Source organism: Pelobates fuscus, chromosome 2 (genome assembly GCF_036172605.1).
Source record: "Pelobates fuscus isolate aPelFus1 chromosome 2, aPelFus1.pri, whole genome shotgun sequence".
Lineage (NCBI taxonomy): Eukaryota > Metazoa > Chordata > Amphibia > Anura > Pelobatidae > Pelobates > Pelobates fuscus.
Window position 1 is genome coordinate 331414025 of NC_086318.1, and position 72089 is coordinate 331486113.

General features: G+C 43.9%; 1 protein-coding gene and 1 long non-coding RNA gene across 2 annotated transcripts; one reads left to right on the plus strand and one right to left on the minus strand.

Moving 5' to 3' along the window:
• Positions 1–1764: 1764 nt before the first annotated feature.
• Positions 1765–21484, minus strand: UBE2J1 (ubiquitin conjugating enzyme E2 J1). Its single transcript, XM_063441317.1, has 8 exons — positions 21391–21484; positions 16331–16404; positions 12904–13035; positions 12706–12790; positions 11907–12012; positions 11136–11259; positions 10279–10380; positions 1765–3273 (listed from the first exon to the last, which is right to left on the minus strand). The coding sequence occupies exons 1-8, from the start codon at positions 21419–21421 to the stop codon at positions 2998–3000; spliced, it is 930 nt and encodes a 309-aa protein (XP_063297387.1). The 5' UTR covers positions 21422–21484; the 3' UTR covers positions 1765–2997.
• Positions 21485–23541: 2057 nt separating this feature from the next.
• Positions 23542–28158, plus strand: LOC134585843 (uncharacterized). The gene is made up of 3 exons (XR_010086549.1): positions 23542–24044; positions 27337–27433; positions 27965–28158. It is a non-coding gene; the product is annotated as an uncharacterized LOC134585843 (long non-coding RNA).
• Positions 28159–72089: the final 43931 nt, after the last annotated feature.

Consider the following 72089-nt stretch of genomic DNA (forward strand, 5'->3'; position numbering starts at 1 on the left):
CCCAGAAGATTGGAAATTAGCGAATGTTATACTCATTCACAAGAAAGGTAGTAGGGAGGAGTCGGGCAACTATAGGCCAGTAAGCCTTACTTCAGTAGTGGGGAAAGTAATGGAAACCATGTTAAAAGATAGGATTGTTGAACATCTAAAATCACATGGATTTCAAGATCAGAGACAACATGGGTTTACTTCAGGGAGATCATGCCAAACTAATCTTATTGATTTTTTTGATTGGGTAACTAAAATAATAGATCAGGGTGATGCAGTAGACATTGTTTACCTAGATTTCAGTAAGGCTTTTGACAATGTTGCACAAAGAAGGCTTATCAATAAACTGCAATCTTTAAGTTTGGATTCCAATATTGTTGAATCTGTAAGGCAGTTGTTGAGTGACAGGCAACCCTTTGTAGTCAAAGGAGTATATTCGAAGCATGGGCTTATCACCAGTGGGGTTCCTCAGGGATCTGTACTTGGACCCATTCTCTTTAATATTTTTATTAGGGATATTGCAGGAGATCTTGATGGTAAGGTTTGTCTTTTTGCTGATTATACCAAGATATGTAACAGGGTTGATGTTCCAGGAGAGATAAGCCAAATGATTTAGGTAAACTAGAAAAATGGTCAGAGTTGTGGCAACTGACATTTGATGTGGACAAGTGCAAGATAATGCATATTGGATGTAAAAACCAAAGGGCAAAGTACAGAATATTTGATATAGAGTCCTAACCTAAACATCAGATGAAAGGGATTTAGGGTGATTATTTCTGATTACTTACAGATAGGCAGACAATGTAACAGAGCAGTAGGAAATGCTAGCAAAATGCTTGGTTGTATAGGGAGAGGTATTAGCAGTAGAAAGAGGGAAGTGCTCATGCCATTGTACAGAACACTGGTGAGACCTCACTTGGAGTATTGTACGCAGTACTGGAGACCGTATCTCCAGAAGGATATTGATACTTTAGAGAGAGTTCAGAGAAGGGCTACTAAATTGGTTTGTGGATTGCAGGATAAAACTTACAAGGAAAGGTTAAAGGAACTTAACATGAATAGCTTGGAGGAAAGACGAGACGGGGGGGGGGGGGGGGGGGGGGGGGATATAATAGAAACATTTAAATACACAAAGGGAATCACCGTAAAGGAGGAGACTATATTTAAAATTAGAAAAACTACCACAACAAGAGGACAGTCTTAAATTAGAGGGGCAAAGGTTTAAAAAAATAATATCAGGACGTATTCCTTTATTGAGAGGGTAGTGGATGCATGGCATAGCGTTCCAGCGGAAGTGGCAGAGGTTAACAAAGTAAAGGAGTTTAAGCATCCGTGGGATAGGCATAAGGCTAACCTAACTATGAGATAAGGCCAGGGACTAATGAAAGTATTTAGAAAATTGGGCAGACTAGATGGGCCGAATGGTTCTCATCCCCATGACATTCTATGTTTCTATATCTACTAAAAGATTGTTTTTTTTTTTTGTAGATTTTGGCAGTGGAAAGTCCTTTTAACATGGAGACAATGAAAAGGAGTTTAAAAAAATAAAATAAAATGCAAAGTAAATAAGATGAAGGCATCAAAGATTATATTGATAATCATCAAAATGATGAGTGGGCGACCATGAGACAAACGATACATTTAACGGTCTGTTGTAGAGTTTTAGAATTGGAGATGGGCAGTTCATTTCTCTCTTTAGTGAATAGACCAACTTGTTGCACATTGTAAAAAGGGAAAACAAATCACATTATTGAATAAAACATCATCACCTATAACTCATGTTGAACTTTCTTTTAATGAGATGCTCAACTAAATTAATATAATAAGATTTAACAAATTGCATCACAATTCAGTTCAGGCCAGGCACAGTCAGGGCACACACACATTGCAAATGTGGAAGAGAAATATAAACATTAGGGGTTATTTATCATTTTAAAGTAGTGGAGCAATCACCATGGAAACCAATGAAACAGCAAGCACATTCTATTGGTGACTGATCCCCTTAACTGGACACTTCGATACATCTTCCCAAAATCTCCTCTTTTCTGTATGCTCTCCCTGTGCTGACTGTCATGTACAATGCACAGAGCTAACATAAAGTGATTGACAGGGAACTAAGATAGAGGTGCCCAGTTGTAGGTGTGGATTTCTACACCATAGAAAATACAAATACATATTTGTAAATAGAATATTACAATTCTTTGGAAGTGACAATTCCCATTTGATGGTACTAAAAGTGGTTATAAATTATCTGAAAAAAAAAAAAAAAAAGACAAAGTCTTTGAACAGGAGAGGGCCCCAAATATTTTTGGGAGGTGTCAAGTGATCCGAATTGTGTTGATGTTTCACAAATATATAGGTACAGTTTGAACATGTTGTTTCCCGCATATACCTAAATGATTTATCAGAAAAAAAAGATGCTAGGCTGTATACGGTGTATTTCTTAAAGTTTGAAAATTCCAACTTGCTGCGAATAGCACAGGTCACATGGGCAGATCTTGTATAAATGTATGATCTCGTGTGCCATGCACCTGATAACTATATTAAATAATAAACATGAGCACGACAACAGAATTTAAGATTGTTGTAGACTAATGGAGTTTGCCCAACAGATCAACAATAATGTGGGCAACGCAAGTGCATTGGAAGAATGTCTACACATGCTTGATGCGTTCCATGGAGATTAATTACACTTCAGCTGGTTCCCTTTCTCGGACTTCAGATAGTTGGTAAATGTGATGCCATGAGCCAGTTAATTAAAGGGAAACAGCCACAGTGGTGGGAAATAAACGGTCTTGAACAAATAGATTTAACTGGGACAAGTCTCCCAGGAAGCAAACGACCTAGGACATCTGTAATTATGGGGCCACTAATGATGTAGCTAAAGAGAAAAATAAACAGTTTTCCAAGCAGATAAATAATGGCTCATGTAAACAGTTCTCATTGCATACCTGATAAACATGGTTTAATGAGGCATTCATGTCAATTGCTTCCACAATAAACTAAGGATTATAGCTCATAGTCAAAAGTGTAGTCATTGGCCAGGTATATTCTACGGAATATCAGAGCTGCAAGTGCCAATGTAAGCACAACGATAAGAACAGCAGAACCCGTGTTACTGCCATTAACACCATGCTGCTGGACCTGGATGAGGCCTGGCGAGGCAGGAACACTTCTCTGTGGTTGCTGCGCACGGCGCTGCCTTGGGCTCCTAGGAACATTTGTAGCTGGAACGGCCTGGGAGACTTCCTGACCAGAGACAGTGGCAGCTTCCTGAGAGTCAGCCTGGAAAGACAGTAGACAAATAGATTGCAAATTTAGCAAAGACTCTGAGATGAGTAAGTAATGGTCACTGGAAGAGGGATGTGAATGTGTAATCGGAGTAAGGTGATACAAAAAGTTACAAAAAACAGTAAACACCCCTTTCAGGGTTATTCTCTAAAGTGATAATTTATAGGAATTCAAAACAAATTAGAATTGAATTTCACAGTTTAGGTCAAAATAGCAAAATTAGAAAAATTCTCCAAGACAATTTTGTTTTTTGTTTGATTATTTTGACCTTAAATTTGAAATTCACTTTGAATTCTCACTTTATTAAATAAGCCTGGTTGGGTAAACACTTGCTGGGTTATTCACTTAAGTAAGAACGGTCAGGAATTCTAAATTGATTTAAAATTTAAAGCCAAAAGGAGCCAAAGTGGAAGCATAGCCATCACAGAGCATTTTTCCAGTTCAGTTATTTTGGTTTTAAATTTGAAATTCATATTAAATGTCCAAACATTCTCACTTTCCTAAATAACCCTGAGAGTTACATTTTAGCATTCAATGAACAACATTTTCTTATATTCTAAAATAATTGTTGCATTTCGTAATTGTCCATTTGCATAAAATCTTTGTTATTGGTCATCATGAACAGTCCTGCATCAAAGGGTCAGGAATACATGTTTGTGTTCCTGACTCTATAGTGTTCCTTTAAATGACATTAAGATTTTTCAGAGACAATAAATGCAACCTAAAAGAGAATATATAGTGCCAGAAAAACAGACTCATCTTTCTGGCACTATAGCTTCCCCCTCTGTCAAGGACCCCCCTGTGGTGCAGAAGGGGTTAATAACCCCTTCTGTCACTTACCTGGGTCCAGCGCCGATGTCCCTCAGGGCTGGCTCAGTTCCGCCCACACTCCTCCCCCACCGGCGGGTGAGACCTAATGCGCATGCACAGCAATGGCCGCGCTCGCATTAGGATCTCCCAATAGGAAAGCATTATTCAATGCTTTCTTATGGGGATTCCAGTGACGCTGAAAATCCTCATGCATAGCGTGAGGACGCCCAGCATCGTTTAGGTGACCAAAAGTAGTCTAACGAACCAGAAGACACTCTAGTGGCTGTCTGGTATTCAGCTAATGGAGGAGGAGTTAACCCCAGAAGATAATTATAGCATTTCATTAAAAAGTGCAATAATTACAGGGTGAAGGGAGTTTGCAACCAGACCACTTCAATGAGCTGAAGTATTCTGGGTGCCTAAAGTGTCCCTTTAAGTATTAAAATATAAAAAACTAAAATATCTGCTTCAATTAGGCTGATGCAGTCATAGAAAAAAAAAAATAAATATATATATATATATATTAGTTTTCATGTAAAAAAAATGAATAAATAAATCAAGCACACAGAGACATTACTTGCAGACAGATGAAACATTTTCAGTGTTGTAATAAATATTAAAATCGTGGCCCTGTCACTGCTGAAGGAACCAGTGGAACAGATTGGGTGTTGTAATAAATATTCATATTGGGAACTCTTTCACTGGTGATGGACTAAGTGTCTGTTATGCCATATGTAACATCCTGCTTCCCTCTGCATCTTCCATCCAAGGCTACCTTTCTAGAGCGTTGGGTTTTGATCCTATACTGGATCGTGACAAAGGCTTTTCACACTGTATTCAACTGCATTTTATTTTTAGATCGGAAATTGTGTGGTTTGTATATCTGTAAGGGCTGTGGTGGTTACATAGAATTAGGTTGACTCACACCGATTACCCAATGAGCTGTAAAAATTACCCTGTAATTTTATGTACCTGTACACAGACCATTTTTTTTTTACCCAGGAAGCTGAGAAGCACTACTGCTCATTAAAAGAACAAAACATGCCTACCTAGCCAGCTAGCATCCAGCTACAGACATTAATAAATAAATAAAAAAATAACGGCTTTGGGTAATTTAATGGTTAAAATTTTCTACATCTCAGGGTGTTTGGCCAGTATATGCTTTAAGCTACCATTGCATTAAAAAGTGGCAAAACGTAATCCTTTAAAACACTAATCTACTGTAAACACTCAGCTGGACAGTGTGAACCAGATTTTTTTCTGGAGGTTTAAATGTTTAAGAGCAATTCAGCAGCACAAGTTTTTCAGCTTGCATTCTGCTCTTCTACTTATATATATTTTCCCATTATCTTACATCTCTACGAATAAGGCAACATCCTTGTAATGCATTTACAACCGTATATTTATCCCTATAAACCAACTGTAAGACAATGTTTTATAAATGCAACAATCAAAAGGAATATTACATTGGTTTCCCATCACTTGTGTTAAAAATTTTTATATGTGATGCTCTTTTTTTTTTTACAAGTATATTAAAAATCTTGCAATTGACATAACAATTCAGATCAATCCTGACACCGCCAGTGCACACAAAGTGAAATATTGGGATGCATAACCAAAGTGTAATTCAATGTTCTGAAAGTGGAGCAGTCAGCAGGAACATTCCCAGAATAACGTTCCAAGAATTACTCTTTAAACATAACCCCCTGCATATCAGTTTCTCATCTAATCTAAAGTGACTAACAGGTAGAAAGGGCAGAATTTTTAACAAGCATGGCCAGCGAGCCAAGATACAGGATGGAGGTAAATACAGTGGATATGGATTTGAACAGAGAGAATACAAAAACATAATATAAAACATCATGGAATTGATGGCCCATATTTATAAAATTTTGAGTTATAACATACTGCCTTTATAATGTTTTGTCAGACACCAGATTTATTTATTTGTAAAATAAAGTTGTAGTGCCATAATGGATTGATTGTTTCACAGTCACATCCAAGCACTTTCATAAAGTGCAATAAATATTTATCAATGTGACTACTTAAAGTGTATACCAATCCAAAAGTGCCACAATGTAATCGTTACATCACCTAAACAGTGATTTATTAGCGTCTATAATTTAATCTGTAGTGATATATTAGCCTATGTGTAAAATAGCATGCCTTAAAAGGACCACTATAGGCACCCAGACCACTTCAGCTCAATGAAGTGGTCTGGGTGCCAGGTCTCCCAGGTTTTAACCCTGCAGCTGTAAACTGCTATGTTTACACTAGGGTTAATCCAGCCGCTGGTGGCGCTTCTCACTGTGAAAATCACATTGAGAAGACGCTGGACGTCCATTGGAAAGCATTAAAAAATGCTTTCCTATGGACTGTCTGAATGCGTGAGCCCGTTGCTGGAGAAAGGTAAGTGTTTAACCCCTTCAGCCCAGCAGGAGTGGGACCCTGAGGGTGGGGGGAACCTAAAGAACCTATAGTGCCAGGAAAACTAGTTTGTTTTCCTGGCACTATAGTGGTCCTTTATATTAAAGTTCCCATATAAAAATAAAAAAAAATAACTATTGCTAGCAATATAAAGTGACTCCGTAAATTAGTATATCATGTAAATGGTGATTTGCTATAAAGTATATTGCACAATGAACCACAATACCATAATAGAAATTGTTCAACAAAAGACTGATGTATCCAGATGATCCACACTCAAGGTGGTTTTATCAAATACTTACAGGCGTAAGAGCCCAACCTAAGCTTTAGGAATATGTGCAAAAACTGATTTTTTCGGTACACCTCCACAATAAATAAGGGAGGAAGATCGGGTAAACATTTTTCACATAACACAATAAAATATAACATAAAAAACACCAGTTGGTATACAAAAGAATGAGCAGCAAACAGTTTATCACTATCTAGAATGGTCGCTCCAAGTTAGAACTCTGAAATAGACAAATCTCAACCTTCTAACTCCGCATTTCCAATGACATGTTTCACTCACAAGCTTCTTCTGTTCAACTGATTTATTTCATCATCCAATAAACGCATTTCAGATGTAATTACCCGTCATACAAATTGTAATCTATGCTGTTACATGTATATACGGCCTATGTTATATAGGCAAAATTAGTAGGTCACATATCCGTGTTGAAGAACATATTAGAAACAAACGGTTTGCTGCCCATTCTGCTGTAATGGGTGTTACTTTAATGTTGAATTTATTATTTTAAGTGAATAAATGTGATTTCACACTTACCACCCATTCTCCCTTCATTTGTCTATGACTTACCAAGCCCCTAGCACATAGGTTTTCCCAATTACTGGAGCTTCTATTTGTACACATATTCATAGAACTTAGATGGGGCTTTTACGGCGGTACTGATCACTGTGCCAAGGTACATATTTGGAAGGTTTTTCCAAAAAAATGCAGAGCCTGCTGCAATAACTGATCTGATATACTTAGAACTGTTTTTGCGTTTACCAATCCAAGCCCACCACCGCTAAAATAAACATATAAATAAATAAAAGGGCAGCTTATCTAGGATTTAAGCACAATTTATCACTGAATTTAGATTGCATTTACAAAACTCTAGTGGCATCTGCCTTGGCACAGCACCAGAGTCTCTGCACTCCCATAATGGATGTGTTTTATAAGTATCAGCCCGAGGAGAATTAGGGAAATGCCAAATAAATACTTTCAATTATAGAAGCATTATGATCTAAACAGGAAGCACAGCTTATCATATTTTAAATATAAGTTGTCACTGTATTTCTTTACGTCGCTGCCAGATGAGATGGCAATCAGTCAAGATACTAGATGTGCTGTTAACATGGTAAGTGTAAATGGTTTTCTGTTTTATTATTTATAACAGAAAAAAATATATATATTCTTTAGCAACTGGAAATGTAAACACTTCAAATGTATAAAGGTCAGATCACAAAGGTCTTCTTGTACCCACAAATGCAATTTATTAAAAGAACCACTATAGCGCCAGGAAAAAAAAAAAAAAAACAACTTGTTTTCCTGGCACTATAGGGTCTTTAGGTCCCCCCCCCACCCTCAGGGTCCCACTCCCGCTGGGCCGAAGGGGTTAAACACTTACCTTTCTCCAGCGCCAGGCTCCCTCAGCACGGTGGAACTCTCCTCCCTCTCCTGACGTCAGCGCTGGATGCGCATTTCTCAATGCTTTCCTATGGACGTCCAGCGACTTTTCACTGTGATTTTCACAGTGAGAATCGCGGAAGCGCCTCTAGCGGCTGTCAGTGAAACTGCTATGTTTACAGCTGCAGGGTTAACACTAGATGGACCTGGCACCAAGACCACTTCATTGAGCTGAAGTGGTCTGGGTGCTTATAGTGGTCCTTTAATGTTGCATTTAGAACAAAATACCATCAGCTTTAACATCAAAATGAAATAGAATTTGAAGAAAAAATTTAATAACTTGGCAAGTCTACCAGCTCCATAATTGGAAATTGTTGATCACCTTTTCCTGGAAGACAACTTTCAAAGATTTACTTTACTAACATGACAGTCCATACCTCCCAACATTTTAAATGAACAAAGAGGGACAGTATAATGTTAGGGGAGTGACCAGGGGTGGGGCTGTTCTGAGAATTTATGTGACTCACTAATAACCATTTATGCAACTTACAACAAGAACAATGTATCTTATTCGCACAGACTGATTTCTACACACATTTAAAGTAGCACTGTTACGCCGAACGGACCTAATGTTTCCTCTTCTCTTCCTCTCTCAGAACCTGTTCTTCATATCTTATCTAGCTTTCTTTAAAACATAAGACAAAGAACGGACTACTTTTTCTTATGTATTTTTCCTACGCTTGACCTTAAGTCCACTCCATTTCCTGTGGTTAAAGAAATTTTCCCACAATACTCATCTCTCCTCCTGTGCTCTCGCGTTGCTTTATTCGCCGTTCAAACGTCCTGCCATTTAATCAGGCAAATTCAGCAAATCTTGTCCTAACAGAATTTCAAAAGTTTGTCCATTTGTTTTAGGACAAAATTCGTGCATTTTGTTCGATAAGTAATATCATTAAAATGAATGAAATTCCGATTCAATATGTGCCATAGCATATCTACTAAACAGTGAGCAATCGGTGTCTGCTCACTGTTAAAAACAAAACAAGCCCCCCCCCACTCCCCAAAATCCAATAAAGTACACAATGGTGGGACACCTAAATAAAATAATTAACGGGGGGAAATAGTGCCCCCCCCCAATTCTCCACAAGAGAGGCTATTAAACTAAACGAGGGGACATACGTGACAATGGGGGGACCCACTGTTGCCCCTCTGGCCCCCACAAGTCTTAAGATTACACTGTCAAAGCAATCTGATTGGTTGGTTTAAGCACTCGGAGGCAAATTGCACTGGATGGGGTGGGTGACTAGGGGCTTGGGGACCCCTAATGTAATGTGAACATTTGGACTCCTTTTGTTATTTACAGTTATAGACATATACTGCATTTTGTGACAAAGATGGATTTTTAGTATTTTATTAGGTGCAACCTATTTGCTCTTTTCTTCCAGGAGAATACTGCCATATGAGGAGCCCCCATTTTTGCTTTGAATGGAGCTCTTCCTCATCTGCTCTGAGCGCTTGTTCAAAGCAAAAATAAGTTCTGGTTTCAAGATAAATTGGACAGGGATTTTGCACTTGAAGCACTCCAGCAAGTGTCTTTATTGAAGTAGTATTTGTGCACAGCTACTGTCCTTACAGTCTCATTGCTCAATTCAATGGTATTTTGGAATTAAAGGACTTTATTTCCACACCCACACCTCTGCTATCTGTGGCTCACACAGCTTCACTACACACTTCCTGAAAAAATATATAAAATGTTTAAACATTAGGAGAGTGTGTTTACTTTACAAGTTCTTATCTCCTGCAGTGTTACCTGCTAGTACCAAGCATGCATTAATATTTTAATGTACCTATATAATTTATTTATTTTTACTACGTTTCCACATTACCTTAACCCCTTAAGGACCAAACTTCTGGAATAAAAGGGAATCATGACATGTCACACATGTCATGTGTCCTTAAGGGGTTAAAGCAATAGCCAATGCGAAGGTAATTGCCATTATATGGTTATCAAATAGACATTTGGAGATTAACTTTCTTTAGAAAAATAGCAATCTCTCAATAAATAATCAAGAACATCTAGAGTGACAACAAACCTCATGTGTTGCTCCAGCTTCTGGAACTGGCTCAGGTATGTCTTGTGGCTGCTTTGAAGGATTTCCATCAGATTGCGCACCTCCGGGTGGATTAACCTCTGCCTGATCAAGACAAGAACATTTATGGGTAAAAAAAGGCAATAATAACAAAAAGAACACATTTCTGTGGTGTATACTTACTTTTATTGATAGGTTTCAATATCATAATTAAAAAAAAAAAATCTAAATCATAAGCAAAAACAGGTTTTCAATGAAACAGCTTTCTAAAAGTAGACTGTAACCCATAGAAAATGGTTTAATTACCAACTGGTATCATACAATGTACTGGGGGTATTGTGGAGAATAGGCCCTTTAAGTTTGAAATCTAAGCCCAAACATCATATCAGTAAACCATCAGAGTTCGATAATCTTTCTGGTTTTGACTGGTTTGGCATAATATAATTGTTGTCTTCTCTACAATTACCAGTTAAGCAACTATGCCGAAAGTGGTCTAACCCATGAAATGCCAACCTAAATCAATGCAGTTTTGTTGACCAACTTAAACAAACCTTTAAGGAGTTTTAAACATGTGTCTTCACAGAATATCCAATCATGGGCTTTCCTAAAATAAGTTATAAGATTCACTGTGCTGTTTTTATACGCTAAATGTGGGAGATGTAACAGAAGCATTGAATTAGTTTCTAGTTTTATTTTGGCATATAATGCTGGATGTATTTTCTTGGAATATGCCTTTTTGTTTAAAAAAAATGTTTTAAAGTCATACCGTGAAGTCATGCAATTCTAAACTACTGTAGGTACCTTGGTGCTTATAAACAGTATCTATAGTAAGTTTCTTTATGACCGTTTTCTGCAATTACCTTGAAACTGATTTGCCTTGCAAGTTCCCTGGCCTCTCGGTCATCTGCGCTGGAGTCCGATGTTAGTGGGAGCAATGCTGACTTCAAGTTCACCCCACATGCCTCACAGTAGAACTCCTGGGATCTGAAAATGGAAAGGATAAAAAGATGAGCAAATTTCAAGAAGGTAACTACACAGCAAAGGGTTTATCTTACTTGCAATGGATCTAAATCGGTACCATTTTACATATTAGCTAGTGAATAACTATGCATGGAAAGTACTAAATAGGCATCCATCATCTCATTGAAGTGGTCTTGGTGCAGTGCCCCTGTAATGTATAACATGCAGTTTCAGAGATAAAGTGGTCTGGTTGCCTATAGTGGCTGTCTCCCAGACTTCCCGGCCCTTCACAGAGTTTATGTCCAGCATCTTTAAATCCCCCACAGAAAATCATTGATTCAATGCTTTCCTACTGGGAAGTCCTAATGTGCACTTAGCACCACGCTCGCATTAGGTTCCCCCCAATGGCCAATGTCAGCAGAGACAGTGCCAACACTGAGGGACCTCAGCACTGGAAATTAGTAAGTGTTTAAAGTAGTTTTCTTTTATCCCTTTCAACACCAGGGGGAGAAGACACAACTTTACAGAGTGCACACCATTACAGTTGTTTTATTCCCAACGCTATAGTGTTCCTTTTAAGGAAGTTACCATTGTTAGTAACAGTTTATGACCGATATAGTGGTTAAAAAGCCAAGTGCAGAAAAAAATACAATCAATGATGTAAATCTTACTTTTTGGCAAGTGCTTTTCTTTCCTCGGGTGTGTAATCCAAAGAGCCTATGGCACCTTCACCTTTGGTTGGCATAAATCCAATAATGGCCAATAATGCAGTTCTTACTAGAAAACAAAAGTATGCGTCAACATGTGATTACAATATTAAAAAAAATTAATTACATATATAAAAATATATATCGTGAATATATAGCATGGAGACTGGATCTGTGAAAGAAAATAAATAAATAAAGGAAAAAGACCTTTTTTTACTCCCTAAAAGTTGGGGCTTAGACATAAACAACTATTAGGGCACTATAGTGGTAGGAATACACACTTGTATTCCTAATGTTATACTGTTCCTTTAACAATTCTGTAAAGTAAAACGGACTTCAGAAATTAAAATGTTAATAGTTTATTTTTATCACTTAAAGGGTCATTCCAGACCACTTCAGCTTGCTTAAGTGCTTTATGTGTAAAGAGTGTGTCCTCTTTTTTCCCCCCATTTCAGAAAAAGTCCAGATAAAAAAAAAAAAAAAAAAATTTACCTTGTTACAAACCTCTAGCTGTCAATCAGACAACCAATCCTGTTACTTCATGGTTGTTTAGCTAAGTGGAGCTAAACTCCAGAGGCAGGTGATTGCCCACAGCACCTGCCTTGCAAAGATTTCACACTGATACGCAACATTTGCAAGCTGCTTTTAGATATACCGCCAATGACAAAAATACTAAAATGCAAGCATGTTTTCATTGGGGGTATAGCTAAATATGTTTGTATTTGGGCAGTGGAGTGTCCCTTTTAAGTCCAAAAATACTTACTACTCCAGGAGGGTTGCCATGTTTCTGGATGATGTCCAGAAATACTCAAACAGATTTTCTTTCCTACTTCAAACCTTCCATTAGCCTGGCAGAGATAAGGTAACAAAAAAAAAAAAAAAAAAAAGTTGAGTGAGTTGTATCAATTAAGGTTTACAATAAAGCAAATGAATGAAATGTAAAATTATACATGATAGTTACAGTCAGTAGAATGATGCTGGGAGGTTTCATGGGATATTCCGGTGGAAGCACAATTCTACCATGATACACTCCTCCGTCAAAGTCAGAATCCGGGGGCCCTCTGACAGTAAAGTGCCATTCAAAAAGATTATCCTGAAAAATGTCAAGAATAACATACTAATGAAAAACTTGCTGCATTTCAGCTTCTTCAAGAGCTATATGTAGCATTCAAGATTGAAATTATAGCTCCTTTATACATTGTTCTGAATTATTGATAGATACATAACACATTGGTTGTACATCAAATAAGTGAATAATCCTACTTCAATGTGATAAACATAGACATTTAAAGTACCACTACACACCCATAAAGCACGTCACCTTTAACATTAAAATGTATCTTAAACTCTTCCAAGTGTTAGAATAGCATCAATTGAACTAGGGAAGGCAAGTCTGCTATGCTAAGAAACCGCTTGTGATAAGTTCCTAAAGTCAGATGAATATTATATCTGTCCCAACCAATAGGGACCTGATAAAATGGCAAGGATTTTTGGATCCCAGCTCAGGGTTTAAGAATCCCTGACCTAACTTGTAGAATAATAATGCATCATTTTCACACAACATTATAGACCAAATAAATGATCTATGGTCCAATCCATTGCTTTTGGGGACCTACTAGGCATATCTAGCAATCGCAATCAATCGGATTGAATCAAACAATCCAATGTTTTCTATGAGAAGCATTCAGAGTGTTTGGTGGCATTATGCGATGTTTAATGACGCTAGATGTGAAGACTTTAACTTAAAGGAAGTGCCTGTCTTACATCAGTCAAGCCATAAGATTTGCGTTTCCCACAGAAATCACAAATTTGCAGTGATGTTACTACTGCAAAGGATTCTGGGTAAGCATATGCAAATTAGTTTAACAAAGAGTCACATTTTTGCCTCATTTAATTTTAAGTAAATGTGATTTTTATTACTTTTTGGTGGTTTTGTTCATGACAGCATTAGTATATAACAGTTGAACATTTTAAACAGCGAGGCTCGCAGGCCTCCACAAATGGTATAAACAATAAGGAATTATATATATCGTATTTGTTGGACTCGCAGGTCCATTTGAGTTAAACATGTCCTTTCTGAATACCGTTTCGTTAATCTCTGTTGATGGTAAGATTTAGACTTCTGGGTGTGTGGGTCGGCCTAATTAGGTGGGGTGGTGTCCCTAGTAGTTCATATAGGTGTGGTTGGTTTCGGTCTGTGTCGGTATCTATTATTTTATTACGGAGTGAGTTATAAAAGTAGGTATGGTTTTAATTTCTTTTATTGTTACGAATTTCGGTAAAGCATTCACATAGATTCCTTAGACATTTCTGATATTCGAGCTCGTAGTCCGCCATGAGTGTGTGAGATTGTTACTCTTTCTGTGTGATATGTGGTGGACTCATAGGTGTATTGGGGGTAATCATGGCCTCATTCCATTTTAAACATGTATTCCTTTTATGTATTTGCTGTATACAACAGCTTTGCAACACAACATAGGAAAAGATGCAAAGCCAGTGAACATATTTTCCTAAGTTGTGTTTCAAAGCTGTTGTATACATCAAATAAAGACTCAAAGGAATCCATGTTTAAAATGGAATGAGGCAAAAATGTGATTCTTTGGTAAACCAATTTGCATATGCCCACCCAGAATCCTTTGTGGTAGTAACATCACTGCAAATTTGTGATTTCTGTGGGAAAAGCACATCTTATGGTTTGATTGGTGTAGAGATTTTTGTTTAACCCCTTAATGACCAGACTGTTTTTCAATTTTCTTACCATTAAGAACCAGGGCTCTTTTACATTTCTGCGGTGTTTGTGTTTAGCTGTTATTTTCCTCTTACTCATTTACTGTACCCACATATATTATATACCATTTTTCTCACCATTAAATGGTCTTTCTAAAGATACCATTATTTTCATCATATCTTTAACTATATAAAAAAAAAAATATATAACAATCTATATATCTATAGAGTGCCTCGACCCCTTGAGGCACTCCGTACAATCAGAGCACCGGAAGCCTGCCTGATGGCTTCCGATGCTCTACCTCACTGCTCGGTGTTCTCCGGTGGCCAACGGCAGCGAGGGGGGTATTGCAGCGATGCCTCGACATTGATGCATCGCTGGATTACCATTAGAGTTGCTGGAAGCGATCATGATTGCTTCCAGCGCTCTAATTCCCCGCGGACATATCAGGTACGTCCGCGGTCCTTAAGGACCATTTTTGTCGGACGTACCTGATACGTCCATGGTCACATTGTAATAAGTATCCACAGAGTTCAGGTGGAAGGGGTCTTTAACCCCTTAAGGACCAAACTTCTGGAATAAAAGGGAATCATGACATGTCAGACATGTCATGTGTCCTTAAGGGGTTAATCACATTTTTTCCCCCACTGTGACAGACAGAGATAGATAGATATATATTCTATTTATACAGGTCTTGGCATATGCAATTGACTATACACCATCAGATAACAAATATTCAAGTTACATTAGTCCACAGCTTAAATGTTTTTTGTCTTAATCAAAAGTCTGAGTCCAATACCAATCCTGTATTATCACTCTCCTTACTGTGACTTTAGCAGCCATGATGCAAGGTTGCTGCTACCCTACAAAAACTGATCCAGGTTAATAACTGAACAGAAGTCCCAGTTTCTATTATGACTTGACGCGTTTCATTTACATAGCAAATTTGCGCCTCCATACAGCATACACAAACGCAGGTCGTAACAGGCAATTTTTGATTATTAAATGAGTGTGGCTACTTATGAACATCATGTAACAAACCATGAAGAAAAATATTAAATCACAACTTTGTTATGAGAATTTGGATACAAATTTCTGAATGCTGAAACAGTCTAATTTACCTACATTTGCTTACTATGACTGTTGCAGACACACGGCTTTTAATTTTGAGGGCTGTCTGTTACTGGTGAGGTTAGATTATATTCTATTTAATGTATCACTACAAGTTTAATGTAGAGTTACTAAAGACTACTGCTTGTGTTGCATAAAGTGTTTTGGGTATTTTTGCCCTCTGAACCATAGTGTTGTCTTTCAGAGGCACAGTGACGGAGTATGCAGACCTGTGTACCTAGAGTTTAATCATTTGGATCTGTGTGACAGGTGTAAGCAACAAGCAGAAAAATAAATTCCTGCCTGTAAGGAGGAGTGGGCCGTGAGGGAGATATCTGCCTGTCCACTGGGTAGAGGGCCAACCTGAAGAACCATAGTGTTGGTTTGTGGTGTCAGAAGATGTAGCGGGGCAGGTCTGGATCCCAAGCTGGGGGTTAGTATATCCTGTTCCCATTACAGGTGAGTAGGGCATATATACATTATAGCTTTGCCTCCCCCTTGAATATATTCTGTGGACACCCCTGGAGGTTATACAATCCATATGTTATACCTCTAGTGGCTGAGCATGGTAGTGATCTGTGGGATCTTTCAATTCTGCTGCTTCTTTCATCAAACGCTTCACCGCTGAAAGTGAAAGGAAAAAAAAAAAAATGAAACGTCATTTAACATCTGGAAATCTATTTCAGAACAGCTTAAAAGCTAGCATAGAGGGAAAAAAAATTCTAGTCTACTAGAAAAGCAAAACTGCATGATCCTGCAAACTTAGTTTTGGATCAAATTAGAATCAGAGATAGGTTATGCCCTCACAAAACCAAACAAAAAAATACACAAATGTAACTTTATAAGGTAATGGCTCTTTTGAGATGTAATTTGTAATCAAAGCTTTTATTGGCACTTTTGCCATGCATTCATTTTACCAATGAGGGGTCAATAGCATATCACTCTTCTTGTGTTTTTTTTAGAAGTATTTTTAGAGTCCTCACCCATCTCCCATGGAGTCCCCCCTTATCAATATTAGAACCTCACCCGCTGCCCATAGGCAGAGGACAATGCTAGGCCCCCCTTTTGTAATCTACTTCGAACCCCCACCTCCTATGGTCAACCTCATGTAGTATAATTAGAGGCCACACCCACCACCCATCGGTGGGAGCTGGGTAGGGACAATAAGCACCTCAGTAGCCCAAGCCCACTGACCACGGATGGGGGCAGTAGGATACTCGCCAGTTTAAGCCCACACTCACTGACCAGGACAGGAGTTATAAATGCTTTTTTATACCTCGTCAGGTCGGAGCGGTGGTTTTATCTGACAGGTGCACAGCGGTCACCTTCTTCATTTTGGTTTAATGTATAAAACAAGCCTTTAAAATTGTGATTGTACCTCTTTCCCCCTACAAACAGTCATGTATGTTCTTATTTTACCAATGAAATGAAAGGTAAAATTAAGGAATTTAATTTATTTTAAAAGGAGTAAAAATCCAAAAGAGGCCGATAAATCGCAAAAAGGTCACAAATCTATAAAGGGTGAAGTAACAGTTTTACATATAAGAAAACAGTGCATGCAGAAGGATCTGAGTAAATATATAAACTACCAAAATGCTCTGAGGTTTCTGAGGGGTTCCATGTATTCTCATGTATCATTGGGCATCTATAAAGTGCACCTCCTGTTTTGCTCCTAGTGGGCTGGTGACATGGAGGATGCTCAAGTCTATCCATGGACAATAGGCCATTAATTTAAAACGTGTACTCTCCACCACCATTCCCTGCCGCCCCCTGACCACTGGACCAACAGCGGCGATGTCATCATCGGGGTCTTTGTCAATTATGACGGTGACACTTTTATATTTCAATACAATAAGCTTTTATTGTAGAGAGGAAAAAAAATAAAGAAATGACACAGGCACACAAAACTGTCACGAACATAAAGAACAGAACACTTTGTATGGTTTTCATTTTTCCTCTTCCCTGTATGCATACTATGATTGACACAGAGGTAAATGGTGGCACGAGTTGTAGGATATAAAGATGTTGATTTTATTTACACTTAATTTTATTTTATTTATTTTTTTACACCTTAAAAATACATAATTGCTATATTTAGGGACAGGGAAACAGAATATCAAAAATCCTGGTAAGGATCGTTAAAGATATGACCCATTGAAATAACTTGGAGGATAAAAAATGTCATTAATTAAACTGCAGTGGTTTTATTACTCGTGCCCGTATAAAAAAAAACGGCCAAAAACAAGGAACATTTAAAAAAACAAAAAAAAAAAATAAAAAACTTGTTTGTATTGCTTGATGTTGTATTATTTTACAATAAATATCTTATATCGTATTCTTGCACCAAATAAAAGACTAAAAATAAAGTAGGTAAAATAGTGTGACAACTAGCTCTTTAAATGTATTTTGCAAGACGAAAGCAAAAAGTTTTCACAAGAACAGAAAATGAAACTAACAGATGTCCAGAGTGAAATAAACACAACCTGCAAGACAGTGAAACAGCACATCAATGTGCATGTTAAGGCAGAACTAGGATATACAGCAATATATATTATAATCAGTGTACATTAAATGAGGAAGATAGAACACCTGAATAGAATTTAAAGTGTGCTGGTGATGGGGGGGGGGTTTGAACATGCAGCACCCACACGAAGAAGCAATTATGTTCTTGGAAATAATTCATAAAAATACACTGCCTTTGAGGAGTGCTTACCAAACCAGGAAGTGGCTAAAACGTATTTGCCAATCTTAGTCCATTCACAATTTCCTGATATTGTATAACATGAGCTGAGCATATCCCACAAAACCTTAGCTAACATGTTATGTAAATCAGCAGCTTTGCCCATTAAAAAGACAAGCAAAAATGCTGAGCAAGCTGACAGAATCCAGTGTGTCCCCATGTGTGCCCTTTCAATGCACCCCTTAGTACGTCCCTATGTGTGCCTCTCTTCATCATCCCTGTGTGTGCCTTTTCAATGCACCGCTTGTGTGATCCTCTTCATGATTCCTTGTGCCTTTCTGTCCACTCCCTCCCTGTGTGTACCTGTACATGCTCCCATTTGTCATGTTCATGGATTGTGGGAATAGCTTGCATTCACCCCCCCCCCCCCCTCCCATTGAATACTTTATTTTTTTCAATCCTTTGATCAAGATAAAAACGGATAGAATATATATATATATATATATATATATATATATATATATATATATATATATATATATATATAGTTATTTATCAAATTAAGAAAATGTAAACATTTTAAATATTTTGCAAGGTTAGAAAGGCAATAACCATTCACAATCTGCTGTTTTCTCACACACTGGGTGATAAGATTAGAAGCAGTTTGCAAAATTCCCAAATTACCTGCATATGACCTTGCTCCTTACTATTCTTAACCATAAATACAGCAATTAGATTTTTTTAATGGCAAAAAACACAGTTTATTCATTAAAAAGTGGCAGTGTCGCTATTAGTTAGGATAGCAAACATTTCTAGAGTTAAATTGGACAAGTTTAGGCTCTACCAAACCTGCTTTTCTGTCTCATATGTAACAGGCCAGCTGCAAACTCCCAACAACTCACGGTTTGCAAGAAAAAAAATAAAAATAAAGCAAAATAAACAGGAGCCTTATTATGTAATATGTTTCAGAATTTCCTGTTCACATAGGATATAAATAATACAAACTAAAACATAAAGCTGTGTGAGAAATATATATATATATATATTATTATTATTATTTTATTTTTTCTGGCAGGCAGCTCATGCTATAAAACGCAACGCGCATAGATGAGGACGTCCTCCTTAAAGTTATTTACCATAATACCGGAGATTGGTGGGAGTTATACTCCCAAACAGCATTGCACAGTTAAACACTGTGCATTAGACATGCAATAGCAAAAGACAGCACGGTTTTGAGAAAGAGAGGTGTCACAATCCTCAAGACAGCAATACCCAAACAAAGGCACTAAACATGCAAGGCCATAGTTCTAAAAAAATGTTACCTGGAAACTCCCTATGCAGTAATCCACGTCACCTGCTACTTATGAAACCAGGCAAACAAATACTACACACACACACACACACACACACACACACATATATATATATATATATATTACAAAATCCCAAAATATCCAGAAGTCCATACCAGGTGTACCATTAACAGACCTTACTACAATCCTCAGCGACAATTATTAGCAACCTTAGCGGCTGATATATGTGGGCTAAATTACCTAATAGGTGGCTAGCATAAAATGACCATTCTCAAGATTAGCCATTACAGCTCCACGAACAGACCAAGCTGTTACACACTCCAAGACACAAAAAATCATGCTGTTTGCCTTGGGCTTCCAGTAGCTTTCCTGGGCACATATCCCTTCTTCATGCTCATGAGCAGGACATGAAAAGTGCTGTCCTGTAGTTTCCAGCATCCATGTGCTGTAGGAATGAAGTTAATAAACTCGTCAATGCATTTCCTTCTGAATTTTACATTAGTCAATTAAATTTCCTTCTGCTGGGTACAAATTGGTCATAATGCAAAGCCTCACTTTCAAATACTGTCCATAAGCATGTAGAAGTGATATGCCATTAGAATCTATGGGCATTACACACTATCATTCCTTTTAGAATGTTTGCTTACATGGGGGTTATGTCTTTATGGCATATCCTGCCATCAACAGAATACCTGGACCTGACATAATCTCCAAAAAGTTAGGGTCTGTCATTAGTTATTGTAGAACTTCAACAACTACTTTGCTACAGCTGCTGGAGATCCAGCTGAAAACCACAGGCAGAACAGCCACCACATAGGTATAGCCATATATACCCTGACACAATGACTGCCACATAACATCATCACAGCCCTTATTGACAGTACTGCAACATCCAATGATATAAAAGCATTACAACTGTAGTCAGTGGCATTATCACGGTCACATGGCCTCATCACTGCATTCACTGACACCACAGCTTTCATTCACAGTATTGGAGCATCCAGTGACATCACAGCCTTATAACTGCAGTCAGTGACATAATCCCTGCCACATGACATGACTGCATTCACTGACAGAATCACAGCCCCTATTGACAGCATTGCAGCATCCAGTGTCATCACAGCCATATAACTACAGTCAGTGACGTCATCACAGCTCTCATTGACAGCACTGCAACATCCAATGACATCAAAGCTTTATAACTGCAGTGACATAATCACTGCATTCACTGACATCATCACAACCCCTATTGACAGCATTGCATCATCCAGTGACATCACAGCCGTATAACTACAGTCAGTGACATAATCCCTGCCACATGACATCATCACTGCATTCACTGACAGAATCACAGCCCTTATTGACAGCATTGCAGCATCCAGTGTCATCACAGCCATATAACGTCAGTGACGTCATCACTGCATTTCACTGACATCATCACATCTCTCATTGACAGCATTGCATCATCCAGTGACATCACAGCCTTATAACTACAGTCAGTGACAGCATCCCATGACAGCCCGGTGACATCATGCTCTCCCCGCACTGGGCTGACATTGCTGTGACAGGCCCCCGGCATCACTCTGTGAGGTACACCCAGCCCCTGCCAGCTGTTACCCGGACTCTTCAGGTTGTATCGAGCCTCCATCTCCGGTGTTCTATCCAAAAAGCATACCCCGTGAAAAAGACATACCTCGTCACTTCCGGTGACGCGGCCACACCGGAAGTGACGTTGGGACGGGGTGTGTGCGTCACCGCGCAAGCGCACACCAACTAGGTAGGGATTTTTCACGGGGTAGGGGAAATTAACGCCACAGTGCGCACGCGCGGCTCAGTACTCCCGTCGGAGGTACAACGCGCGTGCGCACTACTGGGCAGGGAGAGCTTCACACACCGCGCGTGCGCAGTATAGGGGTAGGGAAATTTGATGGCTATTGGCCCTGTGAAATCTCCCTATCTCTATACTGCGCATGTGCGGACTCCGATCGTCGGATTAAAGCCTCTCCCTGCTCCCAACACTCTCAGCCATCCAAGGGGAGGGTGAAGTACGGTGGGGGTTTCTGTGAAGTATATGGGGGGTCTGCGCTGTATAATGGGGGGGTCTGCGCTGTATAATGGGGGGGTCTGCGCAGTATAATGGGGGGTCTGCGCTGTATAATGGGGGGTTTGCGCTGTATAATGGGGGGGTCTGCGCTGTATAATGGGGGGTCTGCGCTGTATAATGGGGGGGTCTGCGCTGTATAATGGGGGGGTCTGCTCAGTATAATGGGGGGTCTGCGCTGTATAATGGGGGGTTTGCGCTGTATAATGGGGGGGTCTGCGCTGTATAATGGGGGGTCTGCGCTGTATAATGGGGGGGTCTGCGCAGTATAATGGGGGTCTGCGCTGTATAATGGGGGTCTGCGCAGTATAATGGGGGGGTCTGCGCTGTATAATGGGGGGGTCTGCGCAGTATAATGGGGGGGTCTGCGCTGTATAATGGGGGGGTCTGCGCATTATAATGGGGGGTCTGCGCAGTATAATGGGGGGTCTGCGCTGTATAATGGGGGGTCTGCGCTGTATAATGGGGGTCTGCGCAGTATAATGGGGGGGTCTGCGCTGTATAATGGGGGGTCTGCGCAGTATAATGGGGGGGTCTGCGCATTATAATGGGGGGTCTGCGCAGTATAATGGGGGGTCTGCGCTGTATAATGGGGGGTCTGCGCTGTATAATGGGGGGTCTGCGCAGTATAATGGGGGGGTCTGCGCTGTATAATGGGGGGTCTGATCAGTATAATGGGGGGTCTGCGCAGTATAATGGGGGGGTCTGCGCTGTATAATGGGGGGTCTGCGCTGTATAATGGGGGGTCTGCGCAGTATAATGGGGGGGTCTGCGCTGTATAATGGGGGGTCTGCGCTGTATAATGGGGGTCTGCGCTGTATAATGGGGGGCTGCGCAGTATAACGGGGGGTCTGCGCTGTATAATGGGGGGCTGCGCAGTATAATGGGGGGTCTGCGCTGTATAATGGGGGGGCTGCGCAGTATAATGGGGGGTCTGCGCTGTATAATGGGGGGTCTGCGCTGTATAATGGGGGGTCTGCGCAGTATAATGGGGGTCTGCGCTTTATAATGGGGGGGTCTGCACAGTATAATGGGGGGGTCTGTGCAGTATAATGGGGGGGTCTGCGCTGTATAATGGGGGGTCTGCGCAGTATAATGGGGGGTCTGCGCTTTATAATGGGGGGGTCTGCGCAGTATAATGGGGGTCTGCGCAGTATAATGGGGGGTCTGCGCTGTATAATGGGGGGTCTGCTCTGTATAATGGGGGGCTGCGCTGTATAATGGGGGGCTGCGCAGTATAATGAGGGGGGCTGCGCAGTATAATGGGGGCTGCGCTGTATAATGGGGGGTCTGCGCAGTATATGGGGGGCTCTCTGCTCATTATATGGGGGTCTGCGCAGTATATTGTGGGGGGTCTGTGCTGTATATGGGGGGTCTGCGCAGTATACGGGGGGGCTGTGTGCAGTATATGGGGGGCTGCATGCGCTGTATGTGGGGGGGCCTGCACAGTATATTGGGGGGGTCTGCGCAGCATATTGGGGGACTGCGCAGTATATTGGGGGTCTGTGAAGTATATTGGGGTGGCCTATGTGTTAGATGTGGGGGGCAGTGTGTTAGATGGAGGGGCTGTTCGTTACATGTAAGGGGGCAATGTATTATATTTGGAGGCTGTGCGTTAGATGTGTACAACCCTAGTTTCACAGAAAAATATTTATTTCCTAGACATCATATGCCATGCTTTTTGCTATGAAACCGCAGCCATCTAGTCACTCGCCAGAGAAGGATGAGAAACTGCACCCCAGCGAGAGGGACTGCCCCACATCTGCAACCAAACCCGTCGGTCACCGAATCCAGTAATCTCCGTCTCTTTGTCCATTCTGTATGTATGGTACTCCCAATTCTTATATTTAATCCGGTGTGTCTCCCACAATCTTTGTGTCTGTCTGCTGTATGTATGTGGCACGCAAGTCTGCATGCACTGTGTCTGTTATGCCAGTTACTCTAACCAGTTTTTATATTTGTTTTTGTGTGTGTCACAACTCTGACAAGCATGTTCTCCTATGGGACACAAAGTACATGAAGTGGAATGAAGAAGCCCATGTTTGATGCTCGTCTCCAGGGTGGAGTATTGAATTTATAAATAATGAAGTGGCATCTGGCACGTGACAAGCTGCTCCTGTTTGCACAGCGACTTCAACATTGTGTACTGTGATCACGGCCTAGTTCAGAGGTAGGTAACCTTGGGCAGTCCAGATGCTGTGAATTACATCTCCCATAATACTGGCAAACCATTATGGGAGGTGTAGTCCAAAACATCTGGAATACCGAATGCAAATGAATGAAAAGTATGGTGTGTGTGAATGGTCAGTAACAAGGGTTGAAGCCTTGATGTGGCGTTACTGCTCACATGTGTATTCATGTGCCAATTCAACCAATGTGAGTCACTGTAATAGTTATGAGGTAACCATAAATACCGTGACTATGGAGAATTAAACGCCTGTATCACCTAAACACTGGTTATACTGTGACCGTTTCTCCTAAACACTGCTCACACTGTGACCGTATCTACTAAACACTGCGTATACTGTGACCGTATCACCTAAACACTGCTTATACTGTGACCGTATCTCCTAAACACTGCTTATACTGTGACCGTATCTCCTAAACAATGCTTATACTGTGACCGTATCTCCTAAACACTGCTTATACTGTGACCGTAACTCCTAAACACTGCTTATACTGTGACCGTATCTCCTAAACACTGCTTATACTGTGACCGTATCTCCTAAACACTGCTTATACCGTGACCGTATCACCTAAACACTGCTTATACTGTGACCGTATCTCCTAAACACTGCTTATACTGTGACCGTATCTCCTATACACTGCTTATACTGTGACCGTATCTCCTAAACACTGCTCACACTGTGACCGTATCACCTAAACACTGCTTATACTGTGACCGTATCTCCTAAACACTGCTTATACTGTGACCGTATCTCCTAAACACTGCTTATACTGTGACCGTATCTCCTCAACACTGCTCACACTGTGACCGTATCTCCTCAACACTGCTCACACTGTGACCGTATCTACTAAACACTGCTCACACTGTGACCGTATCTCCTAAACACTGCTCACACTGTGACCGTATCTCCTAAACCAGAGGTAGGCAACCTACGGCACTAGTGCCATGCACGGCACTCGAGGTGTCTTTGCACGGCACTCAAGGCTGCTAGAGACAAATAGGCTCTGGCCTATCAGGAGTCCCAGTAAAACTTCAGATATCTGCTAATCCGAAAAGATGGTGAAGGACAATCCTCAATTTATGCATTGCAGCACGTAGAGGAAGTGATCACTTCCTCACAGCACTTGTGAATAGGAATCCACACTGTAGTAGAGCAGCTCGCAGTTGCTGTTGCAGCTCCTGTCCTTGACATGTACCTGGCCGGTCTGGTCCCCACTGGAACCCAGGGAAGCCACCCAGACTGCTAGATATACACAGGAATGCAGAATCCTGCATTCCTGTGTAATCCCTCATACAAATAGTACGGACAGCCCACACACAAGCATACTCATAATCTGCACAACACCACTAACAATCCACATACATGCACACAACCCCACATGCAGTCTCTCACATGCAATACCTCAAACAGCCCCCACACATACTACCAAACACACAATGTGACATATCCATTCACACAATTCCACAAGCAGCCCCCATACACAACCCCCATACACAACTCACAATTCCACAAGCAGCCCCCATACACAATACCATAAACTACTCATGAACATATACAATATAATAGCTAATATACGCAGGGCCGTTTTTAACGTGGGGCAAACTAGGCAGCTGCACCGTGAGCCCCGCTAGCCTCAACTATTTCTAACCCCCGGCCGGTAATCCGCACACTAAGGAGGCCCACCGGATGGCCCTTGCACAAAGGGCCACCCGGTGGGCTTCTGTCAGCAGGGTCCCGGTGGCGCACTGAGGCGCTTTAACAGCGCGAGCGGGCCCCTTGCTTTTTGGCAACAGGCTGGGAGGAAGTGACGGCCGTGCATCACTTCATCACACAAAGAGAGGAGCGTGCGGGAAAGAAGAGTAGGCAGAGTGGAGGGGGGCTGGCCGAGAGAGCCAGACCTCAACTCCCAACACCTTCAGCCACCAGCAGTAAAGGTAGGAAACTGGAGGGTGGGTTTAAAAGTGTAATTTTTGTGTGTGTCAGTATATCTGTATGTGTGTATGTCTGTGTCAGTATGTCTGTCAGTGTGTGTGTTAGTATGTCTGTGTGTGTTGATATGTGTGTGTGTGTCAGCATGTCTGTGTCAGTATGTCTGTCTGTGTGTGTGTCAGTATATCTGTGTGTCAGTATATCTATGTATGTGTCAGTATGTTTGTGTGTCAGCATGTCTGTGTGTGTGTGTTAGTATGTCTGTGTGTGTGTGTCAGTATATCTGTGTGTGTGTTTCAGTGTGTATATATCTCTGTGTGCGTGTATATGTGCATACATCTCAGCATTCACACACTAACACTACACACAAATACACCCCTACATTCAAATTTCAACACTACATACAAACACATGTCTGTGTTACACACCAAAATTATATGTAAATACACCCCTGCATTCAAAAACCAACACTACACAAATACATGCTTGCAGTCACGCCAACACCACATACAAACATATTCCATACAAAAACCTGTTTACATTCAAACACACAAAAAACGCTTAGTGCTAAGACCTGGAAACATGGGTAAATGGTAGAGCCCCAGCTGTCAATGCATTACTGGAGTTGCACGACAGATGGGGATCTACCTTTTAATCACTCGTGCAACAGGGAGGCCCAAAAAAATTCTTGCACCTCTCTACTTTAGGTCCGCCACTGCGTTGAGGTGGAGGACGTGATTGCACGCCTGGGGAGGGGGGACAGGGTCCAGGGGGTCCCAAACAAATGCTTTGCCCAGGGTCCAGTCAATATTAAAGACGGCCCTGCATATACGCACAAATACAACGATACAAAGCAATTACAGTAAAAATAACACAAGCAGGATACGGCAGCATACACACCTCATTTAAAAAAAAAATAGGACCGGCACGCTACGGGACATCACAATCCTATATCGGCACAGTGCTGCTAAAAGGTTGCCTACCCCTGTCCTAAACACTGCTTATACTGTGACCGTATATCCTAAACACTGCCTATACTGTGACCGTATCTCTTAAACACTGCTTACACTGTGACCGTATCTCTGAAACACTGCTTACACTGTGACTGTATCATAAAAACTGCTTATACTTATCGGGATCCATCAAAGGTGAAATCTAGGGTTATATACTCCATGCCACTTTAATCAGGGGGGGGGTAATAAAGTGTTCCAGATATAGCGCCCCAGTTTGGTCAGGTTTAAATCATTATATGTGATACTGTTTTCTCAATTCCAGATCAAGTTTCAGTTTGATGAGGGAGGCAGTTTAAAGCATTATACACTAAGTGCATTTTCTGTATTTTAGATCTGGTGTCCCAGTACGGGATAGAGACCATCGTACTATTTAACAAGAGGATAGTTGTGCATCATCTATGACTGGCGGCTCAGCAGGAATTCAACAGGTTCTTGAAATGGAAACCTCTGTTGCATTAGACCCAATTCTGATATTATAACCGAACCCTAAAGCACTTAATATTTTTATGATATTTTATTTATGTATTTTGAATGTTGTGCAAAGACCCCAGAAGATGGTCACTGTTCCACTTGTATTCCAGTGGCCATGAAGGGCAGGTGAAGGTAGTTTTTATTTGACTTAAAATGTCCTTTGTATGCATCTTCTTTCTCAAGGTCTCCTGGAGCGTTAATCTGGCAGAAGTCAACGGAAGCGCTCTACTCAAGTGTATGCATTAGCTCTGTCTTTTGTCAAAAGTAGAAAAAATACTTAAGATAAAGTTGTTCCTGTTTGCCCTTAATTTGTGGGCGTCGCAGGGATGCTTTAAGTCAAAATTGAAAGCGCTCTATCATTCTTTCTATTCTACGCCTCTAATCCTCAACATGGAAATTGTAGTTTGTAATAATAGAAAATATGTAGATTGTAATATGCTTTCTGGTTACGTTCTGGTGAGTTTTAACTTAATTTTCTATTTTTACAGCTCCCAAGGGAAGGAGCAAACCACCTTGAGGAGTCCCTGCATAAGAGACTATTGGATACAGAAGGCTGTACTAAAGGGAGATCTCATCACAGCATCATCCAGGTCGTAATCAGGAGTATATGAGGCCTCTTAAGAGTAAAGAGCGGCTAACAATATCTGATAATAGGCCACATGTGCAATTATTATGTATGTAATTGATGTACAACATATTTTTTTCACTTTTTTGTTACATTAGAAATTAACAAATATTGTTAGACTTTTTGTTTACTGCTGTTTCCTGCAAAAATAATAATATTAAAACTCCAAACAATTTTGAAATGTGCAGTGAAATGTGTATCTGTAATCAACGTTAACCTGCTAATTACTGTGGGACAATGGAGAGCAACCCCAAACTGGTACTCTATCAAACAATCCAGGACTGTTCGGAAATATGGCTTGTATCAAACTATGATAATTTATGGTGCACATAGGTCCTTTTGTCACTGTGCCTATGGAAAGTTTTGCTTATAACAGTGATAACTTTCAAAAGATAGCAATAAGCAGAGTAAGAAGTTGCTCTTTAAAGGGACACTATAGGCACCAAGACCACTTCATCTCGCTGAAGTGGTTTGGGTGCAGTGCCTATGTCCCCTTAACCCTGCAATGTGAAATATTGCAGTTTCTGAGGAACTGCAATAATTACCTTGCAAGGTTCTCATCCTCTATTGGCTGTCTACCAGACAGGCACTAGAGGCGCTTCAGGTCCTTAGCGGAGACCAACTACGTGAAATGACACTGGACATCCTCACGCTTTGCATGAGGACAACCAGTGTCTTTAAAAACGCTATAGAAAAGCCTTGAGTTAATGCTTTCCGATGTGGAAGCCCAAAATGTGTGCGCAGGAGGGACCTGATGTACGCGGAGCCTGACCTAACAATCAGGTAACTGACAAAAAGGGTGAAGAGGGTGTTAGAAATACAGTTTGATATTCCTAGCACCATAGGTTTCCTTTAAAACAAAGAGTCTTTACCCCATTTCTAAATGTATATAGGTTCCCAAAACATCTATAACGCCCAAAAGGCACTCCAATCTGTGTTCAACAATAGAACCTGAAGTCTTAGTTTTTTTGTGTTTTCTCCTCTGAAATCCACCATCTCATCACCCTGCTGTAGAATTGCAGTGATGTCATACATTGGGACACAGCAAGTGCTGTTATTATTTATAGCTAAGTAACACAAATAGCATGTTAAGGTGTTAGCAATATACTTTATTTCTTCAAAGTTAATATGCAGTTTACACTTTATATGTATAGTGAAAAAAATATAAAAGTCAATGCGGAAACTGGCTAAAAAAAAGCAGTGTCAAATCCAACATGGAGAACGTTCAATCACCTGTACAGAAAGGCTGTATGGCATTAGGAAGGCAGTTTCTTTATAATATAATAGTCTCTCTCTACCTGGTCCGTCCAGGATTATTAATCACTGGAAGATGAAGGTTACTTCATGTCTGCAGCATGTGTTCCGAAGCAGTCATATGGAAGTTTTCTGTAGAAGAAGGTAATCTCTTCTGTTTCAGCAGGTCTAGGTTAATGGTGGTGGTTTTTTTTCCTCTGGCACTGGAACCATCAGTAAAGGAGTGTAAAATTGAGAGGATCACTTTGATTTTCCCACAAATCTAAGAAAACTCAGAACAGAAGATTGATTACAGTGGTTAACAACTTAATGAAACTGCAAACACTAAAACTAACTTGAAAAAAATAACATTCACAGTGTAAGCAGTGTATAGAAGATACGGTCACAGTGTGAGCAGTGTATAGGCGATACGGTCACAGTATGAGCAGTGTTTAGGAGATACGGTCACAGTGTGAGCAGTGTATAGGAGATACGGTCACAGTGTAAGCAGTGTATAGGCGATACGGGCACAGTATGAGCAGTGTTTAGATGGTACAGTCACAGTGTAAGCAGTGTATAGGCGATACGGTCACAGTATGAGCAGTGTTTAGGAGATACGGTCACAGTGTGAGCAGTGTATAGGAGATACGGTCACAGTGTAAGCAGTGTATAGGCGATACGGTCACAGTATGAGCAGTGTTTAGGAGATACGGTCACAGTGTGAGCAGTGTATAGGCGATACGGTCACAGTGTGAGCAGTGTATAGGAGATACGGTCACAGTGTAAGCAGTGTATAGGCGATACGGTCACAGTATGAGCAGTGTTTAGGAGATACGGTCACAGTGTGAGCAGTGTTTAGATGGTACGGTCACAGTGTAAGCAGTGTATAGGAGATACAGTCACAGTGTAAGCAGTGTATAGGAGATACGGTCACAGTATGAGCAGTGTATAGGAGATACAGTCACAGTGTAAGCAGTGTATAGGAGATACGGTCACAGTGTGAGCAGTGTTTAGATGGTACGGTCACAGTGTAAGCAGTATATAGGCGATACGGTCACAGTATAAGTCAATGTTTATGTGATACGGTCACAGTATAAGGCAATGTTTATGTGATACGGTCACAGTATAAGGCAATGTTTATGTGATTCTGTCACAGTGTAAGCAGTGTATAGGCGATACGGTCACAGTATGAGCAGTGTTTAGGAGATACGGTCACAGTGTGAGCAGTGTATAGGAGATACGGTCACAGTGTAAGCAGTGTATAGGCGATACGGTCACAGTATGAGCAGTGTTTAGGAGATACGGTCACAGTATAAGGCAATGTTTATGTGATACGGTCACAGTATAAGGCAATGTTTATGTGATTCTGTCACAGTGTAAGCAGTGTATAGGCGATACGGTCACAGTATGAGCAGTGTTTAGGAGATACGGTCACAGTGTGAGCAGTGTTTAGATGGTACGGTCACAGTGTAAGCAGTGTATAGGAGATACAGTCACAGTGTAAGCAGTGTATAGGAGATACGGTCACAGTGTGAGCAGTGTTTAGATGGTACGGTCACAGTGTAAGCAGTATATAGGCGATACGGTCACAGTATAAGGCAATGTTTATGTGATACGGTCACAGTATAAGGCAATGTTTATGTGATACGGTCACAGTATAAGCAGTGTTTAGGAGATACGGTCACAGTATAAGCAGTGTTTAGGTGATACGGTCACAGTATAAGTCAATGTTTATGTGATACGGTCACAGTATAAGGCAATGTTTATGTGATTCTGTCACAGTGTGAGCAGTGTTTAGGAGATACGGTCACAGTATAAGCAGTGTTTAGGTGATACGGTCACAGTATAAGTCAATGTTTATGTGATACGGTCACAGTATAAGTCAATGTTTATGTGATACGGTCACAGTGTAAGGCAATGTTTATGTGATACGGTCACAGTGTGAGCAGTGTTTAGGAGATACGGTCACAGAATAAGAAGTGTTTAGGTGATACAGGCGTTTAAATCTCCATAGTCACGGTATTTATGGTTACCTCATAACTATTACAGTGACTCACATTGGTTGAATTGGCACATGAATACACATGTGAGCAGCAGTGGCGTCTCCAGCATTCATATTTAGGGGGGGCACATGGGGGGCCAGGGACAGAAGTAGGGGGGCAATTACAAAACGTGTGTGTGTGTGTGTATGTGGAGAACATTTAAAAGTTAACAAAATTCAGATTTCCAGCACCTTGATAAATATGCTAAAGTCTGCTTTAGATATGCAATTGTAACAATATCTCATGATGCTAGAATTGTTACAAAACTATTTTTTTTTTTTTTTTTTAATATTTATTTTTTAAATAATATACAACATGCAATTTGAAGGGAATTTAAATTAACACTTCTATATAAATATTTCACATACATAGAAAATGGTCACTTAACAGTGTATTCTCTACGCTACAGTTTAAGCATTTTAAAGTGACACAAAGTTGTATTTTGAAATGCTAACTCAAATGAATTTTTCAGAAGAGCAGATTTAGCTCTACTTCCATGAACAACTAAAAATGGTTGGCACTAAAGTTTGTGCGCTGACCTATAGTTGGTGAATACTATACCAACACAAACTAAAATGACTTGTTTCATTTTCATGCTCACAATATGGAATCCTGGGTACATACATATCATTTAGTCAAAAGCTGCAATATAAGTTCACGTTACTTACAGTAGTAGTGCCACTGTCTGGAGTGTCTGCTCCGCTCACTCAGTCCCTCTGCAAATTGCACTCTCAGGTAGGTAAGGTTTCACACCTTATGTGGGGCCGCACTGCAAACTGTTTGCAATCTCTGGTAAGCAAGGTGACACTGTCACAACACTGTCTGCAATCTCAGGAGTAAGTGTCACTGTCATACCACTCACTGTCTGCAATCAGGAGTAAGTAACCTTTGTCACACTCACACCACTCACTGTAATCAGTGCAATTAATTCACTTTTCTCAGAACCTAGATGTGGCAGAGGCCGCAGGCCACAATACCTGCTCCTCTCTGCTTGCTCTGTTCTGCCTCCTTTGCGCTGCTCCTCTTGGCTTGCTCTGCTCTGCCTCCTCTCTGTATGCTGTGAATCTATTTGCATGCTCTGCTCCACTCCTCTCTGCTTGCTCTGCTCTGCTACTCTCGACTTGCTCTGCTTCTCTATGCTTGCTCAGCGGTGCTGCTCTCTACTCTGCCTCCTCTCTGCTTGCTCTGCCTCCTCTCTGCATGCTGTGCTTCTATTTGCATGGTCTGCTTTTACTCCTCTCTGCTTGCTCTGCTCCGCTACTCTCGACTTGCTCTGCTTTTCTCTACTTGCTCTGCTCCGCTCCTCTTTACTTGCTCTGCTCCTCTCTGCTTGCTCTGCTCCGCTACTCTCGACTTGCTCTGCTTTTCTCTACTTACCCTGCTCCGCTCCTCTCTACTTGCTCTGCTCTTGTCCTCTCTGGTCCTCTCTACTTGCTCTGTGCTGTCTCTTCTCTGCTTGTTCTGCTCCTCTCTGTTTGCTCTGCTCCTGCACACATATTGCCTAGTACATACACACCCATACACACACTGCCTAATACATCCATCCATACATTTATACACACATATTGACTGATACATATACACACACACTGCCTTATACATCCATCCATACATTTATACACACATATTGCCTGATACATATACACACACACTGCCTAATACATCCATCCATACATTTATACACACATATTGCCTGATACATATACACACACACTGCCTAATACATCCATCCATACATTTATACACACATATTGACTGATACATATACACACACACTGCCTTATACATCCATCCATACATTTATACACACATATTGCCTGATACATATACACACACACACTGCCTTATACATCCATCCATACATTTATACACACATATTGCCTGATACATATACACACACACACTGCCTAATACATCCATCCATACATTTATACACACATATTGCCTAATACATAGACCCATAAATGCACACTGCCTAATACATGCTCACTGAATACTTACATCCATACACACATACTGCCTAATACATCCATCTGCACACACATATTGCACAATACATATATTGCCTAATACATATGTTATGGTACTTTTTAGCAGTAAACCAAAATGTTTAAATGTCTATCTGTTCCTGTCCAAATTAATAAAATTGAATTGCGTATATACGCTGAAGTAATTAAGTCTGACACACAAGGTTCAGGTTAAAATAACTTCGAGAAAATTTATTGGCAAGTGATTAAAAAGCGGACGCGCAGGCCCTTTTAAGAGACATTTTACGTCATCATTGATTATTAGAATATCAGCAAATAAACATCATTAATTGGATTAATTGTTAAGTGTCGGGATTAGTGTCCACCTATCAATATTATTAATTGGCTCACAAACTAAGTGGTTAGTCCCGTGTCCACCCACCGAGAGGTGGGATTGTTCTGGACACGGGTGGGGACAGGGGGGTCTTGAGCGTCATTTTACACGGTCGGTGATCTCAGGCCTCGTGGCCAGGTGCAAGGTCTCTTATGAATAGAACATTTCATTACTACTGTGTTCTCATGGCCTTCAAATTATACTATGTTGCAAGTTAAGGGAAAGTCAGCAATTTCTGTGTTAATCATGTCTTTATACTAAATACAGTCTTTGTCTATTGTATTAGATGTGCTGGGAAATTCTGTCATGTAAGGTAGTTTTAAAATGAACAAGTTAGGTTATGAGGACAAAATGGAGGAATGAAGAAGTCAGGTTAGGAGGACAAAATGGAGGATTCACAGTATGGGGTTAAAATGGAGTTAGTGCAATAATTCAATACAAGTATAATAAAGATTTTTAATAATCCCACATCACATACACCCATACACGCACACTGCCTAATACATACATCCATACACACATACTGCCAAATACCAGACATCCCAAGTCTCCTGGTAGTTCAGGGAGACTCTCGCATGTTGAATGCGGTTCCCTGACACCCGCAGATCATACACAATATCCCGGAAATCACACACACAATCAAATCTATCAAGTATGACTTCTGTGCATGTCAATATGTGTGTATCTGTGTGTGTTTCAGTGTGTGTATCTGAATGTATGTGCCAGTGTGCGTTTCAATGTGTGTATCTGTGTGTCAGTGTGTATGTGCCAGAGTGTGTGTATGTGCCAGTACGCGTATCTGTGTGTCTGTGTGTGTTGGTGGAGGGGGGGAGAGTGAGTGCAAGCATGTCAGGGGGAGTTGGAGTGACCGCACATGTGCACGGGGGTGGCGTAGTAACTTGTGAAGCCACCTCCCTGAAATGCATTTTTGCATGTTGGGATGTCTGTAATACATACATTTTACATGAAATATATAATTTATAGCTGTTATAATAAAATTTTCATTCATTTGGTGGGATTTTATTTATAATATTGTGGGATTTAATTTATAGTAATGGGTTTACATTAATGTCATTAACCTGTCTGACAGGTTCACTGTAAGAAACATTTTTTTCATTATAATCTATCAAATGTATTATGAATATAATTGGTCGCATAGTCACTCGCACACAATGTCACTTACACACTCTAACATACACTCTTACTGAAGTATACATACGTCACACACTCTCACTAACACACATTTATTAAGTATATACACAATGTCACTGACACACTCTCACTAACACACACTATTATTAAGTATACATACAATGTCACATACTAACACATTATTATTACGTATACACACAACGTCACTGACACACACTAAGTATACACACAATGTCACACACTCCCACTAACACTCACTATTAATAAGTATACACACAATGTGCCACAATCTCACTAACACACAGTATTCAGTATACACACACACAATGTCTCACACTCTCACTAACACACACTATTCAGTATACACACACACACACACACACACAATGTCTCACACTCTCACTAACACACTCTATTCAGTATAGACATACACACAATGTCTCACACTCTCACTAACAAACACTATTCAGTATAGACATACACACAATGTCTCACACTCTCACTAACAAACACTATTCAGTATAGACATACACACAATGTCTCACACTCTCACTAACAAACACTATTCAGTATAGACATACACACAATGTCTCACACTCTCACTAACACACACTATTCAGTATACACACACACAATGTCTCACACTCTCACTAACACACACTATTCAGTATACACACACACAATGTCTCACACTCTCACTAACACACACTATTCAGTATACACACACACACAATGTCTCACACTCTCACTAACACACACTATTCAGTATACACACACGTCTCACACTCTCACTAACACACACTATTCAGTATAGACATACACACAATGTCTCTCACTCTCACTAACACACACTATTCAGTATACACACACAATGTCTCACACTCTCACTAACACACACTATTCAGTATACACACACACAATGTCTCACACTATCACTGAACTATACACACACAATGTCACTCACACCAGTTTAGTCACACTTTATACACACACAAACATACACAAAATCAGCCCCCTTGGGCTCCATGTGGGCCATACCTGTGCTTGTGCTGTGGAGGAGGGACCATTCTGAACTTACTGCTGGCTGGGCTCCCTCCATGTTACTGAGAGCCCAGCCTCTGATCAGATCCTGCAGGCAGGGGAATCCCCCTGTACACACGGGCAGACACTGAAGGGAGGAGGGAGCAGGAAGTCTCACTGAAGGGTGCTGTGGAGGAGGAACCATTCTCCAGCCTGCAGGAAGTCTCCCCTTTGTTTCTGCTGGGGGGAGCAGGAGAGCAGTGCACAGTGAGCACAGCCTGCTTCCTGCTCCCTCCTCCCTCCAGTGTCTCTCCGTGTTTACAGGTAGGGGGATTCCCCTGCCTGCAGGATCCATCTGCTCAGGGGCTGGGCTCTCAGTAACATGGAGGGAGCCCAGCCAGCATTAAGTTCACTTTCAAATAAAAAAACTGGTTAGAGTAACTGGCATAACAGACACAGTGCATGCAGACTTGCGTGCCACATACATACAGCAGACAGACACAAAGATTGTGGGAGACACACCAGATTAAATATAAGAATTGGGAGTACCATACATACAGAATGGACAAAGAGACGGAGATTACTGAATTCGGTGAGCGACGGATTTGGTTGCAGATGTGGGGCAGTCCCTCTGGCTGGGGTGCAGCTTCTCATCCTTCTCTGGTGAGTGACTAGATGGCTGCGGTTTCGTAGCAAAAAGCATGCCATGGCATATGATATCTAGGAAATAAATAATGTTTTTGTGAAACTAGGGTTGAACACATCTAACACACAGGCCACACGTACTGCACAGCTCCCCATCTAACGCACATCCCCCAAATATAATACACTGCCCACCAGCATCTAACGCACAGCCCCCATCTAATACACTGCCCCTCACATCTAACACACAGGCCACCCCAATATACAGCGAAGACCCCCCCAATATACAGCGCAGACCCCCCCAATATAATGTACATAACCCCCCAATACACTGCGCAGACCCCCCAATACACTGCGCAGACCCCCAATACACTGTGCAGTCCCCCCCCCAATACACTGTGCAGACCCCCCCCCCAATATACAGTAACCTCCCCTCGGATGGCTGAGGGTGTTGGGAGCAGGGAGAGATTGACCTGTTTCCAGATAGGTTTTAATCTGATGATCTGAGTCAGCGCGTGCGCAGTATAGGGGTAGGGAAATTTGATGGACATTTATGTCTGTCCTGTGAAATTTCCCTACCCCTATACTGCGCACGCGCGGGTGGTGAAGTGCTCCCTGCCCAGTAGTGCGCACGCGCGCTGTACCTCCGACGGGAGTACTATGACGCGCGTGCGCACTGCGGCGTTAGTTTCCCCTGCTCGCTGTTAAAATTCCCTACCTGGAGGTTGTGCGCCTGCGCGATGCGGCACACCTCCTCCTCCATTGGATGGACGTCACTTCCGCTGCGGCCGTGTCACCGGAAGTGACGAGGGTATGTCTTTTTCACGGGGTATGCTTTTTTGATAGAACACCGGTTTTCTATAAGAATGTCCGTCCCTTACGCAGACACGCCCACTGCGCGTCACCCTGCCATCTCCGGGAATCACGTCACAGCACGGCGTGGGGGCGTGGCCGCCGACCTGACGTAACCCGGCGTGAGGCAGGGAAAGCGCTATCTATCCTAGGGGCGGTGTGAGGGTGGGCGGAGCTTCCGGGCACTCATCAGGCCGGACCTCCTGAGCGCGGTATTGACCGCGGAGATCATCATGTGATCAGATGTAACGCGGCTTTATCCGTTACCATGTCAAGGTATCCGGTGCTCTGTGAGTAGCACAGGAACCAGCTGATTCCCCTCACCGGAAGTGACGAGGGTATGGGGATTTTCACCGGTAGGGAAATTTGATAGAACACCGGTGAGTGAGCCATCACTGTGTCCTGCGGGCCGCATGCCGGGCCGTGTTCGCTTTAAACCTTTTATAAAAACTACATTCCTTAATTAAACGCGCCCCTGCCCAGCGCAGTATTTTATGTAAATGCAAAGTGTTCTGTGATGAGAAGTGGTCTAAGCTACTAAAACATGGCAGTCACCATGGAAACCTCTCGGTAGATATTTTATTTTTCTAAAATATCTCTTTATCCTCCAGTTATGTAACGAGTGACGTTACTGCTCTCAGCGTTATCACATTCTCTTCCACAGGCATGTCTGATACCATTATGCCGAACTGTCCCGCTGCAATGAGCAATGAATGCTGCCGCCAGGCTTATCTTTGTCACCCGTCGCTCGTCCCATACCTCACCCCTCTCAATCCTTACACTGGCTTCCTGTATCCTATAGGTGTCAATTTAAAATACTAACCCTTACCTATAACGCTCTAACCAACTCGAGCTCCTGTTACATTTCTTCCCTGATTCATAGGTATGCTGCGTCTCGGTCTCTCTGCTCTTCATGTGACCTTCTCCTGTCCGCTGCTCGCACCCTTACTGCTAACTCACATGAACAGCCTGCCTAATCTTCAATTGTTTAAGACAGGGCTCGACAAATCCCAGGCGCCAGATCGCCATGGCGACTAGAAATTTTGCCTTGGCGTCTGGGATTTTCCAGCTCTCTAGTTTGGGAGGGAGCTTTGATGGCGGCCGTTATGGAGAATATTGGAGGCAGCCACCCGCCCGCAGGTACATGGAGGTGGCTGCCCGCCCGCGGGTAGATGGAAGAGGCGGCCGCCCGCGGGAGCATTGTGGGCGGCGAACGAGGGAGCAGTACTCTGCCTGTTGCTCCTTTCTGCTCCCTAACACTGTCTTATGATGTCGGGAGCCGGAATATGACGTCATTCCGGCCCCGGCATCATTACAGAGTGCGAGGGAGCAGAGAGGAGCTACAGGCAGAGTACTGCTTTCTCGCACACAGGAAGAGAGCAGCCCCACTGGACCCCGGGAAAGACCCTCTCAGCTCTCCCAAAGGTAGGGAGGCTGAGTGGGTTTACTTTCAAACAAAAATGTGTGTGTGTGTGTGTGTGAGCCTGTCACTGTGTGTGTGTGTGTGTGAGCCTGTCACTGTGTGTGTGTGAGAGCGAGAGCCTGTCAAGGGAGTGTTTGAGCGCCTGTCAGTGTGTGTGTGTGAGCGCCTGTCAGTGTGTGCATGCGTGCAAGGCTGTTAGCGTAAGACTGTGTGAGAGCCTGTCAAGAGTTTGTGTGTGTGTGTGTGTGAGCCTGTCAGTGTGTACGCGTTTAGGTACCTGCCCCCTCCGATCGCATGAGGAAGGTGTTTTTACTCACTTTTCTTCCCATTTTCCCACACCGTGCCAGTTTCACCATGGCTGAGATGATAAATCTTTATGATCTCAGCTAAGGCAATGCTTTCCCTTAGGAAAACATTGGGAGGATTTTGTGCATGTGCAGCAAATGTACCAATCTGCATCTCCTCATAGAGGTGCATTACATTAATCAATCTCTATGAGGAACATTCAGTGCCTCCATGCAGAGCTTGGAGACACTGAACCTGGGTGCTGCAAGTGGTGCAGCAGTGACCCAGGACTCTCTAGTGGCCATCTGAGTGACTGTCACTAGAGGTGTTACTAAGCAGCAATGTAAACTGCCTTTTTGCGGAAAAGGCAGTGTTTACACTGAAATGCTTGCAGGGACAGGCTATAGACACCAGAACAACTACAAGCTGTAGTGGTTCTGGTGACTATAGTGTCACTTTAAGAATTGCACTTTCTCGTTGAAAATTACTGGCTCCTAACTTTTTTAGCTGGCTCCTATATTCCAAACAAATTTGTTAAGCCCTGGTTTAAGAAGTCCCTCAAAACACATATGTTCAGAAATGCTTATATATTCCCAGAGTAACTTATCTATACTTATCCATATCTGTCTCTTGCTCTCCTAAAGAGCCTCACTCCACTCTCACCTCCAGCTTTGCTGCTTTTCCACCTTGTTTGGTGGCTGTCACCCTTGCTGTCCTGTTGTGTTTTTGTACGCCACCTCCACTAGACTAAGTTTGTTTGAGTATTGTAAGTCTCCCCCCCACCCCCCTCCCCCTCCTTTCATAATATTGTAAAGCGCTGTGGAATTAGTTGGCGCTACATAAATACAAATAATGATAATGCATTCTATTATCCTAATATACCAGAAACCTCTTATTATATTTATATAGCGCCAACAAATTCCGTAGCGCTTTACAATGGCTGGACTATAAGTGCGCTATTTCCTGTTAATTATTTCTCTTTGCCAGAGCCTGCTTTTACCACTTCTGTGTATTTAGTGTACATCCATATGCAGTTCATTTTGACGCATTAATAAATTGAGAGCAATCTTGTGCCTGTCAAAACTATTATGTATGGTTGAAGCATCAATTTAACGTAATTGCTAAGAAGCTTTATCTGTCTACTCTATATAAGGTGGGCGCTAAAGTGGGCTTCCTATTCCTTTATCCCCACAGAGTTAGTCTGCCTTGCCACTATATCTGAATGAGTTGTTCGCTAGGTAATTGAAAAGTCAATCAAATGAATGCTGCATGCTCGCGGCTCACCCACGGAGGCTTCCCTACACAAATACACCTCCACATTGATATACTGAATAAATACACCCCCACATTCAAACACAACCACACCGCATAATGGAATCCCCACCTTTTCGATAACAAGGAAAGATTTCAAAGACTGCAGGAACCAAATTGATTCCTCTTCTCTCCCTCTGTTAGGATCTGTTCTTCATTTCTTCCTGTCTGCTCTAATTTTCTTTGAAAACATTAGACAAAGTAGGGACTACTTGACCAGCGGAGGAACAAAGTGTGCTCCGTTTCCTGTGGTCAAAGCAATTTTCCCACAATTCTTACCTTTCCTCCGTGATCTCGTGATGCTTCCTGTCAGTGTTCCCGTTATGTCACTTAGACATAACGCTGGCAAAACCACTGAATTTCGTCCTAACAGAACGTAATTCGAGAGTTTGTTCGGATCGGAATTTCATTCGAATTAATGAAATTCCGATCCGATTGCGGCTACATCTTGCAGCCACTTAGTAGATAGCTCCCTGATACCGTGGGAATTAGGGAGCTATCTACCAAAAGGCTGAAAGACCTAAATTGGTCTTTCAGACAAATTTACTAATACCAAGTAAAGATTACTTAGTATTAATAAATTCTGCTTCTACTCACTATGCCGCGAGTAGGGGCATGTCTGGTAAACAGTGAGCAGCCGATGACTGCTCACTGTTTATAAAAAAAAAATCCAAAAACTCTACTATCCCCCCTCCCGAGCCCCCACCCGTGCCGTGTGCGAGTGAGGGCTACTAAACTGAATGGGGGACCTATTGCCTGGCCCCATTCTTGAGCGGCAGGTGGAGGCCCTAAATGACAATGGGGGAACCTATCGCCCGGGGCCCACCCATAAGCTATTGTTAATGGGTGCACTGAGCCCCTGAATTAACTTGATATGTTTTTCGGCAGTAGGTTCACTCACAAGAACATGTGGATGAAACCATATACGCACAGCATGGCATAGTGTGTGAATGTTTGGGTGTATTTGTGTAGGGTGGCTTTGTGTGAATTTGGGGGTGTATTTATGCAGTCAGTCAATGTGTGAGTGAATGTAGGGATATTTTTATGCCATAAAGTCCTGTTTTTAAATGTGGATGTGCATTTATGGTAACAAGTATAATGTGCATTCATGGCCAGTGCACATCCTAGTGATGTCACAAGAGCTTTTAATAGTGCATGCGCAATGCGATAGCTAGTGATCGAACACTGACTGGATGGATCAGTGCCCAAGGTAGATGTATAAAAAGTAGGGAAGAAGAAGCAGATAAATATGATAAAAAATTATTTAATAGAGAGGGAGGGGAACAGCGCTACAGTACTGATCACAAGGGGGGATAGAGCTGCACACCTGAAAGGAAGGGTAACCCTCAAACCCTTCAAAGAATGGAGAGAACAAAAGACAACAAATACAGGGTGCGCTAAATAAAATAAAGGGAGATGAAAAAGTCTTTAGGTACAATGTGGACCTTGAGTGAGTGTTCTTAGGTTCTTTCTTTGGGATCTCAGTAGTCGAATATGGAATACAAAAGCAGAGAGGGGAGACCAATAGTGCAAAACCGTAATGCGGAAAGGATCACGAACAACACAGACATGGAGAAGTGCCAACTTACAATTTAAAGAGCTAAGCCCAGCTCTAGGTAAAACAGCATACAGTGGTATTTAGTACTCCCCACATGTAGGATATTGCTGGACAATTGGAGGTGTCTTCACAAGATTCTTTACACCATCCCAGACAGACGTCAGCATATAAAATATATAAAAGATGGAAAAACCCAATGGTGCAATAACTTACACACAACACTGAGGTCCTAAGAGTGCCAACTTACAATTTAAAGAGTGCCAACTTACAATTTAAAGAGCTAACACAGACAACACTGAGGTCCTAAGAGTGCCAACTTACAATTTAAAGAGCTAACACATAGCTCTTTAAATTGTAAGTTGGCACTCTTAGGACCTCAGTGTTGTCTGTTGTTGCAGTATTACCAAAGATATTGCACCATTGCGTTTTTCCATCTTTTATATATTTTATATGCTGACGTCTGTCTGGGATGGTGTAAAGAATCTTGGGAAGACACCTCCAATTGTCCAGCAATATCCTACATGTGGGGAGTACTAAATACCACTGTATGCTGTTTTACCTAGAACTGGGCTTAGCTCTTTAAATTGTAAGTTGGCACTTCTCCACGTCTGTGTTGTTCGTGATCCTTTCCGCATTACGGTTTTGCACTATTGGTCTCCCCTCTCTGCTTTTGTATTCCATATTCGACTACTGAGATCCCAAAGAAAGAACCTAAGAACACTCACTCAAGGTCCACATTGTACCTAAAGACTTTTTCATCTCCCTTTATTTTATTTAGTGCACCCTGTATTTGTTGTCTTTTATAAAAATGTATTTACCTGCTTTTTTTGGCTGTAAAATATAACAACCGACTTCTTCAAAAAGAAAGCATTTGCATAGTAAAGTTATTTGAAAGGGATGCATGTCCCTTATAGGTGTTGGGTGTTACAGATCTCTTTTCTTTGCTCCCTCTACTATTGGTCATATTACACTCTGTATGGGTTTGTGATGCCATTTGCCTGTTTTATGTTAAAGGAAGCAACAGTGAGGAGACTTGTAGCACCCAATTATGTCTCTTCTTCTCTACCAATAGCAAGGAAATATAGTGTGATAAAGTCCAGAATCCCTTGGCTCTGGGACTTATGCACTCAGCAGTAACTGCACCTGAACCCATTTCAGCACCAATTACAATGTCAGTACGCAGTCTTTTAGAGCCATCATTCTTATTTCTTAACACTGTCTGTGACAATGATGATAATACTTGGAGGCTTTCTATTGTGTGTGTTCGACTCATCTTCAGTGCTGTAACATGTATGCAATCACCTTGAGGTCATGACTGAAATAGTGAATTCATTGACAGTCTTCACAAGATGTTTAGCTTAATGAATGTACTACATGCATTTTTTCACTTCTGTTTATTTGATCCCTAGATTTATATCTGTGTTAAAAGTATAAATTTCCCATAGGTTACATAACCCATATGCTGGTATTGATAACCAATCTGTTTACCACATTTTTATTAGGTAAAGTATGTTAATGCATAATTCTGTTATAAAATTCTGTTATTTAATCAGATCTCTGGCAGATTTCTTCTCCCACAAATATAATTAATAATGGTTAAAAATTATTTGCGAGGAAAATCATTTTATAGGTATACAAGTAGTATTGCTAGATGCCAGTCCGGTAATTGTGACTCACTGGTATGGGATTGGTGCCCAGTTTGTAAAGTGCATTCATGGCAAACAAGCTTCCTAGGATTTTGGGACATCACTGATAATGTTGCAAGATCTTTCAAGTGCACATGTACAATAGAGTTGTACAATTGTAGATTATGCTAGCTTTAGTGTACCTATAATCTTAATTTTATTAATGACAGGAGGCGAATAGTTGCTTAAGTCTCTCTTTACTTGAACTCCACAGCAGCAAAGAAACACAGAGAGTAAACAACCAATCAGAAATTACCAGATTTTACTAATTTCATGACGTAAAGTCATGATTTTATAAAGGACACGGAGGCGAGTATTATGCTTTTCTCTTTCTTTTATTCTATAGCAGCAAAAGAAAATATTGTACATATATTCCATGAAAAAAGAAAAAACAATTCAATCACATCACATCAATCATATCACAACCTCTAAAGGGTTAATCAGATACCACCTATGAACCAATCAGAGTGTCCCCATACAATAAAGTCCCATGTGACCCTAAGCCACTCCTCTTTCTTTTGGTGTTGCTGATGGACACTCCAAAACTCGATAATGAAAACACAAACAATAATCGTGTAGAAGAAAAACATTGAATCCAATAGAAGATGACATCAAACAAGATCCAAACCAAACTGGACGAAAAAACTGGCCATCCTCCATTCGCAGACTTGTGGGCATGCTTGAACCATTATGGCACTCCAATTAGGAAGCTGTAAGACAGAGAAACAAGATGGTAAAATATGGTCTTGGATAATATTTTTTCCACGTTCATATTCCAAAACTATCTAACATTAAATCTTTCTCAAGTTAGTCACTCAATAAAAATATCACATTATCACACGGCTCCAGTCCCATAACATACATAATATTCCCAGAGGCGGGCAACTTACCTCTCGTGGGTGGGATAATACTCGCCTCCGTGTCCTTTATAAAATCATGACTTTACGTCAGGAAATTAGTAAAATCTGGTAATTTTATTAAAGGACACTGTGACGAAACCAATCTCGTCACATTGTATTGGAGGAGCCTGGTTGCCCGCCTGCTGCCTCTGGACTATGGACCGGCAGCTAAAGGGTTAATTTTACTGTGCAGAAGGATTTATTTCTCCCTTTCTGCACAGCAATTCGGTAGATTTCATTTACCGAACAAACAGCCGTTCACCAACCTCCCCAGAGCCGTGGGAAGCCGGCCGGCGTTGTTAATTGGCCACCCAGAAGCTGGAGTGTGCTGCCAATTTACCTCCCTGAAGCTGCGGTTAATTGCCTGTTAACTGTGTGGCCGCTGTTACACTTAGCGGCCGCTAGGTGGCGCTGTTCTGGAGCTCCCCGGGCAGCCAGCACTTTTCTGCCCGGCTTTCATGCACCAAAATCGGACACTTTTCCGTGCAGGCACCGCTGAACCTCCAGCCCCTGGTTCTCATTCGTATGGATTTGGTGAATGCAGGGAAATTCGGTATTTTATGTTTTATGTGAACTGTAGTAACCCAGATAGCCTGCCATGGAGCCTGTTCGTATAATTAAAGACTTTGGCTCCATGGCAATTAAACTGTATTCGGGTGATCTGGGTGCCATTCACCTAATAATGTGCACCCAGACCTGAGCTATCTGGGGATATGTTACATGTCTGTGTTTTGTGTATAAAATGTGTCTGTATGTATTTTAAAGTGATAGTCTGTTTCTGTGTCACCATGTGCATAATGGAGTCTGGCCTTTGTCTTAGGAGATAATTGAATTACTTCATTAATTATCTCCAGGGCAGGGAGGAGGAAACCAAGATGCATGGTGGGAAAGTATTGAGGCTGTGTGTACGAAAGTGATACATGTCTGTCTGCTGTTTCAGTCTTCCATCTAGTCCCCTAGGGGAGTGTCCACCAGGTGGGAGACCTGCATAAATACAGGGGCAGGTAGCCCTGAATAAACAGACCACTGCTTGACCTTCAACACGGAGCCTTGTCTCGTTCTTGGGGGGATTCACTGTATGCTGCTGGAGATTGACTGCTAGGAGTGTAAGCTGATATCTGCTTTTCCTGTTCGTCTGCTAGCAGCTATTCGTGAGGTTCCAGCTGGAGTGCTACCTTATTCCCTGGTGTGCAGTTCGGGAGTTTGGTGCATTCATTTATATCCGAATTCGTGAGTTTTGGTGCTTTTACAGTAGCTGTGCCTTTTTGTGAAAAGGGGATTATCGCCTAAACGGATTTTTTCCCTTTTATGCTGAAACGGTCCGTAACAATTGGTGGCAAGCGGCGGGATCGTTCCTACAGCCAGAAGGACAGCTACAGGAGACACCATTACTCTGGATTTTACAATTTGAGGGCAACGCATGTCTCAGGACAGCGACCCTGACAGCACCAGCATGGAACCAGCAGTAGAGTTCGATGAGGGTGCCATGGAGGACCGAGATGCAGTCCGTAGAGGCATCTGGTACCAGGCACTGGGCATTGTGGAATACCAACGAGGTGAGAGACTTCCCAAGGAAGATCAGCGTTTGCAGAAGCGACTAGCCCTGCGGATGCCCTTCCTGGGAGAGCAGCCCAGGGAGGAATGGGTAAAAGAATTGGAGCTCCGGGTATGGCAGGAGATGTGGCTGGAGGATGCCTACCAGGCGCTTTGGTGGTATGTTGCACAGTACCTGCCCTGGACAGCCGAGCATGACAAGCCAGAGGGAGAGGAGTTTGATGGTCCTGGCTTGTTATGGCAGTCTTTTTCAGAGCTTGAATTTGGGAGCCCTACACAAGACCGGTTCAGTGATCTCTTGGGGTGGAGGGAGAGCAGGTATGACTGGGATGACACTCATGAAATTGAGCAAGACCTGGTCCACCTGGTGACCCGGGAGATGGAGCTAGAACAGGGCTACCAGCAGCTGTTCCAATATTATGAGAAGGCTCAGCAGGAGAGCAGCAGGACAGACCCAGAGCCAGACCCATTCAGAGGGGACGAGATGGTACAGTTTTACTGGGAAGAACCCCAGGTGGCCAGTGGAGATGGGACCGAGGTCTCTCCACTGGGCCTGCAGGGAATTGGGAGCCCAGTCTCCATTCCCCAGTGGCAGTGTAAAGTGCAGGGAGAGGAGAGCAGTATCCTCCCTCCCCAGCGGCAGGCTGAGTTACAGGGGGCAGAGGTAGTTGTTCCTGCCGCCCAGCAGCAGAGTGATATGCCAGGAGGGCAATGTGAAGTGCAGGGAGAGGAGAGCAGCCTCCTCCCTCCCCAGCGGCAGGCTGAGTTACAGGGGGCAGAGGTAGTTGTTCCTGCCCCCCAGCAGCAGAGTGATATGCCAGGAGGGCAATGTGAAGTGCAGGGAGAGGAGAACAGCGTCCTCCCTCCCCAGCGGCAGGCTGAGTTACAGGGGGCAGAGGTAGTTGTTCCTGCCCCCCAGCAGCAGAGTGATATGCCAGGAGGGCAATATGAAGTGCAGGGAGAGGAGAGCAGCCTCCTCCCTCCCCAGCGACAGGCTGAGTTACAGGGGGCAGAGGTAGTTGTTCCTGCCCCCCAGCAGCAGAGTGATATGCCAGGAGGGCAATGTGAAGTACAGGGAGAGGAGAGCAGCGTCCTCCCTCCCAAGCGGCAGCGTGATTTTTCGGGAATTGGGAGCCCAGTCTCCATTCCCCAGCGGCAGTGTGATGTGCCGGGAATTGGGAGCCCAGTCTCCATTCTCCAGCGGCAGAGTATCCAGCAGGGAAGAGAGAGCCCAGTCTCCTTTCCCCAGCAGCAGGACTCTGTATTGGGAGGAGAGACAGTCGGTCTCCCTAAGCAAAAACTAAAAGTATGTATGGGAGAGGAGCTTGTTACCACCTCTCCCCAGCAGCGGATCATTAATGGGCAGAGTGTTCTATCGGGAGAGGAGCTTGTTACCCCCTCTCCCCAGCGGCAGCTTAATGTACCAGGGGGAGACTGTAAACCCCCCACCAGTGCAGATGGGACCGTGGTCTCTGCACTTACCACACAGGGGGTAAGTGCAGAGATGGTCGGTCCTACACCCCCACGACAGAGCTGTGTATCCAAGGGGGAGACAACCGGTCTCCCCACTCAGCAGCAGAGCTATGCAACTAAGGGGGAGACAGTCCGTCTCCAGCAACCAGGCTCCAACCAGACTACTCCGGTGGTAGTGCTGGCACCAGGACAGAGTACCGCTGGTCTCTGCCCACTCAGCAACCCACCAAGGCAGCCTACCAGTCCCCTACACAGCCGTGGTGAGGCACCTGGACATGGACAAACTTCTCCTCTACCCAGGTGTAGTAACTATTTATTGTGGGTGGGTTGCTGGACTAACAAGGGCACTGACCGGCAGGAGGTCAGGTACCCTGTTAGTCTGGAGGAGCCTGGTTGCCCGCCTGCTGCCTCTGGACTATGGACCGGCAGCTAAAGGGTTAATTTTACTGTGCAGAAGGATTTATTTCTCCCTTTCTGCACAGCAATTCGGTAGATTTCATTTACCGAACAAACAGCCGTTCACCAACCTCCCCAGAGCCGTGGGAAGCCGGCCGGCGTTGTTAATTGGCCACCCAGAAGCTGGAGTGTGCTGCCAATTTACCTCCCTGAAGCTGCGGTTAATTGCCTGTTAATTGTGTGGCCGCTGTTACACTTAGCGGCCGCTAGGTGGCGCTGTTCTGGAGCTCCCCGGGCAGCCAGCACTTTTCTGCCCGGCTTTCATGCACCAAAATCGGACACTTTTCCGTGCAGGCACCGCTGAACCTCCAGCCCCTGGTTCTCATTCGTATGGATTTGGTGAATGCAGGGAAATTCGGTATTTTATGTTTTATGTGAACTGTAGTAACCCAGATAGCCTGCCATGGAGCCTGTTCGTATAATTAAAGACTTTGGCTCCATGGCAATTAAACTGTATTCGGGTGATCTGGGTGCCATTCACCTAATAATGTGCACCCAGACCTGAGCTATCTGGGGATATGTTACATGTCTGTGTTTTGTGTATAAAATGTGTCTGTATGTATTTTAAAGTGATAGTCTGTTTCTGTGTCACCATGTGCATAATGGAGTCTGGCCTTTGTCTTAGGAGATAATTGAATTACTTCATTAATTATCTCCAGGGCAGGGAGGAGGAAACCAAGATGCATGGTGGGAAAGTATTGTGGCTGTGTGTACGAAAGTGATACATGTCTGTCTGCTGTTTCAGTCTTCCATCTGGTCCCCTAGGGGAGTGTCCACCAGGTGGGAGACCTGCATAAATACAGGGGCAGGTAGCCCTGAATAAACAGACCACTGCTTGACCTTCAACACGGAGCCTTGTCTCGTTCTTGGGGGGATTCACTGTATGCTGCTGGAGATTGACTGCTAGGAGTGTAAGCTGATATCTGCTTTTCCTGTTCGTCTGCTAGCAGCTATTCGTGAGGTTCCAGCTGGAGTGCTACCTTATTCCCTGGTGTGCAGTTCGGGAGTTTGGTGCATTCATTTATATCCGAATTCGTGAGTTTTGGTGCTTTTACAGTAGCTGTGCCTTTTTGTGAAAAGGGGATTATCGCCTAAACGGATTTTTCCCCTTTTATGCTGAAACGGTCCGTAACAGACACGGAGGCTCCTATTATGCTAGTTAAAAGCTGTGTGATTACCGACGTGGAAAAATGAGAAACCGGACGAAAATAAAATTCACGGAAAGTGGATTCTCTCGACCAGTCGGCCGCTCGGAGAAGGTCTTCCAATTTACAGCCTAATGAAAACGCTTTTGATGCCATCACACCTCTCACTGAATGTGTGTCAGGATCGGGACAGGGATCCAACACGCAGAGTACAAAGAGTAGATAGATACGTATACCGGACCTTAGAATGGCCGGACTAACGTAAGGACTACGTATAGAATGGTCAGAGACAAGCCGAGGTCGAGGGAACGAGAAGACAGGTAAGCGAGAGACAAGCCGGGTCAAAGGATAACAGAGAAGCAGGATAATAACAACAAAGCCGGGTCAGAACCAAAAGACAATCAGGATACAAGAGCACTGTGTGACTAGACTGGCTAGAACCACGACAGGGCAATGAGCAAATGCGGAAAGCTCCATTAAATACCCTGGCTCTAGAGAGTAATCACGCCTCCGATGAGTCCTGATTCGTGTTCAGGGCTTGAGTGACAGGTCGGGCTGGATTAGCGTCATGACGTCGGCTTTTGAGCGTCGCGTCATAAAAGGAAGTAGCTCCCTCGCGGCCGGCGTGTAAACGACCGAGGGAACCGCGAGGAACGGGAGAAATAGACCTTCTGGAAGGAGAAACGTCTAAGTCTCTACCCCTCTCTGAGGTAGAGACTACAGGTACCCTGACAGTACCCCCCCTCTCAGAAACGCCCACCGGGCGGAAGGAACCGGGACGAGATGGAAAGCGGGAGTGAAAAGCCCTGCGGAGACGAGGAGCATGGACATCCTCCTGAGGTACCCAAGTCCTCTCCTCAGGACCATATCCTTTCCAGTCAACCAGGTATTGGACCCTCCCCCGGGAGATACGAGAATCGATGATGGAGTTGATCTCGTACTCCTCCTGACCCTCAACCAGAACAGAGTGAGGAGATGAGACCTTGGAGGAGAATCTGTTACAGATTAGCGGTTTCAGCAATGAAACATGAAAAGAATTAGGGATACGTAATGCAGATGGAAGCGCTAAGCGATACGCAACTGGATTAATTCGAGTCAGAACCCTGTAGGGCCCAATGTAGCGAGGAGCGAATTTCATAGAAGGTACCTTCAAACGAATGTTTCTAGTGCTCAACCATACCCTATCACCAGGCACAAAACTTGGAACCGCCCTTCTGCGTTTATCAGCGTGTTTTTTGTACAGTAAGGAATTATGTAGGAGAATTTGTCGAGTCTGATCCCACAACTTCCTCAGATTGGCAACATGAACATCAACCGACGGTAACCCTTGGGAAGAAGAAACCGAAGGAAGAATGGAAAGATGAAAGCCATAATTCATGAAAAAGGGGCTAGAGCGAGTTGAATCGCAAACGAGATTATTGTGTGCGAACTCTGCCCTAGGAATCAGACCGACCCAATCGTCCTGGTGTTCAGAAACAAAACAACTCAGATATTGTTCAATCTTTTGATTGGTACGTTCAGCAGCTCCGTTAGACTGAGGATGATAGGCAGAAGAAAAATTCAACTTGATGCCTAGTTGAGAACAGAAAGATCTCCAGAAACGTGAAACAAATTGGGAACCTCTATCAGAAGTAATTTCAGAAGGTATCCCATGTAAGCGAAAAATTTCTCTTGCAAATATTTCCGCCAATTCAGGAGAAGTCGGAAGTTTAGGTAAAGGTACGAAATGTGCCATCTTGGTAAACCTATCAACCACCGTGAGAATAACAGTCTGTCTTTTAGAAACAGGCAAATCCACAATAAAGTCCATAGCCAAACAGGACCAAGGTCTCTCTGGAATCTCCAAGGGATGTAAGAGACCATATGGAAGCGAATGAGGTAGTTTGGTCTTAGTACAGACCTCACAAGCTCCGATGAAATCCTTAACATCCCTCCGTAAAGAAGGCCACCAGAAATCCTTAGAGATCAAGGAATATGTTTTGCGAATGCCCGGATGACCAGCCACCTTACTCTCGTGAAGACACTGTAAGAGCTCCAGTTGGAGTTCAGGAGGAACGAAGTGTCTTGACGCAGGAGTCTGTCTAGGAGCCAGATGTTGCAACTTCATGATCTGGGCAAGCAGCGGAGAATGGATTTTGAGACTTGTGTTAGCGATAATATTACACTTGGGTACTATAGAGGACAAAACCGGCTCAGATATAGCAGAAGGTTCATATTGGCGAGACAAGGCATCGGCTTTAGAATTCTTAGAACCAGGTCTATATGTGAGTATGTAATTGAAGTGAGTGAGGAATATAGACCAACGAGCCTGCCTTGAGGATAATCGCTTGGCCTCCCCAATATAGGACAAGTTCTTATGATCCGTTAAAATAGTAACAGGATGCAAGGTCCCTTCCAATAAATGTCTCCACTCCTTTAAGGCCATGATAACCGCTAGAAGTTCCCTGTCACCAATGTCATACCTGCTCTCAGTCCCGGACAATTTTTTGGAAAAATACCCACATGGATGTAATGGTTTATCCACACCTAACCTTTGAGACAGGATAGCACCTATCCCCGTCTCAGAAGCGTCAACTTCGAGTAGGAAGGGCAGAGTAGTATCAGGGTGAACTAAAATTGGTGCGGAAGCAAACAGTTCCTTGAGAGTCTTGAAAGCAAGAAGTGCTTCAGTAGACCAATTCTTAGTGTCAGCCCCCTGTCTGGTCATATTGGTGATAGGAGCAATAATTGAAGAGTATCCCTTAATGAAACGTCTATAATAATTGGAGAAACCAATAAACCTCTGAATGGCCTTGAGACCCTTAGGTAAAGGCCAATCTAAAATGGACTGGAGTTTCTCCGGATCCATCTTAAACCCTTCCCCAGAAATTACGTAACCAAGAAAGTTTGTCTGGGATTGGTCAAAGCTACATTTCTCCAATTTGCAGTACAAGCCGTGTTGAAGAAGTTTGTGCAAAACCCTTCTGACCTGTCCGTGGTGAGTCTCAATCTCTCTAGAATGTATAAGTATATCATCGAGGTATACAATAACACAGTCATGTTGAAATTCCCTGAGAACTTCATTAATTAGATCCTGAAATACTGCCGGTGCATTACAGAGACCAAAAGGCATTACTGTATACTCATAGTGCCCATAACGAGTATTGAACGCAGTCATCCACTCGTGTCCCTGCTGAATTCTGACCAAGTTATATGCCCCTCTGAGATCTAACTTAGTGAAAATCTTGGAACCCTTTAATCGATCAAAGAGCTCGGTGATCAAGGGAATCGGATAGGCATTTCTAATGGTTATTTTGTTCAAACCTCGGTAGTCAATGCAAGGTCTCAAGGTACCATCCTTCTTTTTAACAAAAAAAAATCCAGCCCCAGCAGGGGAGGAGGATCTCCTAATGAATCCCTTGTCTAGGTTTTCACGAATATACTCCTCTAGAACTAAATTCTCTTTCGTAGACAAAGGGTATACATGACCCCTAGGAGGCATAGTACCAGGAAGTAAATTAATCTTACAGTCAAAGGACCTATGTGGGGGTAAAGTATCGGCTTTTCTTTTGTCAAATACCGCCTTTAAATCCAGGTACAAGGACGGTATTTGTACTTCTGTAGAGTCGGTAGAATTACTAGGTGTGTTAACTGTGCAAAGCGGTGACACTCTCTTTAAACACTTCTCTTGACAACTCTGACCCCATGAGACTATTTCCCCTAATTCCCAATCAATAATAGGATTATGTCTCTTAAGCCAGGAGTATCCCAGGACTATGGGAACAGAAGGAGATGAAATGAGTAATAGAGATGTCTCCTCTTCGTGTAGGATACCAGTAGTTAAGTTAAGAGGTGTGGTTTCACGGAAAATCACAGGCTCAACTAAAGGTCTACCATCTATGGCCTCAACGGCCAAGGGTGTCTCCCTTAACTGGGATGGGATAGCGTGTTTGGTGACAAAAACTTGGTCGATAAAGCTCTCAGCAGCTCCAGAGTCTATCAATGCCATAGTCTCTAGTGTTCCCTTCTCCCAAGTTAAAGAAACGGGTAATAGAAGCCTGTGATCCTTGTAATTATGAGTAGAGGACAAAATAGAAACACCCAAGGCCTGTCCTCTAGAGAAACTTAGGTGCGAGCGTTTCCCGGGCGATTGGGAATTCAAACGTAAGTGACCTCTGACTCCACAGTACATACACAGTCCCTCCCTTCTCCTGTACTGTCTCTCCTCTTCTGAGAGGCGAGTATGGCCTATCTGCATAGGTTCTGGAAAAAGTGGGGTTTTTGCCTCAGGACTTTGAAATGATGGAGCTAGTCTAAAAGAAGATCTACAGGTTCTATCTCGAGTGTTCTGCCTCTCTCTTAGACGTTCATCAATGCGAGAGATAAAAGAAATTAAATCCTCCAAATTCTCAGGAAGGTCTCTAGTAGCTACCTCGTCAAGTATTACATCAGATAGTCCGTTTAGAAACACGTCTATATAAGCCTGTTCATTCCACTTAACCTCTGCCGCCAAAGACCTGAACTCTAGTGCGTAATCCACAAGTGTTCGGTTATCCTGTCTAAGGCGCAACAGTAATCTAGCTACATTGACCTTTCTACCAGGAGGGTCAAAAGTTCTTCTAAAAGCAGCTACAAAGGCATTATAATTATATACTAACGGATTATCATTTTCCCACAACGGATTAGCCCATCTCAGAGCTTTCTCAACGAGTAAGGTGATAATAAATCCCACCTTCGCCCTATCTGTAGGATAGGAGCGGGGTTGTAATTCGAAGTGGATACTTATTTGGTTTAAAAAACCACGACACCTCTCAGGAGATCCAGCATAACGTACAGGTGGGGTAATTCGGGAAGAAGCACCTACAGTAGCTACCTCTAGACCTGAACCCACAGGAGAAATAGAAGTATTACGCATCTCCTCTGGTGGATTGTTAGGACGAGATAATAACGCCTGTAGCGCTAGTGCCATCTGATCCATTCTGTGCTCCATGGCGTCAAACCTAGGATCAGAAGAACCAAGCTGACTGTTTGTACCTGCAGGATCCATTGGCCCTGTCGTAATGTCAGGATCGGGACAGGGATCCAACACGCAGAGTACAAAGAGTAGATAGATACGTATACCGGACCTTAGAATGGCCGGACTAACGTAAGGACTACGTATAGAATGGTCAGAGACAAGCCGAGGTCGAGGGAACGAGAAGACAGGTAAGCGAGAGACAAGCCGGGTCAAAGGATAACAGAGAAGCAGGATAATAACAACAAAGCCGGGTCAGAACTAAAAGACAATCAGGATACAAGAGCACTGTGTGACTAGACTGGCTAGAACCACGACAGGGCAATGAGCAAATGCGGAAAGCTCCATTAAATACCCTGGCTCTAGAGAGTAATCACGCCTCCGATGAGTCCTGATTCGTGTTCAGGGCTTGAGTGACAGGTCGGGCTGGATTAGCGTCATGACGTCGGCTTTTGAGCGTCGCGTCATAAAAGGAAGTAGCTCCCTCGCGGCCGGCGTGTAAACGACCGAGGGAACCGCGAGGAACGGGAGAAATAGACCTTCTGGAAGGAGAAACGTCTAAGTCTCTACCCCTCTCTGAGGTAGAGACTACAGGTACCCTGACAGTACCCCCCCTCTCAGAAACGCCCACCGGGCGGAAGGAACCGGGACGAGATGGAAAGCGGGAGTGAAAAGCCCTGCGGAGACGAGGAGCATGGACATCCTCCTGAGGTACCCAAGTCCTCTCCTCAGGACCATATCCTTTCCAGTCAACCAGGTATTGGACCCTCCCCCGGGAGATACGAGAATCGATGATGGAGTTGATCTCGTACTCCTCCTGACCCTCAACCAGAACAGAGTGAGGAGATGAGACCTTGGAGGAGAATCTGTTACAGATTAGCGGTTTCAGCAATGAAACATGAAAAGAATTAGGGATACGTAATGCAGATGGAAGCGCTAAGCGATACGCAACTGGATTAATTCGAGTCAGAACCCTGTAGGGCCCAATGTAGCGAGGAGCGAATTTCATAGAAGGTACCTTCAAACGAATGTTTCTAGTGCTCAACCATACCCTATCACCAGGCACAAAACTTGGAACCGCCCTTCTGCGTTTATCAGCGTGTTTTTTGTACAGTAAGGAATTATGTAGGAGAATTTGTCGAGTCTGATCCCACAACTTCCTCAGATTGGCAACATGAACATCAACCGACGGTAACCCTTGGGAAGAAGAAACCGAAGGAAGAATGGAAGGATGAAAGCCATAATTCATGAAAAAGGGGCTAGAGCGAGTTGAATCGCAAACGAGATTATTGTGTGCGAACTCTGCCCTAGGAATCAGACCGACCCAATCGTCCTGGTGTTCAGAAACAAAACAACTCAGATATTGTTCAATCTTTTGATTGGTACGTTCAGCAGCTCCGTTAGACTGAGGATGATAGGCAGAAGAAAAATTCAACTTGATGCCTAGTTGAGAACAGAAAGATCTCCAGAAACGTGAAACAAATTGGGAACCTCTATCAGAAGTAATTTCAGAAGGTATCCCATGTAAGCGAAAAATTTCTCTTGCAAATATTTCCGCCAATTCAGGAGAAGTCGGAAGTTTAGGTAAAGGTACGAAATGTGCCATCTTGGTAAACCTATCAACCACCGTGAGAATAACAGTCTGTCTTTTAGAAACAGGCAAATCCACAATAAAGTCCATAGCCAAACAGGACCAAGGTCTCTCTGGAATCTCCAAGGGATGTAAGAGACCATATGGAAGCGAATGAGGTAGTTTGGTCTTAGTACAGACCTCACAAGCTCCGATGAAATCCTTAACATCCCTCCGTAAAGAAGGCCACCAGAAATCCTTAGAGATCAAGGAATATGTTTTGCGAATGCCCGGATGACCAGCCACCTTACTCTCGTGAAGACACTGTAAGAGCTCCAGTTGGAGTTCAGGAGGAACGAAGTGTCTTGACGCAGGAGTCTGTCTAGGAGCCAGATGTTGCAACTTCATGATCTGGGCAAGCAGCGGAGAATGGATTTTGAGACTTGTGTTAGCGATAATATTACACTTGGGTACTATAGAGGACAAAACCGGCTCAGATATAGCAGAAGGTTCATATTGGCGAGACAAGGCATCGGCTTTAGAATTCTTAGAACCAGGTCTATATGTGAGTATGTAATTGAAGTGAGTGAGGAATATAGACCAACAAGCCTGCCTTGAGGATAATCGCTTGGCCTCCCCAATATAGGACAAGTTCTTATGATCCGTTAAAATAGTAACAGGATGCAAGGTCCCTTCCAATAAATGTCTCCACTCCTTTAAGGCCATGATAACCGCTAGAAGTTCCCTGTCACCAATGTCATACCTGCTCTCAGTCCCGGACAATTTTTTGGAAAAATACCCACATGGATGTAATGGTTTATCCACACCTAACCTTTGAGACAGGATAGCACCTATCCCCGTCTCAGAAGCGTCAACTTCGAGTAGGAAGGGCAGAGTAGTATCAGGGTGAACTAAAATTGGTGCGGAAGCAAACAGTTCCTTGAGAGTCTTGAAAGCAAGAAGTGCTTCAGTAGACCAATTCTTAGTGTCAGCCCCCTGTCTGGTCATATTGGTGATAGGAGCAATAATTGAAGAGTATCCCTTAATGAAACGTCTATAATAATTGGAGAAACCAATAAACCTCTGAATGGCCTTGAGACCCTTAGGTAAAGGCCAATCTAAAATGGACTGGAGTTTCTCCGGATCCATCTTAAACCCTTCCCCAGAAATTACGTAACCAAGAAAGTTTGTCTGGGATTGGTCAAAGCTACATTTCTCCAATTTGCAGTACAAGCCGTGTTGAAGAAGTTTGTGCAAAACCCTTCTGACCTGTCCGTGGTGAGTCTCAATCTCTCTAGAATGTATAAGTATATCATCGAGGTATACAATAACACAGTCATGTTGAAATTCCCTGAGAACTTCATTAATTAGATCCTGAAATACTGCCGGTGCATTACAGAGACCAAAAGGCATTACTGTATACTCATAGTGCCCATAACGAGTATTGAACGCAGTCATCCACTCGTGTCCCTGCTGAATTCTGACCAAGTTATATGCCCCTCTGAGATCTAACTTAGTGAAAATCTTGGAACCCTTTAATCGATCAAAGAGCTCGGTGATCAAGGGAATCGGATAGGCATTTCTAATGGTTATTTTGTTCAAACCTCGGTAGTCAATGCAAGGTCTCAAGGTACCATCCTTCTTTTTAACAAAAAAAAATCCAGCCCCAGCAGGGGAGGAGGATCTCCTAATGAATCCCTTGTCTAGGTTTTCACGAATATACTCCTCTAGAACTAAATTCTCTTTCGTAGACAAAGGGTATACATGACCCCTAGGAGGCATAGTACCAGGAAGTAAATTAATCTTACAGTCAAAGGACCTATGTGGGGGTAAAGTATCGGCTTTTCTTTTGTCAAATACCGCCTTTAAATCCAGGTACAAGGACGGTATTTGTACTTCTGTAGAGTCGGTAGAATTACTAGGTGTGTTAACTGTGCAAAGCGGTGACACTCTCTTTAAACACTTCTCTTGACAACTCTGACCCCATGAGACTATTTCCCCTAATTCCCAATCAATAATAGGATTATGTCTCTTAAGCCAGGAGTATCCCAGGACTATGGGAACAGAAGGAGATGAAATGAGTAATAGAGATGTCTCCTCTTCGTGTAGGATACCAGTAGTTAAGTTAAGAGGTGTGGTTTCACGGAAAATCACAGGCTCAACTAAAGGTCTACCATCTATGGCCTCAACGGCCAAGGGTGTCTCCCTTAACTGGGATGGGATAGCGTGTTTGGTGACAAAAACTTGGTCGATAAAGCTCTCAGCAGCTCCAGAGTCTATCAATGCCATAGTCTCTAGTGTTCCCTTCTCCCAAGTTAAAGAAACGGGTAATAGAAGCCTGTGATCCTTGTAATTATGAGTAGAGGACAAAATAGAAACACCCAAGGCCTGTCCTCTAGAGAAACTTAGGTGCGAGCGTTTCCCGGGCGATTGGGAATTCAAACGTAAGTGACCTCTGACTCCACAGTACATACACAGTCCCTCCCTTCTCCTGTACTGTCTCTCCTCTTCTGAGAGGCGAGTATGGCCTATCTGCATAGGTTCTGGAAAAAGTGGGGTTTTTGCCTCAGGACTTTGAAATGATGGAGCTAGTCTAAAAGAAGATCTACAGGTTCTATCTCGAGTGTTCTGCCTCTCTCTTAGACGTTCATCAATGCGAGAGATAAAAGAAATTAAATCCTCCAAATTCTCAGGAAGGTCTCTAGTAGCTACCTCGTCAAGTATTACATCAGATAGTCCGTTTAGAAACACGTCTATATAAGCCTGTTCATTCCACTTAACCTCTGCCGCCAAAGACCTGAACTCTAGTGCGTAATCCACAAGTGTTCGGTTATCCTGTCTAAGGCGCAACAGTAATCTAGCTACATTGACCTTTCTACCAGGAGGGTCAAAAGTTCTTCTAAAAGCAGCTACAAAGGCATTATAATTATATACTAACGGATTATCATTTTCCCACAACGGATTAGCCCATCTCAGAGCTTTCTCAACGAGTAAGGTGATAATAAATCCCACCTTCGCCCTATCTGTAGGATAGGAGCGGGGTTGTAATTCGAAGTGGATACTTATTTGGTTTAAAAAACCACGACACCTCTCAGGAGATCCAGCATAACGTACAGGTGGGGTAATTCGGGAAGAAGCACCTACAGTAGCTACCTCTAGACCTGAACCCACAGGAGAAATAGAAGTATTACGCATCTCCTCTGGTGGATTGTTAGGACGAGATAATAACGCCTGTAGCGCTAGTGCCATCTGATCCATTCTGTGCTCCATGGCGTCAAACCTAGGATCAGAAGAACCAAGCTGACTGTTTGTACCTGCAGGATCCATTGGCCCTGTCGTAATGTCAGGATCGGGACAGGGATCCAACACGCAGAGTACAAAGAGTAGATAGATACGTATACCGGACCTTAGAATGGCCGGACTAACGTAAGGACTACGTATAGAATGGTCAGAGACAAGCCGAGGTCGAGGGAACGAGAAGACAGGTAAGCGAGAGACAAGCCGGGTCAAAGGATAACAGAGAAGCAGGATAATAACAACAAAGCCGGGTCAGAACCAAAAGACAATCAGGATACAAGAGCACTGTGTGACTAGACTGGCTAGAACCACGACAGGGCAATGAGCAAATGCGGAAAGCTCCATTAAATACCCTGGCTCTAGAGAGTAATCACGCCTCCGATGAGTCCTGATTCGTGTTCAGGGCTTGAGTGACAGGTCGGGCTGGATTAGCGTCATGACGTCGGCTTTTGAGCGTCGCGTCATAAAAGGAAGTAGCTCCCTCGCGGCCGGCGTGTAAACGACCGAGGGAACCGCGAGGAACGGGAGAAATAGACCTTCTGGAAGGAGAAACGTCTAAGTCTCTACCCCTCTCCGAGGTAGAGACTACAGGTACCCTGACAATGTGCTCCGTATGTGGAAGTATCAATGCCTGCTGATGTCATGATCCATTTGACCCATCGAGATAGAGTGACTGTGAAAACCGGATGATGCGGTTGTCGAACGGCCAGGAATAGGTCCGCCCGTTGGGGATCTCGGACCTTCGCCGTTCGTGCTTCGTATTCTTTGAGGCAGGCTGCAGGCTACTGGATCCTTTTTTGGGTACTAAAAAGAGGTTGCTTAAGAAACCCGGTGTGCCAGGGGGAACAGTATAGATTGCCCCTTTGGAGGCTGAGTCCTGGACTTCCTGTGTTATCAAGTCCCGGTCCCGCATGGGGAACACCATTCGGCCGGGGGGTGCTAATTGGACCGGGTATTGTACCAGGTCTATAGAATAACCCCGGACCGTGTGAAGTACCCAGGCATCTGCAGTGATCATGTGCCATGCTTTGACAAAATTGCTCAGTCTGCCCCCCACCATAGTTAGTGTAGACATATGAGGAGGTAGTGCACTTACCATCGTTGGCCATATAAAAAGCCTCTGGGTCCTCGGGTCTGCCATGTTCTGCCCCGAACCGGGAAGAATGGTGAGGCATGTTTGGGTTCCGGGGGTGGGAATCTAGGTTGCACGGAGCCACGAGAGCCCCGGTATGATCCCCGGGGCGAGCGGCCGGGCAGACGGCCCCGATATCTGCCGGCCCCGCCAAAAACCCTCTGATGGAACACTCGCTTCATACTGGCCTGAGCCTTATCCAGTGCCGTGAAGGTGCCCACATAGCTGCCTAGTTCCTTTACAAAATTATCCCCGAACAGAAGGGCTTTAGCCTGGGGACCTGGTTCTGAGATGGCCAGGTTAATTAGTTTAGGCTCAATTTTAATTAAAATCGCCTTGCGTCTTTCCGTGGCCACCGCCGTATTCGCGTTGCCAAGGAGACACACGGCACGCTGGATCCAGCCCCTGAGGGTTTCCAGGTCCAGCGGTGCACCCCCTGCCAACGCGGTTTCGACCATATCAAACATCCTCGCGAGCGGTCCAAGGATGTCCAATACCTTGTCTTGGCAATTCCGCCAGGCAAAGTCTAGGCCTTTCTTGGCCTTCCAGCCTGACTTGCCCAGAAATTGGGCGATTTTCGGGTCCATTTCCGGGGTAGCGCACGCCATATCCGGGACCGTGGGGCGAGGGCACTCTGCCCGTAATGTGTTTTGCGCCACCTTATCCAGTGGCTTTCTGATGCGGGCCGCTATATATTTTTTTGGAGGCTGACTCGTCCAAATGACGAGATTTTTTAGTGGGCTTACGCCCACCAGGGGCCGCCGGCTTATTCTCTGGGAGGTTAGCCACGGGGTTAGTTGACAGTTGCGTGGCTCTTATCGCCGTGGTTATGGAATGGCATAAGTTATCCGACATGGTACCCATGGCGGTAAATATGGCCTGAGTCACAGACTTAGCCATGGCCGCGTCTAGCAGGGAATGTAATTCCTCTGAGTCCATATGCTCCTGCACTGTTTCCAACGCTGTGGGCGTTTTGGGGCCTTGTAAGGGGGGGGGTGGGTGGGTATGGCGGCCCTAGATATAGCGGCACCATAAGCACTGTTGTCAGTCTGCATGGTTAGGGTGGCAGTAAAAAAATACAGGCACGGCTTAGAGTATACCCCTTTAACTACAACGTCTAGGATAATAGAACCCCCAATGACAGTGGTGCAAAGAAAAATTATTATAATAGGCACCGGGCACTAATGTGGGGCAAAAACCAACACAGCAGAAATTGCACTAGGCAAAACAGACAAATTCAGCAAGCTCACCGAGTGTTCCCTCAGGAATAAGTTCCTGGGGAACACAGGGAGAGTTTTGCCCAGTAACAGGAGTAACTCCCGCGCCCAAACCATCAGGATTGGCTGCGCTAGCAGAAGCGCGGCAAAACTGCCAGTCCCAAGATGGGCAACGCGCCAACTTGCGTTGTGCACATGCGCGGGCGGCCGCGGTTACCGCGGACTGCCGGGACCGCGACTGGCAGCGGTACCCGGTGAAGAAAGAGACCCAGAGGGAGGAAACCTTAAGAAAGACGGTCGGGAAATAAACAACCCGACCGGAGGAGGGAGGGGGGCGAGGAAGACAGAGGGAAAACGAAAGGAAGGTACAGGGAGGGCAAAGACACAAAATTCACTAGAAAAACCAAAAGGATTAGAGAGACATGAAACATAAACCTGAGGGAAAAATCGAATTAAAGGTAAAATGACAGAAAACGACAAAACTATACCTGTCAACCACAGAGTAAAGTTTTTTGTACTAATCTGAGGCTGCAGCAACAAAAGAAAGAGGAGTGGCTTAGGGTCACATGGGACTTTATTGTATGGGGACACTCTGATTGGTTCATAGGTGGTATCTGATTAACCATTTAGAGGTTGTGATATGATTGATGTGATGTGATTGAATTTTTTTTTTTTTTTTTCATGGAATATATGTACAATATTTTCTTTTGCTGCTGTAGAATAAAAGAAAGAGAAAAGCATAATAGGAGCCTCCGTGTCCTTTAATAAAATCAGTAAGGAGACCATATAACTCCCTTCTCAACATTCCATTCTCTTTCAAGCTGCGATTAGAAAGCACAGTCAGAAAAAAAACTTAACATAACAATAACAGACCATCTTGACAGAAATAACGGCTCTCATAGGATTCTTTCAACCGAATTGAAGACCTGAACGTGATCCCATCCTGAGAACTTTACACTGAAACGAGAGAAACAGAATCGAAAATTGTGATTAGCCAATTAAATGTATGCATAAAGTCATGTAGCCACCCAGTGCAAATTAGTAGAGAAAACCACCAAGTCTACAGATCCCCGCCCTAGGCAACTGAAAATACCGAAAATAAATCATCACCAGGGATACTGACCAAAGACATAAATCTTTATTAAAATTCAACATACAAGAAAAATATTACGAGGGTCAGGAACAAAAGGGTGGGAAATATTCGCCTCCTGTCATTAATAAAATTAAGATTATAGGTACACTAAAGCTAGCATAATCTACAATTTTATAACATGACAGGAGGCTTCATATTTGCTGTTTCAACGCTCAGTCAGTAGGGCCAACGATGGATGTTCCGTCGGTCTGAAGTAAAACTGTCAGGTGTCCTCTCGAGACCAGTCTGCCGAACGTAGAATATCGGACAGGGAAGCACCCGCTATCAGGGCTCCTGACGCCGGCCAACGATAATAGCCATCGGATCCAGCGAGCCAAAGTAATGTCCGAAACTGGTTTATGTGGGCGTACGTAGGAAATCAACAGTTGTCCCGATTGGGAAGTTCGAAGCTGGGTAGTAATTGCCACATAGCGAGACAGGGTAGAAACCACACAGAGTTTAGAAGCCTCTCGAAAAAATGGGTAGAAAATGGCAGTAGAGTCGGATTTGGTACGTCTCGACACCGAAAAGGTCACCCCATCTGGGTAAAAAGTGAATGCGTTAACATCAAAAGCCCTAACGTCGGAGACCCGACGAAATGACACCAGGCACAAAAGAAGTGCAAATTTGGCAGACAGTTGCCGTAGAGAGAGATCCTGATTCTCCGGCCATGTCTGAATGAAATCCAAAACCCGGTGTACGTCCCAGAGCGATGTATATTTAGGAGCCGCAGGACGTGACAGTCTGATCCCTCTCAACAATCTACAAACCAAGGGGTCTTGTCCAATCGGCGTCCCCTGAAGAGGGACATGAGCCGCTGAAATGGCCGACCTGGCCACGTTCACAGAACGATACGATTTTTACCTTGGTCGAAGAGGTGAGAAAGGAAATTCAGTACGTTGGATATAGGTGCTGTAAAGGGATCGGTACTCTGTTCCACGCACCAACGACACCAAACGTTCCAGGCGGATAGATAACATCTCCTCGTGCCTGGGGCCCATGAGTCCCAGAGGAGGTTTCTAGCTGATCCCGATAGCTCATTGACATTCCAGGTACCCCGGAAAGAGTCCAAGCCACCAAGTGGAGATGGCCTTCCAGTATGAGGGGATGATGGTTGCCTCGTTGATCCGACAGGAGCATTTGCAGGGACGGGAGAAGAAGCGAATCCCGACATGACAGTTCCAGTAATTCTGGGAACCAGGCTTGGCCCTACCAAAGAGGCGTCAGCAACACCAATGATACTTGTTGATGCCATAACTGGAGTAGGACCCTGGAGTTCATAGTGAACGGTGGAAATGCATAGGCTCCCTGTGACGGCCAGTCCTGAAGGAAAGCATCCACTGCTGGGAGCCAGCTGAAGTAATTCAGGATCTGGAAGTTCGTTCTGGAAGCGAACAGGTCCACCATGAATGGGCCCCTTTGTCGTGCCACTTCGAGGAAGATGTAGTCGCCAATCGCTGGCATTCCTCCAGTGTCTTGAGAACCAGTCTGCCGTCAGGTTCGACACTCCTGGAAGATACTCTGCCTGGAGAGTGATATTGCACTGAAGTCAAATAGGTGGAGACAAATAGGTGGAGACCATCGAGTAGAATTCGGGAGTCATAGCGACCTTGTCTGGTAAGGTGGGTCTGGGGCACTCCGCCCTCAACCTCTTCCGAACTGCCCAATCGAGGGGTCTGCGAACCCAATAATGGACGAACTGGGCCAGATGTTCGGGTAGAGACCACTCAGGAGACCGGGGGTCAGGGGAGGGCTGGCAGCCTCAGGCCTGGGGGGCAAATCCAGTCAAGTGGCCCATTGCACCCCCGAATCAGCTCACCATCCATGCCCACCTTTTCCTGGTTTTATAACGGATATTGATGTTATGCTAATCAGTAGCTCTTTTCCATACCCACTCCTTTCCGGCTCCGACTTTTAATGTTGTTAGAGCGCAGACTGAGAATCTCTGAGCCTGTGCTCTGACTCACTAACTGAGCACCGGAACCACGAGGGAGAGGATATGATCTAAGGCACCTACTGCTGGTGTGCACCAGTGGACCACTAGGGAATCGTTTAAATTAAAGGGACACTCCAGGGCCAGGAAAACAAATCGGCTTCCTGGCACTGCAGGTCCCCTCTCCCTCCCACCCCATCCCATGTTGCTGAAGGGGTTAGAACCCCTTCAGTGACATACCTGAGACCAGCGCCGATGTCCCTCTGCGCTGGTTTGGGGTCCACCCACGCCCCCCCCCCCTGTGACGTCATCCGGCTGGGGAGACCGGTTGCGCATGCGCGGCCCCCCGGCGGGGGAGACCTCTCCATAGGAAAGCATTGAAAATACTTTCATTGCTTCCTATGGGGATTTTAGCGAAGCTGGAGGTCCTCACATAGCGTGCGGACGTCCAGCGACGCTATAGCACAGAAAACATGTGCTATAAACCAGGACGTAGAACTCCTCCTCTAGTAGACAGCCACTAGAGGAGGAGTTAACCCTGCAATGTACTTATTGCAGTTTATGAAAACTGCAATATTTACAGTTGCAGGGTTAAGGGTAGTGGCAGTTGGCACCCAGACCACTCCATTGGGCAGAATGGGTCTGGGTGCCTGGAGTGTCCCTTCAATGTGCTGGTGTCCTAAACTTGTGAGCTGTGTTGGCCACCGGGCGCCTCTGTTGTCATGGCACCCTACGTGACCCCACAGCTTGCACACCTCAAAGGCTGGCCTGCTGACAGACACACTGACACTCACTCTTAATAACACACACACACACACAAACCCTGAAAGACAAACACTCACTGACAGGCAGACACACACACCGACAGACACACACACACACACACTTACTGAGAGACACTCACACTTCCAGACACACACACTCACACTTCCAGACACACACACACTAACTCCCAGACACACACACACACACACATACACACTCACTTCCAGACACACACACACACTCACTTCCAGACACACACACACTTCCAGACACACACACACACACACTTCCAGACACACACACTCACACTTCCAGACACACATTCACACTTCCAGACACACACTCACACTTCCAGACCCACACTCACACTTCCAGACACACACTCACAATTCCAGACACACACACACACTTCCAGACACACACACACTTCCAGACACATACACACACTTTCAGATACACACTCACTTCAAGACACACACTCACTTCCAGACACACACACACACACTCACTTCCAGACACACACACACACACTTCCAGACACACACACTCACACTTCCAGACACACTCTCACTTCCAGACACACACTCACACTTCCAGACACAGACACACACACACTTCCAGACACACGCACACAAATTCCGTGTTGCTCCTACCTTTAGGAGTCTTCTGGGTCCTTTCCCCGGGGTCCAGTGACTTCCTGCTCTTCTCTGCTCCCTCGCGCAGTTTAGTGATGCGGGCCGGAATTACGTCATATTCCGGCTCCCGGCATCACCAGAGAGGGCGCGCGAGGGAGCAGGAAGATCATCAGCAGAGGCAGTGCTCCCTCGCCGCCTGCCTCCTTCTTCACGCGGCCGGTATATTCCCGCAGAGTAGGCACCTGCTGTCTGGGACAAGCAGGTGCCTACTCTGCCTTGCTACCGGGGCGCCCTAGGTGGCCAGCTGACCACCTGCTGGGCTCCCTGTAACAGGCCATCAGCCTGCTCCGCGCGGCACCCCCCCTCCTCCTGGCGCCCAGGACAGCACTGCAGCGGCCGTTTTGCAAACGATTTAGGGCGGCCTGGGGGGCAATTGCCTCCCTGCCCCCCGGCCCAGCCCGCCCCTGCCGGGGGTGTCAGATGATGTGCGGGTCGAATAGGGTTTTGCCCGTTGCGTCCAAGAACACGTCCACCCCAAAGAAGGTGTGGAGGTTTTCCGAGGTGGTCTCGCCGGCGTCCTGTCAGTACGCCAATTCCTCCAGTTCTTCCCCACCCCACCCGCCTTTGTCCTCTGAGGGGGACTGATCCGCCCGCCATTCATCTAGGATGGACAGGGGCGCGGGGAGGGTGAATTCTTCCTCTTCTTCGGTGAAGTATCTTGGGAGTGCCGGAGACTAAGCGGTCGCCCGCTTGGGTCGCTTTGCAGGAGCCTTACCCTTCCGGGTAGCTGGCTCAGGGCCTTCACCCTTCCAGAAGCGTTTAGATGCGTGCGACTGGTCTCTGTCCGGTGACTCAGGATCAGACTCAATCAGCGTGCGCTAAGGCTCCGATATATCCCTATCTTGGGATGACTGGGGTAGAGCGCGTAAAAGCGCTTTCTCCACAGAAGCGACAACGGCCGCGTTGATCATTGCCTGCAGGCTCTCTTGGGTCGTAGCGTCCATATCTTGGCTATAGCGTGACCCTGGGGTAGAAATGACAGGCGAGACCCAGTTATTATGGGAGCAATTTATGTGGACACAATTCCCGGTGTCTACAGCATGGCCACAGTGGACCCCAGTATAAACGTCCCCAGAGAAATATCTTAGGCCAGCGGCCGTCAGGAGTTAGGCACGGCAAGCGCCGGCTCCGTAATGGGGCACTGACAGGGCAGTCCAATCTTATGGGCACAGACAGAGCAGGCCAATCTTATGGGCACAGACAGTAGGCCAATCTTATGGGCACAGACAGTAGGCCAATCTTATGGGCACAGACAGAGCAGGCCAGTAATAGGGGCACAGACAGAGCAGGCCAGTAATAGGGGCACAGATAGGGCAGGCCAGGTCACGTAGGATTGTTGTATCACTGATACAGGAGCTCTCCTGTTTAATAAAATAAAGGACCTGACAGACCCTTGGGTCTAAAGCAGGACACACAAACATACAGTGGGGACGCTTTAAAAATTTTCCCCTAAGGCATAAAAATGTAGATGAAGACATATATAACGCATTTAAATAATATAATCTTACAAATATATATATATATATATATATATATATATATATATATATATATAAAATAAACATCAACAGCCCCACAGCAGTGGAAGGGTTAAGTGCAGGATGCAGCAAGGGGTGTTCCCAGACCACCAGACTATACACAGGCCTCTGGCCGCGGTCTTATTGTCGTGGGAACCCCCTTGCTGGCAGCACACACGTGCGCCAGGCGAAAAGAAGCACTAACGGGCGGGGGAGGGGGCGATTGTGATCAGCGCTCCCTTAACCCGGCGGACACACGCGGTTCGCGGATCGAGCCGGCGGCCACGTAGTTAAGCTCCGGTCGGCGGGTAGAGCGCTCGATCGCGAGCACCCCGCGACCGGAGCAGTAAGCACACACGGGACCGCTGGAGACGTACTCAGCGGTCCCGGGGCTCGGGGGGGTCGGAGGAGGTAGTAACAGACCAGCCTCCAGAAACCCCTGAGCAGAATAAAACCCGTGTGAGGAAGAAACGGGTGAAGCAGAGGGGACAGTTAAAGGGGAGAGATCCTCAGAGGGAGAAAAGCAGACAGACAGGTTAACTCCCTATAAACCCAGAGGGAGAAGGAAGGCAGCCTAAAGTGTAACACTAAAAGTCCCCAAAATTAATAAATCAAATTAAGTAATATACATTAAATACTCAATATGCAGTAAAATATTCAAAAACCCAAAAGACACCAACTAATATTAGCAGGAGGCAGTGGTACTCTGACCTGTACTGATGCGGAGCAGCAAAGAAAGAGGAAATGGAATGTTGAGAAGGGAGTTATTTGGTCTCCTTACTGTTTTCTGATTGGTTGTTTACTCTCTGTGTTTTTTTGCTGCTGTGGAGTTCTAGTAAAGAGAGACTTAAGCAAATATGAAGCCTCCTGTCATGTTATAAAATTCTAATTTCAGTTATCCTTGAGGAGACTAATCAGGTGGATCAGTGTTACTCCTAAGGTAGGCGTGGGAAAACACTGAGAAGAAGAAGGAATATATGGAAAACAAAAAACGGTCTTATTCAAAGTCATCAAAGCCGCTGAATGAGAGAGTTATCCCAAAGGGATGCATGTCCCTTTAATTATTTTTAAAAGGAAAATAATTGATGGTGATTTTTTCTTAATTCTCTAAACCTTTTGCTGCAAAAGATCAATGTTAAAAAAAAAAAAATAGTTGTACCGTATATACTCGAGTATAAGCCGACCCGACTATAAGCCGAGGCCCCTAATTTTACCCCCAAAAACTGGGAAAACTTATTGACTCGAGTATAAGACTAGGGTGGGAAATGCAGCAGCTATTGGTAAATTTCTAAATAAAATTAGATCATAAAAAAATTACCGTATATTAATAGAATATTTATTTACAGTGTGTGTATATAATGAATGCAGTGTGCGCGTATGAGTGCAGTGCGTGCGCGTATGAGTGCAGTGCGTGCGTAGGAGTGCAGTGCGTGCGTATGAGTGCAGTGCGTGCGTATGAGTGCAGTGCGTGCGTATGAGTGCAGTGCGTGTGTGTATGAGTGCAGTGTGTGTATGAGTGCAGTGTGTGTATGAGTGCAGTGTGTGTATGAGTGCAGTGTGTATGAATGCAGTGTGTATGAATGCAGTGTGTGTGTATGAGTGCATTGTGTGTATGAGTGCAGTGTGTGTGTATGAGTGCAGTGTGTGTATGAGTGCAGTGTGTGTATGAGTGCAGTGTGTGTATGAATGCAGTGTGTGTGAATGCAGTGTGTGTATGAATGCAGTGTGATTGTGTGTGATGCAGTGTGTGTTTGTGTATGTGTTGGGGTGGGCATTTTGATTATTGTTATTTTATTATTTTAATCTTTTTTTTGTTATATTATTTATTTATTTTATTAATTATTATTTTTATTTTTTTTGTTAGATTATTTTTTTTTAATTATAATTTTTTTATTTTATTATTATAATATATATTTTTTTCGTCCCCCCTCCCTGCTTGCTACATGGCAGGGAGGGGGGCTCTCCTTCCCTGGTGGTCCAGTGGCATTGGTAGTTCAGTGGGGGGGGGAGGGGGGCTGGCAGAGCTGTAACTTACATGTCCTGCAGCTCCTGTCAGCTCCCTCCTCCTCCGCGCCGTCCGTTCAGCTCCCCTGTCAGCTCCCAGTGTAAGTCTCGCGAGAGCCGCGGCTCTCGCGAGATTTACACTGGGAGCTGACCGAGGTGCTGAACGGACGGCGCGGAGGAGGAGGGAGCTGACAGGAGCTGCAGGAAAGGTAAGTAACGCTCTCTGCAGCCCCCACAGCCCCTGTCTGTATTATGGCAATGTAAATTGCCATAATACAGACTATTGACTCGAGTATAAGCCGAGTTGGGTTTTTTCAGCACAAAAAATGTGCTGAAAAACTCGGCTTATACTCGAGTATATACGGTATATGGATCGTTCCAATCTAAATATTATCCAACAATTAAAGAATATTAAAATTTCACATTGATCATTCAGGTCTTTATTGGCACTATCCCAATGGAGCATTGGAAACACTGTCCAAAATGTCAGTGCTGATTCTTTTTATAAAAAGTTTTATAAAAGAGTGCCCAGTATTTATTGAAACAGTAGTAATATTGCTTATTGTCGTGCCTTTTGTGTTGCAGTAGATCAGCGGTTCCCAACCCGTGGTACGCGTACCCCCAGGGTTACAATTCAGTGCCCCAGAGGGTACGCATAAAAATCCCGGTAATGGCACCGCACAGGCTGGGGACCGCAACGTGAGCGGGTCCATCGCGTGGCCCATGCACTCAGGGCCACCCGATGGATATGTGCTATGAGGGGCCCGGTTGTGTGCTGTAGAGCTTTAATAGGGCGACCGGGCCTCTTCTAACCTGACCGGAGAGGTGGGGGGAAGTGAGAGCTAGACGCACACTTCCTCCCAGCTGTTACCAAGCTGTGCGGGAGGAAGCCATGATGGGGGCAGGGCGGAGAGGATCTCAACAGCCTCAGCCACAGAAAAGGTAGGTGTGTTTTGGGTGTCGGTATGTATGTAGTAGGGATCGACCGATATATCGGTTTTACCGATATTATCGGCTGATATTCGGTATTTTCGTCAATATCGGTATCGGCCAATAAATATGCTGATAATACATAACCGGACCGCCGGGCCCATTACAAGCCCGGCGGTCCTGGAGGGCCAGCAGCAAGCTGTTACTTACCTTCCCAGCAGCTCCCTGTGTAAATCTCGCGAGACCCACGGCCGTCAGAGCGTTGCCACAGGTAACCATGGTAATGCTCTGCGTGGTGCGCAGGCAGCGAGATTTACACAGGGAGCGGAAGGGAGCTACTGGGAAGGGAAGGAACAGCTTGCTGCGGGCTCCCACTGCTCAGTACTTGCCACTGGACCACCAGGGAATGCCATAGCCCCCCTCCCTGGCCTGGTAACAAGCAGGAAGGGGGGACAAAAAAAAACACATAAAACAGATAAATATTTAAATTTAAAATAAAAAGTGCCCCCCTCTCCCTCCCATTTTACGCAAATTACATTCCTTCAAAACACACACACACACACACACACACACACTCTGCATTATATACACAAACACACACACTCTGCATTCACTTTACGCACACTACATTCACTATACACACACACTCTGCATTCACTATATATACACACTACACAAATACACACTGCATCCACTTCACAAACACACACCGCTCCCCTGTCTAAACACACTGCATCCACTATGTGTGGCATGTATATATTGTGCATTTACCTTTAGAAATAGTTTATTTTTTCAAAATGGTAAATGTACAGAATATCGGCAAGCTATCGGCCTGATAGTTCACAGAGTATCGGTATCTGCTCTAAAAAAATCAATATCGGTCGATCCCTACTATGGCCAATAAAAAGCAAATCTCCATGCATTCCTGATCAATTAAGAGAGGTAGAGCGCTTCTCATCTCAAAGGCCAGATTTAATTGCATAGGCTCAATTGTTTCTCCATCCACACTGGCTATCATTGCATGAACAATATCCTTAGATACAGTGGTATGCATCCCCTTGCCAATTCAATCATTACGGTTTGCACTTCATTAAGAAAAGCAAGTGTGTGGAACAATTTTGGGTCTTGCAGAAATAGAAGTTCATGGTTAAATAAGTCATGACTTTGGTGCAACTCAGTGGAAGTGGCAACTAACTCCGAATGCAAAGTTGCTGTAACAACTGTGTCTTCCACAATAGTTAACACGTCTTGGAGAAGTGTTCTTTGCTGTTTTATGACCTGATGAATATCGTTAATGTGTTGCTTTAGTGCATAGATTTCCATAACCAGTTTTTGGACAGTAATAGAGTTGGCTGCAGACATTCCAGTTGCGACAGCTGCACCGACAGTGGCACAAACTAATGCAACAATTATAGCGGTGAGGAACCTTTTGGGTCGATTGCTCATCGGAATAGTACTGGATACAAAAGGTTTTCGGGCTTGCTCCAAGATGTTTTGCACACGGTCCTCTGCTCTTTGGAGGTGCATGTAGTACCAAGTTTGTAACTCAGGAAGCTGCATCGATGAAATGTTGTAATGTTGTACACCTTCTTGATGGAAATTTTGGGGTCCAAGCTGACGAACACACGTTGGGCAGGTCACTCTTCTCTGTCAAGATGAACCCTGATGTCTCCTGAATCAGGATGCCGGAGGATGGTCCTATCTCTGCGATA

Coding starts and splice junctions, on each gene's coding strand:
- UBE2J1 (XM_063441317.1), bottom strand. CDS start 21,421: ATGGAGGCTCGATACAACCTGAAGAGTCCGG. Junction 12,013..12,705: donor ATGGCAACCCTCCTGGAGTA/GTAAGTATTTTT, acceptor TTTGTTTTCTAG/TAAGAACTGCATTATTGGCC. Junction 11,260..11,906: donor AGAAAAGCACTTGCCAAAAA/GTAAGATTTACA, acceptor TTCCATTTTCAG/ATCCCAGGAGTTCTACTGTG.